The 72,089-nt window shown below is 38.1% G+C and overlaps 1 protein-coding gene across 1 annotated transcript; it reads right to left on the bottom strand.

Moving 5' to 3' along the window:
• Positions 1-31,747: 31,747 nt before the first annotated feature.
• TMEM47 (transmembrane protein 47) lies at positions 31,748-60,545 on the bottom strand. The gene is made up of 3 exons (XM_033114119.1): positions 60,176-60,545; positions 44,434-44,574; positions 31,748-35,151 (listed from the first exon to the last, which is right to left on the bottom strand). The coding sequence occupies exons 1-3, from the start codon at positions 60,399-60,401 to the stop codon at positions 34,973-34,975; spliced, it is 546 nt and encodes a 181-aa protein (XP_032970010.1). The 5' UTR covers positions 60,402-60,545; the 3' UTR covers positions 31,748-34,972.
• Positions 60,546-72,089: the final 11,544 nt, after the last annotated feature.

Raw genomic sequence — 72,089 nt, 5'->3', positions numbered from 1 at the left:
TACACATGCCCCCGACCATCTCTGGATATGTGGATTTATTTATCTGTATCAAGGTCCAGGCATGAACAACTCTCCAGATGATTCTAAATGTGGAGTTAGGATTGAGGAACTCCATTTTATGGGATGTTACTCAGAGAGTCTAACTTTGTTGCCACTAGCTACTTTTTCTTTAACCTTCTCTGCCAGCTTTCTGACCTAGGAATAAGCAGCTAGCTGCTGTTCTCCTGTTTTGGTTCATTGTATTGAAAGTCAAACTGCAGCTACGAGTTGGACTCTGTCAACAACTGATGCTAAAATATCAACTCTATTCTTTTTCTTTCTCCTTCTTCTTTCAATAATTCACCAAACATCAAGCATCTCCTATGGATTTTCTGGCTTTTAAGATTCAATGCTTAGCAAAACACCAGGTTACTTTCTTAGCTGGATTGAAGGGCCTCAGTAAGAAATCTGTTGGGAGGTATGAGACCGGACTTGGGGATAGACGTTAATTCAAGTAATTTTCCTTGCTATGTCCATGAAGTAACAGTGATTGGATGATTGCTTCCTCCCCTGTTTCCTCCTAGGCTCTTAAAATGCTAAGCATTACTAATCAAAAGCAGGTAAATTAGTTTCAGTAAAAATGTCCGTGTTTATTCTTAAACACATTACCGCAGAAGGTCTGTTGCAAAATATAACATCTGTGTTTCACTAAAAGAGAAGGTAGGAGAACCATGACTGTTTATAGCTCAGATCATTGCCATGTTGTTTTATTTTTGCCTTAGTAATGCTTTCTCACTAGCTTTCCCAAATTGCAGGAATCTCCAGAAGTGAAATAAATTTCAGAGTCATAAGTATTATATCTCATTACAGTAAGGAGAAGCTGAAAGCTTTCAAAATAATTTGACTCCTGATTTTTGAGTTTCAATAGACATTTTCTGGATACAAAAGAAACAGGATATACTCTCATTTTCTTATGATCTGAAGCATATACAATAGTACCAGCTGCTTCCGTTTTCTTACACTGAACAATGTTAAGAACAGCACACTTAGGCGTATTAAAGTCATTTGTAAATTGTTGAAGGCAAAGATCACAGTTGAGTGTACATTTCCCAGAATGTATTGTCATTAGGAATTATGCTTATTAAGTCACTTCCTTCTACATCAATGAGATTCCTGGGTTTTATATATGAGTATTGTGAAAACCAAAGATAAAATATTGAACCATATTCTTCCTGGTTCCCTCAATAATTGGCGCAACAAGCCCTGTAGCCAGAATTGGAAAATGTAAATAAAATGTATACTTTTATAGAATCAACATCTAGAATATTGACTAAATTTATTTAATTCTCAATGAGATCATAAAGGATCCAGCTTAAAGTCTACTTTATGTGACAGGAAGTATTGCTAGATCCGACTTAGAACTTTTCTCTATTATTTTGTGGCATCAATGCAGCCAATCTGATATAAGTGGTGATGGGGGAATAAAGCCTCTCCTCATCATTTTCTACCTTCTGAAAGGCGTTATCTGATTTGAAGAGAAAAACATGTCTTAGAGAAAAAACTACAGAGAAAATCTGCACTTGAAAGACTCAGAGTGAAAATGGCATCTGCAGCCAGCAAGCATGCTCTTCCCATCTGACAGTCAGAATTCAGCTCTTTACATCAGCATCCAGTTTTAATGCGTTTGCAGCAACGCAAACAACAATAAACAAATGGAAAAGCAAGAAAACATATTGCTTAGAACCAGAGTCTGATTCAATTATCATGTAATCAGAGGAGTGAAAAGCTAATTTCACTCAATAAAGAAAAAGTGGATATGCAACTTTTATAGCCTATGATTCTTTCACTGGAGAAGAAAAGAGGCTGTTAATGTGATTATACATGTGAAGGTTATTATTGTCTCTAACAGGAGCTTGCAATATTTTTAGTGTTCAGAGAAAATACTGAAGGAAAAGACTTTTTTTCCTTTAATAAACGAAGTGAGTAGCACCTTTTATATAGCAATAAACTGAAGATGATTATAAGTCACATTTTTTGTCAAGGATTTATAGGGTTCCCTAAATTGGTCTTCAGGTATTTATGTTGTTATGGCTTATAAGAAAAACATGTAATGCACGAAAGTATAACGGATGTTGAATATGCAAATACATCAGTGATATTTTTAAGATATCCGATTAAGAAGATCTACATATTATGTTCTTAAATTGGCACCAAAAGGTGTCATGAAACTTTTGAACTAAGGTAGATCAACTCCCCACATTTCTGTGGATAAAGAAACTCAACTTAGAGAGGTCAAAAACCTTCACGTCTAAGTAAAAAAACAAAAAGAAAAACAAAACACAAACAAACAAAAAAACTCATAGACACAGACAATAGTTTAGTGGTTACCAGAGGGTAAGGGGGGTGGGGGTGGGAGATGAGGGTAAGGGGGATCAAATATATGGTGATGGAAGGAGAACTGACTCCGGGTGGTGAACACACAATGTAATTTATAGATGATGTGATACAGAATTGTACACCTGAAATCTATGTAATTTTACTAACAATTGTCACCCCAATAAATTAAAAAAAAAAAAAACCTTCACAAAAATGTACAGCAGTCAGAGGAATATTCAGAATGGAACCCGGGTCTCTCAGTTGAGGGATAAGTTTGCCACTACAGCCCACCTCACAGAGAAGAATCTTGAATGTCACACATTATCTCCATCTGCAAAATAAAATGCAGTGCCTTTAAACACAAACATAAACTTAAATAGAGATTGTTCTCATTAGACACAATGTATTAAATGCAGGAAAGTCTAAAAATGAAAATAAGAACCACCCAGTCACCAGCTTGATTATTTTGCTGTATTTCCTTCCAAAAATTTTTCCTTGAGTATACCTTCAACTTTTAAAATAAACTTTATTAAGGTATAATTTAAACAGACTAGAAGACTCAAATTTTATGTAAACGGTGCTATATATTCATCCAATATATTTATGCATGTAAGCACCAGCCATTCAAGATACAGAGTATTTCCATCACACCAGAACAGTTCTTTATGCACCTTTGCATTCAATTCCCACCATTATTCTTGCCCAGGCAACGCTCATCTACTTCTTATCTCCATAAACTAGTTTTGCTGATTTTCAGAATTCATACAAATGGAATCATACAGTGTACTCTCTTTGAGTCTGGCTTCTTTCAGTCAGGAAAATGCTTTTGAGATTCATTCATGTGATTGAATATATCAAAATTTGTTCCTTTTTCTTGCTAAATATTATTTCGTTGTATGGATCTGCCATACGCTCTATGCATTCACTATTGATGAACATTTTGGTTGATGAACACTTCAGTTGTATCCAGTTAAAGGCTATTATGTTATAAACATTGACATGCGTGCATCTTTTCGTATGACCTGTTCCTCATCTGGGTTTTGTCTGGTATTTCCTCATGATGAGATTCCAATTTTCAGTCTTCATAGGGTATCACATCTTATCCATCTATCCTACATCAGTAATATGAATTTTAATCACTTTATCAAATGTTTCCCACTTTCTCTAATGTATACTTACTATTTTTTTCTTCCCTTGAAACTCATAAGCAATCTGTGAGGAAACACCTCAAGGCCTTGATTGCCCTTCCTCATCAAAACTTCCAGGTAGGTTTAACAACTGTTAATGATTCTTGAGGCAGGACATGTAGCCTAGGAAATTGACAGCCCCCTCCAGGATACAATATGAGGTGCTTCACCTATTACACCAGTAACAAAGTGAATGTATCCAGTATCTGCAGCTGGAGAAAAACAAGAACCAGTTTCTTCCAGCTAGGCTGATCCCTATGACAGGAACCTAACCTTTAGCTAATTATAATGTCATTATAATCTCATTTACATTGTAGTTCATACAATGGGACATTGCCAAAACCTGTCCCCAGGAGGTATAAATACCCACGGTCAGGGCTTTCTCAGCATGCCTCTTCTCTGAGTTCCCCCACACTTTCCTCTCAAGTGTGCACTTTCATTTTCAATAAGTCATTTTCACTTTGCTACATCTGTCTTGCTGTTGAATTCTTTCTTACAGAGATAAGAACTGCTGCTCTGGGTTGAATTTTCTCTTGGACAGCCCCGTGGACCTCTGGCGACTCTGTCAAGTTAGTTCCTATGCCCTTATGAGCTAACCCATCCATTTTTTAAAATTCTTTCTTACTTTCAGACATAACAAGATGTTCCAACCTCATTTTGTATCTACCCTGCGTCATTCCTGTAATCTACCATTTCTCCAAGGAGTTCTGAGTCTTTCATGAGAAATGGTATTGGAGACCTAGATCTTGGTAGTGTGTGCTCATTGTCCCTGGGGTGACTTTGCTTTTTCGGCCCTCTTACTGGGTAGAACTAGAAAAATATGCCTGCATATACATATACATATACATATACATATATATATATATATATATATATATATATATATATATATACATCCAAACATGCATGTACACATAAACAAGTACACACATATGTGCACATTTTAGAAATCATGGATTCACAGTAATACCTCCAGTTCGAATCAACTTCCACAGGGTTCTCTGTTGCCTTCTCTATATTCCATATTTTCATGTCCCTTCTTGCCCAGTGAGATCACTGGCTCCCAACAACATCAGTTTTACGTATATGCTTAATTTTATAATACATGTGAAGTAGTTTGAGTTGTTTCCTCCATACCATTACAATAAACACAGTTTTAAAAAAGAAATTAAAATGTGTTTGCAAATTTCCTCCCTTACCCACAACGCTGCCCAAGACTGAGAATATATATACTGGGGGTGCCAAAAAAAGGTATACAAGTGGACACTTTGGTCAACATTGCTCAAGCAGTAGTTCGCCATAATCAGAAGTTTCTGGATGCTGATGGTAACCACTTTGAGCACCTCTGCAATTGCAGAAGTCAAACTTGTATTCATTCTTTGTTATCGGTACATATTGAGTATTGCAATTTTAATACAGCTTTCCTTTCTTAAAATGTGTATACATTTATTTTGGCACCCTCTGTATATAGTCAAATGCCTCATTCTTAAATTAGTCTCCTTCCTTCCTTCCATCCTTCCTTCCATCCTTCCTTCCTTCCTTCCTTCCTTTTCAGTGTGGATATGATATGAATTTGAAATAAAATTAAGTTCATTTACTTCCATTTGCTTTCACTTTTAGATTTTTTCCCTTCTCATTTTTAGTGATTTTATTTTTTAATATATAAAACATTTACATTCAAAAGTCAAAAATATTCAGAAAGATACACTCAATGAAATGTCATTCCTGCCTGTATCTTTTTCACCCTATTCATTGTGTAACTTATTCATTGTATTTTGTGTTTCTTTTTGTACAGATAAGCAGACATTTGTGTGTTTTCTTATTTATCCATCTTTCATACAAACAAATGGTAGCACATGTTTATGCTCTTTTGCACTTTGCATTTCTTAATATCATCTCCCTGGATATCACTGTATCAGTTCATAGAGACCTTCCTCATTCTGTCTTACAGTTGCATTATACTCACAGGTGCATATGTAACAGTTTCTTCAACCTCTTTTTAAGGGAGGGCACCTAGATAGTATCCAGTGTTTTGCAACTATACATAATACTCCAATAAATAACCTTGATCATATGAATTTTCACACTGTTGGAATCATATCTTCAGGGTAAATTCTGAGAAGTGGGACTGCTAAGTTGAAGGGTAAATGCCTATGTGATTTTGTTAGATATTACCAAACTCTCCTCCATTTGATGTTCTATCATTTTGCATTGCCACCAGCAATGTATGAGAGTAACTTTTTCCTCCAGCCTCTACATGAAATTTATACAAAAGTTAAAATGATGCTAACATAATATTATTTCCCAATTTTTAAAAATCGCACTGTTATCACAGGCACTTTCATGTGTTATTAAAGTTGTTGGTGAATGTGATTGTATATAGTTGTATTATACTCTGTTAAACAACGATAGCGTAATTAATTTATCCAGTTTTGGACATTTAGATTGTTTCTAAAAAATCAGTATTTCACATTGACACTGAACACTTTTAGTGTGTAATCATTGGCCCATGTATAAGACTATGTCACTAGAATAGATTTCTAATTTTTTCATTCAGTTATCTGCATTTTACATATGAAGGATATTGAAGCTTGGAGAGAGAGCAAAAATCTTTGCTCACATGTATGGGAAGTTCATGTCTTTTATGAAACAACTTTAGCAGAAATATTTTTCTAAAACCAAATCATTAGCACAAATCCATGGGCAATAAAGTTTTTGTTAAGTGTAGTCATTAATGCAGTGGAGAAGAGAGGACAACTTTAAAAGTATCAACTGAAGCAATCCCTGTACCCTATGCGAGTAATTCAAAATGTCTTTTTTTTTTTCCATCAGAGAATGCTGGGTTTATTGAGCTTTAGTGTTTTAATAAAGAGCTTCAGAATGATTGCCAAGTACTTCAAGTGCTCTCTGAGTGCACTTGGTGTTTGCAAGAATTTTCATTTCAGTCTACTTTGTGCAGTAATTTGAGAAACTAAGTGCTTTCCTTTAAGCCTCTAAAGTTACTATACAATCTGCATTGAAAATGTGTGGCCTTGTATTGCCTTCCTATCTTTAGCATGCGTCACTCTTCTGAGAAGCATGTTGAAGTTTTGAATTTGCCTTTTCTCTAGAAACCGCAGGCTCTGACAGTGGAATGCCTGCTTCCATTAAAACTGCAACATAGCTATGGGGGTTGGAGGTTTTTCCCTGTGGACACAATCATTTCATAAGCTACAAAATACTGGCATTTAAGCTGACAATATTGTATCAGTCCTGTTCAATAACATGACTGTCCTTCTCTTTGCTACTGACACATCAGACCTCCCGTCTCCCTTAGTGTCACGCTCAATAATGCACCCCTCATTTAAAACCTGCTGGTGTTTCTGCCTCAAACCTTGTCTTGCTGTCTTGGCTGCTACCCTTGCCTTGGATTTTTCTGGTCTTAAGCCCAGGTTTGTTTGACAAAATACCTGCCAACTTCAGCTCAGACTGCTTCACCAGTCTCACTCCAAATTGCGTATTCCTTGGTGTATGGCACCATCCACCATGTTGCTGGCCTGTCTGCACTTGGCCACATCTGGGCCTAGGTCAGGCAATTTCCGTCAATTGCTCACTGCTGTGATATGGAAGCGCTCACATATCAAACTGCAAGACTGCATTCAGCTGGCAAAGAGATTCATAACCTCTGGCTTTAGAATCTCAGAGCAACTGTCCTGATCAATATTATAGGCTCAGATTTTGACCTGAAGAGGTCTTTGTCGAGGTTTTGTGCCCAGCCTACAGTTTTTCCTGAATTAACTGAGTTGGGTTGGGCTAGCCTATATATTTTTTAAACCAAAGGGCCAGTTAGTGTACCTTTACCACCAAGATAGAGAACATATTTCTACCTCCCCAAACCCCTAACTCCCTATCCCTTCCCCCGCGTCTGTCTCTGTCTCTCTCTCTCACACATGAATGCAAAAAGAAATCAACAATAAAAAATGAAAAGTAATAGAAATGTTACTTACATATATGGGTAAATATACAGGCTGTCATTTTTTTCTTTAAGATTCTATATTTCTTTAAGAGAAAACTGATTTTTAAAGCATAAATAATAACATTGTGGGATTTTTAACATATGTAGAAGTTAAATGTATGACAAAATAGCACAAAGTATAGGAGGAAAGATAGAATTATACTCTTTCAAATGTCTTGAATTTTACAGGAAGTGGTATAATATTAATTCTAAGTAGACTGTGATAAATTTGAAATACATATTACAATCCTAACAAAAAGTAATAAAAGGAAAAATATGTTATAAGTTAAAATCCAATAGGTGATATAAAATAAAAGACTAAAAATGTTCAAATAACACACACAAAAAAGCAATAAATGAGGACAGAAAAAGCAGTATATGAGACAATAGAAAACAAATAGCTTAGAAGGTAGACTTAAATTAAACCATATCAAAAAACTATCACTTCATTAGGAAGACATCACAATCCTAAAAGTAAATGACAGAGCTACAAAATAGATGAAGTAAAAACTGATATAACTAGAATAAGAAACAAAAGCCACAATCATAGTTGGTGATTTTACTACCCCTTTCAGTAACTGATAAAACAAGTAGACAAAAAATCATAAGGGTGTAGAATATTTGAACAATGTTATCAACCAACTCAAGCTTATTTATATTCATAGACCACCTCAACAATTACTGAACATGCTTTTCACGTGCACATGGAATTTCCATCCAAACAGATGAAATTCTGGGCAATAAATTTGAAAAGACTAACCACCAATGGTACGTTCTTTGAACATAACAGAATTAAATTAGAAATCAATAATAGTTAAGATTTTTAGAAGATGCCCCAAACTCTGGAAATGAATTAACACTCTCTGAAATAACCCATGGGTCAACAAATACATCATAAAGGAAATTAGAAAAATATTGAACTGAATTCTAATGAAAACATAGCATGCCAAAATTTGTGGGATGCTACTAAAGTAATACTTAGAGGGAAATTTATGCCTTGACATGCTTATCTTAGAAATAACTAAGATTTAAAATCAATGACTAAGTTTCCATTTTAAAAGTCGTAGACTACCTAATTTCAAGCCTTTCTATAATGCTAGAGTAATTGAGATATTGTGGTAATATAAATAGAAAAGACAGATATCTGAAATGAACAGAACATATCGTCCAGAAAAAGACCACACTTATACAGTAAATTGATTTTCAAGAAAGAGCTCAATGTAATACAAAGGAGAAAGGAAAATATCTTCAACAAATTGGACTGGAGACACTTAAACACATGGAAAAAAAATTAACCTCGATTCCGTCCTTACATGATACACAAAAATTAATTTGAGATGGTTTAAGATCTAAATTTAAAAGTTAAAACTATAAAAGTTTTTTAAAGAAAACATTTAAGAATATCTTTATGAATATGGTTTAGCAAAGATTCTTAGAGCAGCCACAAAAAAAAACACACTGAACTTACAGAAAAATGATAAATTGGACTTTGAAATAAAAAATTCTGTTTTTCAATAATTGTCCTTATGAATATAAAAATGCGGGCCATGTAGAGGTTGAAAATATTAGCAATACACATATCTGACAAAAGACTTGTGTCCAGATTATATAAAGGTCTCTCAAAAATGACTAATAAAAAGTAGACAACATACTTGAACAAATACTACACGAAAGAAGATATGTGAACAATCAATAATTACATGTAAATAGTCTCAATGTCATCAGGCATCCGTGAAATAAGAACTAAAACCTAAAACCACAGTGGTACAATCATCTTGGAAAACTTGTTGACTATTTTTTTTTTTTAAACCTTAGTCTATGGGGACTTTTTTTGTTTTTTTAAAGATTTTATTGGGGAAGGGGAACAGGACTTTATTGGGGGAACAGTGTGTACTTCCAGGGCTTTTTCCAAGTCAAGTTGTTGTCCTTTCAATCTTAGTTGTGGAGGGCGCCACTCAGCTCCAGGTCCAGTTGCCCTTGTTAGTTGCAGGGGGCGGAGCCCACCGTCCTTTGCAGGAGTCAAGGAATTGAACTGGCACCCTTGTGGTTGAAAGCCCCCTGGCTCACCTGGGAATCGAACCAGCAGCCTTCGGTGTTAGGAGCATGGAACTCCCACTTCCTGAGCCACTGGGCCGGCCCTGACTATTTCTTAAACAGTTAAATATATACCACTCTTAGATCAGTGATTCCGCTTCTTGGTATTTACTTAAACGAAATTAAAAATTTTGTCCACACAAAGACTTGTATGAGTACGTTTATAGTAGTTTTATTCATAATAACCAAAAAGCTGGAAATAACCCAAAAGTCTATCAACACAAGATAGTAAACTGTGGTAGATTCGTGTAATGAAATAATATTGAGCAATAAAAAATAACGAACTGTTGATATACATGCCAACATGTGTGAATCTCATAGATATTATGTTGACTGAAAGGTGGCACACACAAAGCATTACATATTTTATGATTCCATTTAGATGAAGCGCTAGAACATACAAATCTAACACAGGGCTATAGAAATCAGAACAGTGATTGCATTTCTGGGGATATGGTACAATTGGATAAGGAAGCACCAATGTCCTTTGGTTTTGTTTTGAATGGCTGCAGATTACATGTGTGTATGTTATATGTGAGTGTTTGTGTGTGTATACAATCAAATATTGAATTATACACTGAAAATATTGTTTATTGAATTATACATAAATTTGACTTAAGTAATTTAAAAAGTGTGTAAGTTAATTCTTTGAGAAAATGTATTTAGGCTGAATAATACAAGGGGAATTTGCTCAACACTCAAATAATTGTTTTCCTTTTCTGATCTAGTTTGTTTGACCTACAAATATTTTATGATATGTATTTGTGAAACATTAGTGAAAACAACTTCCTGTTCTGTGGCTGTATTCTTAAACATTATTCAGTCACCAAAGAATTTTTATTGATTCCACAGTCAACATTAGCTTTTAACTACCATGTGCATACACCATATAACTACTGTTATTCCTGTGAATCTAAGTTATTGCTTTGGGGGGAGGAGGGTATTCCTTATTTTATTTTATCAAGGATATTGGAGAATAGACCAGGCAGATTATTCAATAAATGCTCCCTAAGATACCTTGTAATCTGCAGTGTTGAATAAATGGCAGAGAAAAATCCTCCAACTACATTAGTGGTTTGGGTAAAACGAATTCAAACTTTCTTTTAAATTACTAGGTTGGTGCTAAAGTAATTGCGGTTTTTGCAATTATTTTTAACTTTCTAAACCGCAATTACTTTTGCACCAACCTAATACTTGGCGTAGAATTATCCCACTCCCCTGCCTTTGACATCTAAAGGAGATGTGATACTTTGCAAATGTGAATGTTTCTGGAGGAAATACCAACTCTTCACAACTATTTGCAGCACTTAGATGCAGCAGACCAGAGGACTCTTGGTACAAATAATATAACTAGGCATGCCATCAGTAATTCAGCATGGCAGGTTGCTGAAAATTTAAAGGGAATACCCTTTCTTGTCCTGATTAGAATATCATCATTCATCTGTTCCAGCGAATCTCAACGAGGAAAGGTATGGGGAAACTTAGATGTCTGCAGGTTTCAGAAATTGGTTCCTCTGTTTCCAGGCTAAACGAATTATTTATCAGTGACTCAGCACATCTCTGGTGGTTGAAGGCATATTGCACACATTTAAAATAAGTTTTTATTTCTTTCTACAGCCGGGAAACAAATCCAATTAAAAGAAACAATTTGGAAAGATTTTTATTTCTGAAAGTGATGGATAATTTCTTCACTATAAAAATTCCATGTCTGCATTTTATGAGCCACTTTGTACTTAGACTCCAACGCGTTTTCAGTACTCGCGTTTTCACATGTTAAATGGCATGAACTGCTATTAAATGCTCGTGTGTTATAAATAAAATCTCAGGAGATATTAGAATAGAAGATGAAACAGAAAGGGAAATGGCTCAAGGCACACTGTCTCTTTCTTAACAGTACCCCAATTTTGTTTAGGTATCTACTCCATTTCCAGCTCCGGAGGGAGTTCCCGTTTGCCAATGGAACAAGAGCATCGAATTTCTCTTGGTTATTCTTCCTGCTGAACATATGTTGTGTGACCTAAGTTGGACTAATCAGAATAAATTTTATTCCATGTTTTCAGGAAAAAAAACATGTTGTTTTGGTGAACAAGAAAGTAAGCTCCCAGGTTACCACTGGTATTTTCTTGTAAAAATGTTTTTGTTAAGGAGAACAAAGTGGAGAGATGTGTATTTTATTGAATCATTGAATCACTGATGTCTCTGTACTTGACTCTGCCCTATCTCTAGTCTTCCTGGTATGCAAGGAAGTATCTTCCCATATTGTTTAGCAAAGCTTAACTTACTTTTTTCTTATCAAAAAAATATTCTACACAACATGGAAGTACATCTATACTCAGGCCTTGATTCATAGTAAAATATTTTGTTGTTGGACTGAGTTTTAGGTTAAAGTAGAATATTCATCATAGTTCACGGTTCTTGTCTACATTGCAAGCAACAGAAAGAATATATTTGGGTTCATATAGTGTAATCCAATTCCGAAGGGATTTACCAAACCATCTCGAGGAATATCAGAAGATAGCATTGTTTGTACCTGAGAGACTCCCAGATCCTCTAAATTATGGAAAACCTCGGGACTGAAAAGAACCTCAAGTATTAAAATCTCTTACAGGAAACAGAGGCAAGCGATAATGAATGAAATTCAAGAAGATTGGACTGAAGTATAGCAATTTTAGAGCGTTGAGATTCAAGAAGTAATTTCTATAATATGTGCTCTCTGACTATTGAATGCTCATAGATGACAATGGTCTTGTTGAAATTTTCTGTACTGTGAGGGAATTGCGATTCCATTTCACTGCAGAGCATAAGATACTGACGAAAATTAGAACGAAGAGTATTGCTCTGAAGTGTGAGAAGTAGGACATATGTGGCGCGTGCTGAAAGTACCATCAATACAGAGATAATTTTCCAATGCAAACTTAACCTTCACAAGTAAGGAAAATGAAAACCAATCATTGTTAAATAGTCAAGGATTTAGACTACTGTGAGAGCATCAGAAGAAAAGATGGGAAGAAAACAAAATTCTGAAAGGAAAAAAAAACAAAACCACAATCTTTGTGATCCACGTAGCAGAATATTGAGATTATTAGTAAAGCTGTAAGAAAGGTACCAGGACAACATGGTGACAGAGGAACCACTGAATTCACCTCCTCCCAAGGAGACACTGAATCTCCAGCTACACACGAAGCAATTCCCTCTGGAAGGAAGAAATCCAGAAACCGACTGAGCAAGCCCTACACCATTAGGTGAACCAGAAAATGCCTGCATCACCCACACTGAAATGAGTAGGAAAGGCTGAGACACTCTCGCAGTACACACCACCTCTGGCACAGAGCCATACATCTGGAGGGAACTCCCAACTCCCAGCTTCTCTCAAATCCAAGGGTTTGGATCCCACATCTAACACCCCAACTTTTATATGACTCCCACCTGTAGAATGAACCCCCAAAACACTAGCTCTGAAAGCCAATGGGGCTTGCTTGCATCCACAAGCTTATAGCAAAAAAAAGAAACAGTTCTTGACAGGTTTCTGAGGACTCATCATTGCCAGGCTGCAGAAATGAACAGAGGGAGCAGGAAGAAAACTTCCCAGCGTTTCCCAGAAAGATAACTATTTGCAGGCTTTAAAATGCTGCCCCCTGAGGGTCAGGCTTCTAATTTAGCATGCCTCTAGGGGCTGACTGCGATCCTTCACTCAAGCCCACTACAAATTGCCGGTATCTCCCTGAAAGAAGTTTCCACTCATGCCTGGCACCCAGTTTTTGTGGCTGTTGTCCAGGGGACGGGCCCTTAGATCCCCTGGCTCGGATACCCAGTGGGGCTTGCATTCACCAGTTTCAGAGAACTATAGCAAACAAAGAAATAGTTATTAATGGGCTCAGGGGCTCAGGGGCACCCCCCTCCCGCAGCTATACATGCAGGCCTAGCACAGAGGGAGCAGGCAAAAAAAGCCTGTCCATGGACTTCACGGTGGAAAAAACCTGACAAACACTAGTTCAGCCAGGTGATCAAAGTCAACACCAACAGTGATCAGTCATGTTGACAGTTATGTACCCTGAATATGATGTAATGAGAATGATACTTGATCTCTGTGGTCCTCCTCCCCAAAACATATAACCCTAGTTTAATCATAAGAAAAATATAAGATAACAAGAAGGGTGTTGTGTTATCCTTTTATTTTAAAAAACATTCAAAACATTTGCATTTCAATGAGTTTCGGTCAAAAACCATGTTACTTTTTAAAATTCACCTTCTAAATTGTGTATTCATTCCTCAGCTATTTTTTTTTTTCTCACTTTTTTAGTCACATCTACGTCCCTCTCCCAAATTCTTCAAAACCTTGAAAGGCCTACCTAAGGGTGCCTTTGCTCTCTTCTGCCTTCCCGTTCTTCTAGTCCCACTATTTTACACTGTTTTATTTTAACACTCTCCTAGCACAATGACCATTCTCGCATCCTTTCTGCATTTAAGATTCTTTGCCTTCACCCATTATCTTCTCGCCAATCCAGAAAAAAACAATCATTTTCCTGTAGATCAAGTCTTATCATAAGACTTGGGCCACATCATGCTTTCAAATGAACTGAATACATAATACTACTAAGCAATGCAAAGTAACAAACTACTGATAAATGTAACAATATGTATAAATCTTAGAAATGTTATATTGAGCCAAACCCAAATTGGCTGGGTCATTCCATTTATACTAAGTTCTTGAAAAGGCCAATCTAAGTTATGGTGATAGAAATCAAAATCATTGTTACCTCTGGGGATGGGGAACTGACTGGAACTGAGAATAAGGGAATTTGGGGGGGGGGTAATTGAAACATTCTGTAACTTGTTTGCAGTAAAGGTTACATGAGTATACATACATTTATCAACATTTATTAAATTCTATATTTAAAATCTGTAATTTATTTTATGTAAATTATACCTAAGATTTTGAAAGAATGAGAACTCTAAGGTAAAAACTGAACAAAAGTTCTTATAAATTAATGTTTGAGTAATTTTTTAAATGGCTGCCAACATTTTCAATTTAGAAATCTGTGTTTCTGACTTTTTATAGAAAATGAGAAGACCTGGAAACACTGAACCCACATTTTCACATAAACCTAGTAGTTGGGCTTAGGAACGAATAAATCCTTAACGTCTCAGTTGGACATAGACCCACTACTCTTCCAATGTGTGTTGCATCCAACCAGTTTTCTTTCTGTTAGCTAGGCAGGCACATAGGTATTTGACTTCGTGACTCTGGTCATATCCCTTTCATCCGTTCATCCGTTTAGGGCTTTTTCTTTCTCTTTTTTTTTTAAAAAAAATTATTGGGGAACAGTGTGTTTCTCCAGGGCCTATCACCTCCAAGTCGTTGTCCTTCAATCTAGTTGTGGAAGGCACAGCTCAGCTCCAAGTCCAGTCGCCGTTTTCAATCTTAGTTGCAGGGGGTGCAGCCCACCATCCCATGTGGGAATTGAACTGGCAACCTTGTTGTTGAGAGCTCACGCTCTAACCAACTGAGCCATCTGGACACCCCCCTCCGGCAGTTCAGCGGCAGCTTGTTGTCTTCAATCTAGTTGTGGAGGGCGCAGCTCACTGGCCCATGTGGGAATCGAACTGGCAAACCTGTTGTTTGGAGCTCGTGCTCTAACCAACTGAGCTATTCGGCCGCCCCTAGGGCTTTTTCTTTTGTTTGGTCCTTTGGTCCAAATTCTAGTCCTTACTCCTGATGTGACTGTTGTTCTTGTATTGGACAAACTGTCAGTATCCTAAGATTACACATACATATAAACAGCATATTCACATTCTCATTGCAATGACAAGCCCAGCTTACTTGGTAGAATAGGCAGTGGACCTACGCAGAAGCAGGTCACTATCATTGACCCAGATACCATGGAGCTTGACAGCTTTTATAAAGGTACAAAGATGTAATAAAATAATAAAAAATACAGAATGCCTATGCATTAATGCAGACACTACTTTATGAATGATTAACTTTTCCTGTTTTTTTCTGAGTTTAAATTTATAGACGTCAAATCCTAAAGTCTATTATCATTAAAATCTCTGAGTATATATCAGTGCACAGTGACATTTTTTCCAAAGGGCTTGCAATTAAACACAGAGCATGTAAGTGATTTTATTAATGAAATTTTCTGCTAGTTTAAACTAATTCCATTTTTAAGGCTGCTTGAACATTTTATAGGTCACAGAAATGTTTTTAAATATTTCTTAATGGAAAAGTGACTGAAATAGTTTAGATCAAAATAAACTTCATCTTCCATCGGATACTAGGCGTGAAACATTTCCATTCAGAAAGAGGATCTTTTTCGCTTAGATTCACCTGATGAGTGAGACATGAAAATCAGATTTCTGGCTTGGCTAGGGAATTTTATTTAGGAGACCATATTTCTCTCATTTCTATTCAGTAGCACATGCAGTGAAAACAGAAACACTACAACTAAGTAATCATCCAGTTTTCTTGTAAAAACACATTATGTTTCAGATGGTATCAAGAGGGCATAATAAGCAATCCACAGGACATTGAAACATAGCATACTAGCAGGATGTTTTGAAACCCATTGTCAACAATATTTACTGATCATGGCAAAAGAGGGTAGAGGAGAAGGAAAGCAGTAACAACTGAAAGGGTCTGTTGGCAAATACCTGTAGATTGCAATTTGAGAAGAAATTTTCTTACCATTAAAAGGAAATGAATTTTAAGTAAACATGTCATTTGCTTTCCTGTAAATATCTCCACTGATTCACTTATCTGGGTTGCTAGCCAACAGGGTCCCAGTTGCATTCTGCATTGTAGCATCTGCAGTGTAAAATATAATAATTTGCAATACTAAATTAGGGAGAAAAGACAAATTAAACTAAGCTGAAGTTCTGCTTCTCACACTAGTAGGAAACAGGAAGGTCTGGTTTGAAATACAAGATTTGATTTTGGCCAAGTATTCTAAGCCCAAAGGGAAGTAAGTGAATAACAATGATACAGTTTTTTCAGACACACTTGGAAGGTTCAGATAAATTTAAACTTTGGGTCATGTTTGGGAAATGAAGTAGGGTGAGGAGGGAAGAGGGAGAACAAGGTGACATTGAAATCAAATGTTGGCCTGGATTTAGAGCTTTCGGGAACCGAGTTAAATTATACCAGTGCCCTGAATGGCTTTGTGCAGTGAGGCACTTGTCAAGTTCTAGAATGATGCTTCCAAAGCATTCATGGCCTTTCCCACCAAACTAGGTCAGTGGTGTTTGGACAGTGAGTTTGTTTTTCAATGGTTATTGAACATCCTAAAGTAATCTTTGATTTCACTCAGCATGAAATAGTCAGGAGAGAAATACATTTAAGAATCTGAATTGTCCAGATTATTGTCTAACTTTTCTATAGCTGATAGAATACAAATATAGTTTGAACTTTATCTCTAATGCAATTAAAGGTAGTGATTTGAAACCCCCAAGTAATGAGCATCTACTATACTTTGTGCTTTATATTAATTATCTGATATAATCTTTGCTATGTCTCCGTGAAATAAGGTGTACTTCTATTTTCCTGTTTTACAAAGGAGGAAACAAGATTTTAATTTGTTCACAGTCACTATGCTAATAAATGGATGATTTGAGATTTAAATTCTGATCTCTGGCTTGTTTCAAAGTATTTTAAAACATATGTTGTGACACACTGCTGCTACGATACTGATCAACCCTTTTTTAAAAAATAAAATAAATTGCAATAGAACAAAGCAGAGTAGAAAATACTAGATGGCAACACAGGTAGTAACAGTTTGTGAAACTCTTCTTTCAGGTGTGTATGTATGTATGAAGCATGTGTATAATGATCTAAAATAAAAATGCACTTCTTACTGTATCACAGTAAAAAAGTTTGAAAACTACTGCAGTCTACACTCTCGAATCAAAAGAATCTGTGGCAATTATAATGTGCAAAAAAAAGAAAGCCCCTAAAATAAAGTACAATAACTGAAAGATTTGATTGGTAACTTCTTCGGCTTTAGAGGTTGTGTGGGCTATTTTTCATTTTCTCCTTTACTGGATATATAAGCAGAGGTCTCTCTGGATTCTGCAATTCAGAGCTTGACCAACAACTGTGTGGAGATGAAGTGTACACAAGATCACATTTGATGCCAAGGAACACTGTGAGTTAGGACTTAGGCAAATATTAGAGACAGAACACTGAACTTAAATATCCTTCCCAAAGTCATCCAACTAGTACATGACAGAAATAGGAATTAACTATGGAAACTGTGATGTCATGTTACCTTCTCACACTGCCTTTAGCTAGCATATGACAGGTGTTCCATGTACATACACCTTTCAGGTTCAGAGCAGAAAACAGGACAGTTAAGTGTGAGTCCTTAGGGTGTCACAAGTGCTGATAAGATGCTATATGAGGTCAGACAATTAAGTTCGCGAACTCATCCCAGAAAAAATGTTACATACCTCAGTGCTGAATATCACTGCAGTCACCTTGGGAAGTACTCCCCTTGGGAAGCTATACACCAACACCAGTGCCTAGTCCACCTTTCAAAGCAACTTTGGAACTTTCTTTCTGGAATGGCCATCAGAGCTGTCGTTGTATTAACCTTGATGTCCTGAATGCCATTAAAATGTCTTCCATTCAAGATTTCCCTTATCTTCAGGTAAAGAAAGAAGTCACTGGGGGCCAATTCAGATGAGTAGGGAGGGTGTTCCAATACAGTTATTTGTTTACTGGCTAAAAACTCCCTCACAGACAGTGCCGTGTGAGCTGGTGCATTGTCGTCATGCAAGAGCCATGAATTGCTGGTGAAAAGTTCAGGTCGTCTAACTTTTTCACACAGCCTTTTCAGCACTTCCAAATAGTAAACTCGGTTAACTGTTTGTCCAGTTGGTACAAATTCATAATGAATAATCCCTCTGATATCAGAAAAGGTTAGCAACATCGTTACAACAAGTTCACGAACTTAATTGTCAGACCTCATACATACTCTATATATGTATTAGATCAGTGCAATCATTCAATTTGAAAAGCATTAAGTAACTGTTCTGCAGTCTCAAAATTACCAGTTTTTCAGAGAATGAAGAATCCTTCAATGCCCCTGACCGTGGCGGGAGTAGGAAGAGGGAATGAAATTGAGCCTGTTGTCAGTAAGACACTAAATGACGGATAAGGAAACTTAATTCCATAATTTATGATAATGAGGAGCATCAGTAGTTTATTGATTTTTATAAATATTCTCTCCTTCTGAGCTATATGAAGCATTATTTGTAATCGGCAGAATAATTTGATTTGGACTTTCATTTTATTGACTCATCTAAATGCACACATAGGGAAATCAATTGTATTATAACTATATGTCTTTTTACTAATCTAGTGAATTGGTTGAGTCGAGGCCATCTGAAAAATGATACAGTACATAGGACATTTCTAGAAACATTGCGGCGCATAGTTTAGTGCTAAATATGTAATAGGCACACATGTAAAAATAATCCAAATGTATATTTATACATAATGTATCTGTTTAACTGGCTAAAAAATAATTAGATACACAAGCAAGAAATAAATGTGAAAAAAAAAAGTGTAGCCACTCTGTTTAGGAAAATACAAGTGAGAGAAGCATGGAATGATGTATTTAGCTGTAACTCACAAATTCTCAAGTGCTTTTGAGATGGCTTTTCTGGGAATACTAATATAGCATTTAGCTACTACTAGCTTTGTTTCTATTTCTAGGAGCTAGTAACCAAGAGATGGAATGCTACAGAGTTATTTTTGGCAAAAGACCAGGTGTTTCAGATGTCAGTACTCACTGGCAGTGCATGAGTTTTATGAGGATAGAGAGCTGGGAAATTATGTCTCTGTGTTTTATATATAAAGTCATGTCACAGTTAGAATTATTTATCTATCACCAAACAATCTGAAAATGCAGCTGTACTATAAGAGAAGACAACTGGATTTAGAGTCAGAAGACTACATTGAAATAAAAAGCTAAAATTTACTAGCTGAGTAACCTTGAAAATTAATTAGGCTTCAGTTTCTTCCACTGAAAATTTTAGATAATAATTCCTTTATACAGGATGTAGTAATAGAAATTTGAGGTTGAATCATAAAATTGCTGATAGTTGATCATTTTTATGTACAAAAATGATAATTTCATTTGGCTCAACCTAATAGTAATAGTAATAACATTTATTGAATCCTCTGCCTTATAGGCACTTTGAATTATTTTACATGTTATAGTAGACTACAATGAGGGCTTCAGATTTTTATCTCTCCCTGTGTCTGGGCCCTATACATTTTTAGTGTCCTCCTGTCATGACTGGGTTGACCTACATCATCCCTTGTGTCTGGGCTCACCAACTTGACTTATTTTTTTTTAATGGGATGTTAGCATGGGTAAGCAAGCACAGAGGCTTGAAATGAACTTTAGTGATGGGGCTTGCCGTCTGTTGACCTGAAAATATGTCCAGGATAAACCGCTAGAGAATGAGACACATCTAGAACAGGGTCAAGAACTCTTAGATAAAATGACATTCAGCCAATTCTTAGACTTATTCAGACTAGGTATGATTAGCATAGTCAACCTCTAGCCAACCTCCAGCTGTAAACTTTTAGTTGTAAACCACTGAGGATTTATATCACTACACATATTGTGGCAATAACTAACAAATACAAATGATTATCTTAATTCACTCTTATACCACATCTATAGACACTTTTATCATCCTCACTGAAACTGAGGGTCCTTATGGCTTTGATTAAATTTAGTTTTAAATTCTAGCTCTAGAAATCCCATTGCTCTCTCTCTCTCCTGACACCCGTCAGAGACCAAGCCTTTCCCCCAATAATCAGCAGCCCCCAAAGCAGCAGAAGACCTGACTAACAGTCAGGGGGACCTGACTAACAGTCACACGGTCCACACCTCTGACAGGCTAAAAACATCTTGCCCTAAGTTACGTTTCAGCCCCTGAGTCCTAATGTGGAATGACCTCCTGGCTACTTTCCCATGAGACCAGACACAGGGACTCCGGGAAAGACCTCAGAGCTGTCCTCAAGATCTGAAGAAATGGTTCATTACCCTCTCCTCACTTCTGACCAGTCAGCTCCCAGCATGACCCGGCAGCCCCCTAACTCACAGTGACTTGTGATTTTGCCCTGTATAGTCTCTAACCTACAGGCCATCGTGGATGGCGCCATTCATCAGTAAAGTAGCCAATATTTCTCCACTGCGATTCTCGGGGTGTTTGGTGTTTGGCTCTGCTAGCGCCGAGTGGACAAGCTCTTTCTGTTCTATAACATCACTGGACAAAAGAAGATACTGTGACCCAGAGAAAAGTTCAGTAAATCATGCTGGGTCATATTAACAGAGAGTAAATGACAGAGAAAGGGTTTGAAATTAGGAAACCTGGCTCCAGAGGCCATATTCTAATCAGTACACTAAAGAGCTTTGTTCTTATAAAGATGAAATGAGATTTTTTTTTTGCAAGCACTTTATCAATGTTAAAGCACACTACAAATATAAGTCATTATTGTGAAGCTGCAACTCCTTTTCAAAGATGCTGTAAAATTTCAGCTAAGTTTTTTCTTTGTTTCATAAAAATAAGAAACCCCAGGCAAGCACTAGATGATTTAAAGTGCACTGTACTTTGATATGCCAGTTACACAGGGAAAACTGATAAATGGTGAAATTTCACATGCCATCTTCCTTCCGAATCAGTGATAGACCGCTGCTATTTGCTAGGCAACTACCAAGTAAACAGAAAAATAAAGCCACGGTTTTCTTGGCAAGTGTCATTAAAAATAGATTAAGTTTACAGTAAATGTAATCTGTAGCATAGATCATACAGGCAAAAAACCTGAAGGGGAAATGAAGGCATTAATAAGATATTTCTTAATTTTACGAAGCGTTACACACATCAGACCATCCAACCAAAACAACCTAGGGGAATAGCAATGAAACAGGACATTTATTCCTCCGCTTTGAAGAGGCATACAAATACAAATGGTGCAAAACAGGAAGCTGATTATGCCTGGAAATTGGAATAAACATAAAAAAGAAAAGTCTGGAGATGCTAATAGGCATTAAGTTTATGAGGTGTGACTTTATTTACAAAGAACATTCTCTATGGGCATGAATTTTTAAAATTCCATTTTGATTTTTCATTTTTACATATATCGAAATCCCTCCCCCCCAAGTTACTATTTTCTTCAAAACATAAAATTAGAATGTTGCACTGGGTGAAATGAATAATGGGGAGAACTGGAGGGAGACAGGACTCTCTGTGGAAGTGCTCAGCCCGTAAGCTGAGTGAAGCATGACAGAAGAGAGACTTCTTGATTTGGGAGGCTTTTGTCCGCAGGATTCGTTTTTTTATAAAACACAGAAATGCCACTTGAAAAAAAGAGAAAGAAAAAAAATGAACTTAGAAGAAAAAACAAAAAGGAGCCCAGAAGACATGGATTAAATAGAATAGGAAAATTCTGCTTTGAAAAGCATAACTAAGACTTAAATGATTTATACAAAACCTATTGTTTCATAAATGTCTCCCCAAAATGCTAGGTTTAATTTTTTTATCTTTTTCTTTTATTAGTTACCATTTTTTGGTGATATGTAAAAACAATCTTACTAAACCAAAGTCACAACAATTTTCTTTCCTGTTTTCGTAAGTGTTATAATTACAGTCTGTGATCTTTTTGAGTTGACTTTTTTTTTTACTTTTTTTTGTTTTTTTAATTTATTGGGGTGACAATTATTAGTAAAAGTACATAGATTTCAGGTGTACAATTCTGTATCACATCATCTATAAATTACATTGTGTGTTCACCACCCAGAGTCAATTCTCCTTCCATCACCATATATTTGATCCCCCTTACCCTCATCTCCCACCCCCCAACCCCCTTACCCTCTGGTAACCACTAAATTACGTTCCCCAGATTAATTTTCAAAACCCCGTGGCCATCTTGTGGTTACTGATTGTTTTCTAATCCCCTCACCTTAAACATCCTTTTTTTTACACGGTTGCTTTTATATAGATCGAATCTTTCAAATAAAGTAGTTAAAGTCTTAGCTAATATCTGTCACCATTCTTATTTTGTGAACAAGTGATATATTAGCCTGGAATTGCTAGGCTAGAAACGTATTTCAGAAGTCTCCAAAAGTTAGACACTGAAAAATAACGATTAAGATACGTGAGACAATTAACTCTCCTTAAATATCAAATATTTTAATCATAACTAAGAGCTAATTCTGAGGTGAAAGTCCTTTAATCACTTACAAATAAGTAGTAACCACATTTCATTAATCCTAAACCCTATTTTGTCACACCTATGAAATCAGCATGCGTCTTACAATCAACTGCATCCTCAATCTTAGTCAGCCTGGGTTGAAGTGAAGGTCTTCCAGAGAGAATTTTTATTTGCTTTTGCCAGCCAACGTTAGGCACTACCCATCTGAGACCATTTAAATTAAATTCTCTGCTTGAGGTTTTTTTGGACCACACTGGAAGTGTGAATTCAGATCTCAAACCGGCACGAGTACTGTCTAGTTGTTTAAATTCTCCACCCAGTGCCAAGGTTGAGACATCACGGTTCCCTTGCTGTTTTTTTCTCTGTCGCCACTCTATTGAGTCAGTTTTATACTGAAGCTTTTGCCTTTGGTGACTCAGTTTTATTCAGAGGACTCCTAGACCACCCCTCCACCTAGTCTTGGTTGTGTTTTTGCTTTCTTATTGGTACATAAAATCTTACAGTCAGTGGTTTCTTAGTTATACAAAATACAGGTCACAATTAGACATTTGCCCTTTTTCCAAAAGAAAATATTTAGCCTACAATTAATTGGATGGGAAAACCCAGACTGATTCTCACATGTATCGTTTTGTTTAACGGTCTATTAATCTGGGTCAAAATCTTGCTACATAGTCTGTATTGTTAGTAAAAGTATCAGGTAGCAATAAAACTAGTGCGTTTACTTTGAGAACTGTAAATCATTCCACGATATAAGGCAGAATTATTGATTCTATGTGCATGGTTTGTGTTCCCTACTTGAATTATAAGATCCTTGAAGTCTCAGATTATATCTTCAGTAATCTTCCATAGCTTTGTACAGTATTGGGCCGATATTAAAGATGCAATAAAACAGTGAATATTTGGAGTGCTGAAAAACATACATATGAGGTTTGCAAGAAACAAACAAAACTTCCATAAATAGAGTGTGTGTGCGTGTGCATGTGCCCGCGCCCAATTGCAAAGGAAAGAAAGGTCAGTATCTGGGCACAGAAGCAGAGAGCTTCTTGGTTGGTCTTCATTATGAATATATTTTGGCCTTACTAGAATTTGATATTATGGAAGAGTGCATGGGAGGGGACTGAGAATCCTATCTACAATGCTTGCTCCAACAGATTCAATTCACAGCCTTAGCAGGTAATAAAAGAAGCCTCTGGACCATGTAAGGGATTGTCCAGGCATAGCTAGGTGCATTGGCCATTTTATGTATTAATGCCAACCGCAAATAAATCACTTTTCTGGTCTGCTGTGGAAGGAAAGAAGATATTTCTGTCAGGAAGTGAATGGAGGATTACTGACTTGCTGACCTTTCCTGGCTGTGATGAAAGATGACTTCTTTCCTTTCAGCAATACTTCAAAAATGGAAATTGCTCTTTTAAACGTATGATGTGAGAATGAAGTAGGGAGCCCGTTATTATTCCTTAAATAGATGGTGGCAGAGGGCACCCCTGGGGAAAGGGAGAAATTCTCATTAGGGCTATTTTTCTGAGAGCTGTCAGTATGCATGTGTTTGCATTTAAAGACTGGAGAAAGGAGGAAGCAAGTCCTGACCGGATGTATTTTTAAGACTTTATTCTTATTCCTGCAGCATTTAAATATAGTGTATAAAATACAGCATGCCTAACTGCCTCGTGCTATGTTTGTTATGCGGATTCTTATGTCATTTTCCTGATGAAGGAGTAAGGAATGCAAAATTATTTTGCCCTGCATTGTTAGATCCAAATAAGAATGGAAAATAACAAGGCATGCATTTTCCCTTGACCCAGGAAATGTGACAGTCGCCTGGTTTTTCAAAAACAAATGGATTTTGGTAACCACTCTATGGTTGTCCGTGTCTATGAGTTTTTGTTTGTTTGTTGCTTTCAGTTTTATGTCCCATATATGAGTGAAATCATACAGGGGGTTAGGGGAGGTAGAAAAGGGTAAAGGGATCAAATATATGGTGACATAAGGTGATTTGACTTTGGGTGGTGAACATACAATGCAATATACAGATAATGTACTATAGAATTATACAATTGAAACCTATGTAATTTTTAACCAATATCACCCTGATAAATTTAATTTAAAAATAAATGTGTAAATAAAAGGCAAAAATAAATGGCTTTTGCTGCTTAGGCCACAGGAAGAGAATGTGCTAAGGATTGGATTTTTTGTTAAATGTATGAGGTCTGACAATTAAGGTCGCAAACTCATATTAGAAAAAGTGCTACATACCTCCTTGCTGAATATCACTATGGTCACCTTGGAAGTACTCCCCTTGGGAAGCTATGCACAGACACCGGCGCCTAGTCCACCCTTCAAAGCAATTTTGGAACTCTTTTTCTGGAATGGGCATCAGAGATGTCACCGTATTATTCTTGATATGCTGAATGTCATCAAAATGCCTTCCTTTCAATATTTCCTTTATCTTCAGGTAAAAAAAGAAGTCATGGGGGCCAGATCAGGTGAGCAGGGAGGGTGTTCCAATACAGTTATTTGTGGACTGGCTAAAAACTCCCTCACAGACAGTGCCATGTGAGCTGGTGCAGTGTCGTGATGCATGAGCCATGCATTGTTGGTGAAAAGTTCAGGTCGTCTAACTTTTCCCCACAGCCTTTTCAGCACTTCCAAATAGTAATCTTGGTTAATTCTTTGTCCAGTTGGTACAAATTCATAATGAATAACCCCTCTGACATCAAAAAAGGTTAGCAACATTGTTGCAACAAGTTCGCAAACTTAATTGTGAGACCTGGTACTGAAGGATCTTTTGAAGGCCTGAGAAACTTAAATGAGAAAATGATGATGTAGAGTATTAGTGACATTAACTACTGAAACAACTACAATGGCCCAGGGGAAGTCCCATCATATTCCTGAAGTCTTCTATCAATTAAATCATCTTTCAGTAGTACCAGTTGTCATAACCACTCTTTTGTCTCCTGTTCTGCATGCATGTGGCTTCTCTGGACAACTTGAAGATACTGTTCACAAAAAGCAGGAATCATGTACTGTAACAGTGGATGCTTCTAGTGATTAATCAGTTTGTCTTAAGGGCTTGAGGCCATCTGCTGTCATCCAGAATCACAAAAAAATGTCAGTCAAAGCTGAAATTCACATCAATCAATGAACTTCAGTTTGAAATTAAATAGGAGAAAAGAAACCAAAAAAAAACCTTTCAGAGTGGATGTCTTAGCCCCTGGAAGAAAGCTGTGGAGATGACAGATAATTTGACTGCATGTAGTTCTTTGCACTAAGAACTAAAAAATCATCCTAACATGTCATTTAAACACAAATATTTTTGGTCTCATTGCAAGGAAGAACAATCCTTCTTTTGAAGATGTTTGTGTTCTAGTGCATCTGATACTGAAATACACACATCAGTGGATATCATGAGTAATGATCTTTACTTAAAACACACACACACACACACACACACACACACACACACACACAGATTTGCCTTTAGGACACAATAACAAGAACGGGAGTGGGTGACTTCCCATCTATTGTTTAATCCTAGGCTGAGTTGGGAACATAAGTGTGGGAGAGATTTCACCATTGATTTTGGGTTCAGTTGTCTGTGCTGTGTATAACTACTTTTTCATGTGAGGAGCTCGTGTTAGCCAAAGGAAGATCCAAGAATAATTGTAACCAGCAGGTTGTCTTGCTTAAGCAGGCATGCAGATCAGGTCTCCAGAGTTGGATGAGTACACTTTTTTACTAAATGCAATTAACGGGTTCACTCCAACATGCTCGATTCTACTTGGGTTTGATTCACCTGAGCCCAAAGCAGCACTAGAGTGAAGTGTCGATGAAAAAACATCCAGCCTAAAAGAAAGCTTATAAGAGTTTATTTGAGCCAAACTGATGATAATTGCTGGGAAGCAAAATCTCAACGGATTGAGAAAATGCTCCGCAAAATGGCGGTTTGCAGCTTATTTTATCCATAAAATCAAAGGAGGGTTACATGAAATCCATTGGTGGTAGATTAAGTGGGTGGGAGAAAGTGGGGAAATCTCTGGATTGGATAAAAGTAAATTGGAGAGACAGGTACTTCTTTCACATAGGTGGATGCAGGATAGTTAATTGTTCCCTTTTTACAACACGCAGAGATGGTAATCAGGGGACAAGAATAATAATGAGGGATTCTGTAGTTTCCTGCTCTCGTCCAGAGAAAGGATTACTGACATTCCAAGGATGTCATCTTAGGTGCAAAAAGACAATAGACAGGCTCACTTAAGGTGAAGATTGACTTTATGAAGGGAGCTTCAGGCTAAAGATGTGACTTCCCGCCACGGCCCACCTTAGTTACAAATTTTTTTGCTCACGCCATCCTATGTGGTTATTTTGTCTCCTATGCTTGTCAGGTTTAACATGTGACCCCTTTTCCGTCCACAGAAGGCAATGGAAACCTTGGTTGATAGTACTGTATGTGTGAGGTATTACTCTGAACTCAAGAGAAACCATAAGTGCAAAGAAATAGGCAACCTCAGCAGGACTGGCATTCTTGGAGAACACGTGCGAGAATGGTGCTCTCCGGAGCTGTATGGCGCAACAGCTCTTACGGGCTAATGTAGATTGCCAGTGCATTCTAGATGTAAGATGGGGGAGAAATTACCATGAGTGGCTTCATATTCCAAAGCAGCTTTCATGCCATCTGATGATTATTGATCTTCCTCCCTTAGCATATGACTATGATCTTGGAAAAAATATACACACAGAAGGGAGAGTTTACACTAAAATATTTTCACTTAGTTATATTTTACTGTGAATGAGACAACTGGGAGCAATATATGACAAGGAAATAGAGTATTGGGCACCCTGGGGCTGAGATGGGAAGTGTGTCAAGAAATCTTCATGTACTTCCCAATCCTTTTTTTGAGATGTGTAGCACAACCTGAATATTGAACTGTCAAACAAAGGGTGCTTTATCTAACAGAAGTTCTATTGGTTCCAACTAAAACTGGATAATGAAAACAGGATACTATTGGAAGCACACGAGTATTTCATGGAACACAAGGCAGCTTCACCTTACTAGGAACAGGGACCACCCACTCTTTCATTCTCTCTGGGTCTTACATGGTCCTTCTTGACTGCTTTTCTCTGAATATCTATTTCATTCCTTTATTCTCTTAAGTTTTTCTTTGTATCCCTGCACACATAGCCCAAGCCCCATAGTTTATGTGTTTTATTACTAGCTGCACGCAGAGACCAATTCCAAATTAATGGGCAAGAGAAACAGAGGGAGGTAGCCTAAGGCAGGAAGCATCTCTGCTGTAATCACCTCTGACCAGGGATGCAGGGTCATGTGGTGCAAATATGGCTGCCTGCCAAGTCCTCTGTTACAGAAAAATCACTATGGGTGGAGTATAGACTCCAAAGCTAATCAACTACATCAAACTGTCAGGTTTCTGTACTCTTGTACAGTCTGTGCCACACACTCATGGAGAAAAGGTAAAACTTGGAAGATCCAAATGTTTAATCTTTTTCCTGTATTTTTTCCCAATCCTTAGTCTGACTTTAACTTTGTATTTCCATAAATTGTAAATAATTCTAAAAACGCTCCAGTTCCAATTTAGATAACATGCAAATCATTCCAAGTATATAAATGCAGGAAATTTGTACATATTTATACTAGTTATTCAAAACCAGCCTAACTCTAGGAAAACAGCACGTTACATGGGTTTTCCTCATCCCAACAGCATAATAGTCAAACAAGCCTAAATGAAGTCAAACAGTGCTGGCATGAATGAGTATAAGTGTTAATAGTTGCCTTGACTTGAGAGCGTTTCTCATTCAAAGATGCCACGCAATCATCAGTAGCAGGAGGAGGTTAGTGTGTTTAGGATCATACGTGAACTTCCTGAAGCTCAGATGCCTGGCGAAATTATACTAATGTTTATTGACTTTCTGATATAGCTAGGGAAAAAATTTTTGTTATCCATGCCTGAAACAATGTGCGAAAGGAAGTCCAAGTATTCCATGTCTTGCAAGTTGGCTGCAAAGATATGTGCTAAATATTGAGATTTGTAAAGCAATATTCTGGGAATGGAATTTTTCAAAATTCTGCTTCATTAAGAAGCACTTAAAAATATCAAGGTCTTCAGAAAATATAACTGGAAATTTTATATGAAACATTATGCCTCCATAAAGATTTCGGTAGTATGTCAAATTTATGCCAAATTTCTTCCAACAGGCAATAGTATTCATAGCCTGGAGTTGAATGAGAAATAGACTATTCATGATCGTAAGTGTTAAATGTTTTATTACAATTTCTCATTTTGCTTCTTTTAGGTATACTACTCAAATCATTAACACAACCATCGTAGCTAGCTAATGCTTAAGAACCACCTAAAAATTAAAAATTGGAAAACTTGTTCTTGATGTCAGGAGTTGCCATATTACCACTGACCAATGATATGGCCACAAAGGGGGACTTACTCTCCAGACGCTTTGATACCGAAGTTTGTTTGCCTGGCACACGATGCCAAGTGTGACAGCATTGTCTGTCTTTTCAATTAACACACAGTATCAAAGACCTGCAAAGTAGTGTTTCTCTTCCATTTTTGAACCCTTAACAATTTAACTCCCCATTCATAATCTTAAAAAGTCTTTAGTTTTAAGACTTCTTTGAACTTTCTCTTCCTTATAAACTATATTTTTCTTGAAGAATTCAAAAGGCTGTATGATGTTCCTTTCTTATTTTACCTTTATAAATTCAAAGCAACCAACGGGTAGTCTTCAGCACCATCATCACATATACGTAATGGTTTAACTCCATCCCTGACTGCCTCCTACTGTTGTGTAAGAAATGCCTTCAGATCACCCAGACACATCCTCCACCATGCCAAAATTAGTATGTGTATGTATAAAATGTTTACATACTATTTTTTCCATTAATCCTTGTCACATGCAGAAATTGAAATATTCAAGGTTTTTGCTGGTTTGATGACATGATTTTCCAGTACTTGTTCCAAGCTTCTTTTATAATCATTATTCCTATGAAGTCATTCAACTTGGAAATAATTTCTTGCCCAAACTGAGTTTCTCTGGTGAACCACTCAGCACAGCTTTAGTTTTACAAAGAACACCATTCTTTGTGTGCTGTTAATCTTGGCTTTAAAACACCACATATTATCCTTCCCACTTGAACAGTTCAGCTCCTGTTCTCTTGGTTATACTTTTGGAACGATTAGACTTACTGCTGGAATATAAATGTGAGTCACCTACCTGATGACTCTTTGCAAACAGATTTTCCAAGTATAGATACATGAACCCTCTGCTCATGGCAACATTTAGTAGTTAAAAATGTGACTTTTCCCAGTCTGAAAACCCACCTATATAAGAAAAATTGTTAGCATTTTATTACACGGAGTTTTGTTATTTAGTCTGATTTTAACTTTGACATTAGCTTTGACACTAAGTAGCTATGATACCATGTTCGAATACTTGACAATGAAGTTAAATTATTCAAACGAGTGCTTCCTGTGAAAATACTAAGCACTTCATTCTAATTTTTATTTGCCTTTTATCTTACTTAAGGTTGCACTTAAAAGAGATTAACATGTCATAACATGAAAATTTGATAAACTAGAAATCCAGGTATTCAGTGGATTATTCTATAGAGTACAAAATAATTTTACTACCAATTTTCTAACCAAAATGACTTAAAAACCATCAAAATGGAACATTGTGTTGACATGCTATGGGCCTGACTTAAAACAAACTAACAGGCTATGAGACCATTATGGCAAAGCAAATTGAAATTGCCTTCCTGTTTCATGTTCACAACGAAATCTCTGAGGGCAAAGGATTTTGCCCGTCAAATCCTAGTGAAGTTATGTCTCCATGTCTTCTACTCAGAGAAAATGCGTCATGGATAATTACCAGGCAGGACATGTTTGTCAAGGTGTTCTGCTCATGAGAATTCTGTGTAAAAACTGAAAATACTTTACACTGAAAATATAATACATCAAATGAATGCTACTCCATCACATTAGAATAAGGCCATTGAAAAGGAAAATTTCCAAAATGATAGAAAATTTGCAAAAATGTTAGAATTTACAATGGTTAATTATGTATACTTTTGAAAGTTTGATATTAAATGTATCATATGCCTGCACAGCATTTACAGTATTTTTAGCAGAAAAACATACTGTGAGCCTCTCAAAATCTGAGGGTGTATGAGACATGAAGGGTACCTTGATGACAAAAATGTATTTTATATTCACTGATTTTATCAACAAGAAAATTTCCTCAATTATATATGGATTTATAACTTCAAGAAAATTTTCTGACAATCATACAAGTGAATTGTATTGTCTAATTTAAATTTATTTGCAAGTATACTCACCATTTTATATTCACCAAGGGTGATGGGAAATTCTGACTTGAATTTTATGAATTTCTTCACATACACACGTGTACTGAAAATTTAGAGTGCCTCTCTAATTAAAAAACAGAAATGTAGGAAAGACAGCTTTAACGTATCTGGCAAACACTAAAAACTAAACAAAAATCAAAACAGAGTATCAAACCCTTTCGCTACTCCTGTTTCTAGTGTGATTAGAGCAGGAAAAAACGTTAGCCTACACTGTATCTCCTTCCTGTGCATTTTAAAACAGAAAGTTTAAAAAAGACATTTAATATTATTTCTTTCACTGTTCCTATAACTCAGCTGCAGAGGGTAAAAAGGATCTTGGGAGAGAATTTGAAATAAAAGTTAAAAAAAAGCTTTACACAAAATGACCATGTCATTTTAAGCTGTGTTTTCTAAATAATATATATTATAAAGGAGAAAATGAACTGAAGATACGTAATTTAGAAACCTGTTAAAGGGTCAACACAGTAGAGAAGACACAAAGTCAAACCACATCAGTGAAACCACTTTTATTTTTATTTTTTCCACATAGATAACTTCATGTCTACAAAAATCATAAAATGAAAAACTGATCATGAAACCGCAAACTCAAAAACCACTGGAGTGATAAATAGGTTTCCCCCAGAGGGCTGTTAGCAAAAATAACCAGAATACCATGAATTCGTATTTAAGTAGTATTAAACATGTCATATATTTAAAAACAATAAATATAGAACAGCAGTAGAGAAACTAATAGCATAAACAGCATGAAGTATATTTTATTTTTTAAGACAGATGAAATTTCTAGGCACAGTTTTAGGCATTGAAGAGGACACAGAGGCATAGGTTAGTGTGCGCTGATCTGTACAAAAATACAGTCTGAATAAATTACATTGCTAGCCATACAATTAGACGTCACTTACCAGTCAGTTCATTGCATGTTTAATAATATACAAGTACATGCTAATCCATATATATCATTTATATTTCAAACACATAGGTCTCTCTATTTGTCTTTAAAATTTATGTTGAACTTACAAAAAGCTAAATAGTTGTGCAAGAAATCCGAATAACTAGCCCTGCTGTGTACTTTCTGCTATACATGTATATGTGTCTCTCTCTCTCTAAGATAAACAATGGGTTTATAGTTAACAGTTTTGCTTGTAAGAAAACATCAAACAAAGCTAAAGCTGCAAAGACAAAATGTTAATGTAGGTGAAAAATTCACTTGTGTTTATTCTGATAGACAAAACAGTATTTCAGATGAGCAACAACTCATGTTGTACTGAGCTTGTTAGTAACGAAACACTTTCAAACATTAGTGATGGTAGAAATATAGCATAGGGCTCTTCACTGGGAAGGGGAAAAATGCTCTATAAGAAATCTACTTTTCATTAAACTGCAAATATGTGTGCCTTAGTCGATACCATATTCCGTCACTTTCCAGCTCGTCCTATCGACAGAGAATGAAAACTTGGTAAGACTTGAGATGTGATATTGGTCTAACAGCACACTGCATCCTCCACTAGGACTAAGAAAAGTGCCTCATTGATGTCAGCACCAAAGTACTGTTCTTCCATTATTCAGGAATAAAGAGATTCTCTCACAATAGAGTGTGTTTAGTAGCTGAAATTCCTTTCCAACAAATATCGTATTTCTCATGCTGCTCTAATATGTAATTAACTTTAAGACAGTCTGGCCCAGATTTTACTATGTTATTTCTCAAGGAAATTGCTTCCAAAGATTCTACAATACTAACATCTTTCTGGATAATTTCCACTCCTAGTTTCTTATGTGATACTACATAGAATCATATACTTTTATAAAGGTTTCTCTCTAAGATGTATTTAATCACTTTTGTCTGTCATTGATAAAATAATAAGCCTGGTTCTCCATATTTAATTTGAGATTCTATAGAAAAGTCACAAGAGTTTTTTTAAGCATTTGAATAAAAAATAGTTGTTTTTTTTTTCCTGTTGTTTTGGCAACAGTTCTTAAGAAAAGCTGAAAGCAGAACTCTGCTTTGGGAGGTAAAGCAAATTATTAAATACTATTGATGTGGTCCTGCTCTTAACAGATTTTGCAATACAACACAACATAGGTATGTTTTAAATGATTTTTCCAATGCTTCTTTCTGCAAGAGGGCCAAAACCAGGACATACTGTTGTAGTGTCTTTGTTAACAAAAATAATTATTTATAATTTTTATATTAGAACTGTATATTTGATATAAAAATATGTTTATAATTAAACTATCCAAATTTGTATATTAAACAGGAGTAACAAGTTTGCAGTGTGAGATTAGTTGCAAACTTATTCCCTATTATTGATATTTCCTTCCATTTGAACAGTCAACAAATGATTCCCTTAACATGAATCCGTCATAATTGTGTGCACAAATCAGTGAGCCCATTAGTAAACTCAGAGGACCAGGTGATAACCAAACGAACTCTACTCCTCTACTGAGACATTTAGACATTTATATAAATCTATCGCTATTCATTTACTTTTTAATAAAGACATTTAAAATACTTGGGGAAAAAAAGCAGCCTTCAGCCTTCTATTTTAATGAATTTTAAACAAAGTGTTCATCCTATTTGCTACTCTCTTTTGAACTACAGTGCTTACAGGAGAATCATGAATTTTCAGATCAACACCATTTCAATTTTTCTTCTTATACAATTCTATTAAAACTTTCCAGTGAAACAGCAGAGAACATAGAGCAAAAGCTTTAAGGTATATGTACTTTTGTACGGTAAATAAGTGTGAATACCGATCTAAGCCTCTTAACAAACGTGTACAAGATTAGTGTTCAAATCACTTCACTAGAGCAAATATTAATTTTATGTGTAACAGGCAAATGCAAATGTGGGGCAAGGGAACAACTTATTGCCATTTATAATGGTCCATCTTCTACAAAAATATTTAAGCTTGTTATATATGCACAATTATTTGCTGTAATGTTAGGTAAATGATTTAAGGGTACTTAGGACAAAAGCAACTCATGCATATTTCTTTCTAGTCGCCCCCGGGAAAGTAGAGACTCCCTATTTTCCTCATTCTAAATATGGCTGAGGCACAATTTCTAACCACTGTAATGAAAAGCACATGTCTTTAAGTCTTGACTCCCTTCCCAGGGATACGCTGACTGCCAAAGCATACCCTCCCGTTAAAAAGAGTACTCTTGAAGGTGGACTATGTACCATTAACTAGTTACATTCAGAACTCCCATTAGATACTGATGGGCAGTTCACTTTTGAAGAGCTCACTCAAGCAAATAACCAATGGCCAATATAGTCACTGGGTGGGAAAGGCAGGTGATAAGGACCCTAACAGTGGAATCCTTGTCAGCGCCAATGAACTTCTAAGTGTTGCTTATGCCAGCTGCTCCCCTGCAGGCAATAGGAGATTCAGGCATTTCTCATTCCAACTAATCTCACAATGTCTGCTGTCATATAGACCCTTCACTTGTCAAGAAAAATGACGTGAACATATTGGAAGTTTGCAGCATTTACCTATGTCTAATCAGCTCTCTTAATTTGTGCAGGTCCCTAAAATGGATGTAAAAGCTGGTTATGATGTTGACAGCCAAAAGGCAAAAGATATTAAATCAAACGAGCAAACTGCTTGATGCTCCACAAATGTTTTAGAAAACAGTGAGTTAGAAAAGATGCAGACGCAATCCTTGCTGGATGGGTTTTTTTGTTTGTTTGTTTTTTTCCCAATTCTGGACTACTGGTTCTAGTAGTAGTCTTCGTAGTTCTTAGGATTCAGGCAATAAAGGATGGCACCCCCAAATGAGAATATAGTCGCACCCCACGCCAGGCCATAACCCCAATTGAACTCATGGTAAATTTTCAAGCTCACAGTTTCAATGAACTTGATTGGGTAAAGGACCAGGCTGCAAACCTGTAAAACAACTGAAAGAAAAGCAAATCAAAATTAGAAGAATGCATTTACAGGAAATAACATATAAAATACATGTATGTATGAGAATTACTTTTTAACCAACTGAACATAAAAGCCAAAACATTTAAAGTATTGCTTATTCTAGATGGTATATGCTTTAAAATATTAACAATTTTTCTTTAACACAATTTCACAATATAGCAAGAATGACTCTATTAATTAGTAAATCACTATAGTAGTCTTTGACAAAATAATTAGTGCAATACAGTAATTTATGAGCATACAAAGCAGTGTTTCTCACTCTACTCTACAAACACATATATAATTATCACTATTACGGCAAGTAGTACTAATTAAGCCAAACTGTTCCACTGTACAATACCTGTAAATAGCTCCCCAAGAAAAGTGACCCCAAATACCAGCTAAAACCGTTATTATTTATTTACGCTCTTAAGGAATTGAGGAATTCGAATTCATTTGTACTGATAAAACTGGTCAACCAGTTTTCAAGACATATTTTTGTTGTTGTTTCTTAATATCATCTAATTCAGCCCAACATTCCTACAAGTCCTACTTTGATGTCTTTGCTTATATTAGTGATCAAAAACTATTGTCATTCTTTTCCTCTCGTCCAGTCCATACCTCTCACCTTCAAAAAGGGGCTCAAAAGTTATCTTTGTCAATAAGTCACACCCAATTATACTCTATTAGGAAAAATAGATGACATTTACATATTTATTCCTCACTCACTTTGAAAAAAGAGTGAAGTCGATGAAGGCAGAAGAGCTAATGGTACTGGAAAACCTAAGCTAATAATGGCCACCACAATAGAGCCCAGCATTTAGCTCTTAGTTCTTAGTTAAATCTTAGTTCACAGTCAGGGCTAAAGGGGAAATGTGATGAGTCATACATAATAAAATAGAACAAGCCAATGAATCAGGAAGGAGGTTTGTAAAAATATCTAAATAAGGTGGTGTTTATCCTGCGGGTATTTTTATATGGAAGATACTGGATTACACATGAGATGATGTCTTCAATTCAAAATCATAACTTCCTATTGAATCAACTATTGTATCATTTCTATTTTATTTAAATCAATTTAACTAGAATTTACGGGGTGCATTTGCCTCATTCTCTACCATATGAAAGAGACAATCTTCTCCCTGAAAGATTTGGGGTACAATACTATGTGACAGGGGTTGGCAAACTACCAAATCTGGTCTGTTTGTCTTTGGGGGAAAAAAAAACGTTTTACTGGAACACAGCTAGGCTCATTAATTTATTTACTGTCCATACTACAATGGCAGTTGAGTACCTCTAACAGAAACCAGGTGGCCCACACAGCCTTAAATATTTATTGTCTGGCCCTTCATAAAACAAGTTTGCCAACGCCTGATATATAAAGTACATTTTTGCTTAAAGTGATTATTTAACTCATCTTACATATACTATAAATTCCAAAAGTACAACAAAAATGTGAACTAAGGAGTAGGAGACAAGAATAAACTTTGATAAAATAAATTTAAAAAGATACAGTTTGTTACATTTTTTAAAAGAACAATAGGATGGATAGTGTGCTTAATTAAACTGGAATTTTGTGCTTTAAAATCTATTCTCATCTACTGTCAGTACCTGTAAAAAGGTCACTATTACCAATATGATGAATATTCCTAGAAAGACTATATAGCAGTCATCTATCTATGGCATAAAACTGACCAATTACAGAAAATCCACGAAGGCGTGATTCCTCAAAATAATTACTTTCTATGAGGCTCTGACTAGGGGTTCGAGTGGCCTTTCTGGAACCTGATACCAGAATTCTAACCTTTTTTGCCATGCAGTTCAACACTCTCTGGGCCAGCACTAGCTCACCATACTTCTACACCAAGAATACAATCCTTTTTACAGTTTTAAAATCTCAGAAAAAGTTTTAAGTCGTCGTTAGGACAACTGACAGCATATTATATAACCCGCACTTCAGCTATTCCGAGCCAGCAAGTGCTAAATGTGTATTAATTTAAAAAAATTTCAGCTGGCTCTGTGCCTTTGTGAAAGGGTTCTTTCATGTTTTAAATTTTAAATGTCTTAAAACTAATAAAAAGTCAATTACTATCAACCATGAGCTACAAAAGGAAAAAAAAAATCCAAAGCTACTAAGTGAAAAGAAAAAAAAAAGCCATTTCTCTTTAAGGTTTCACTAGTCAAATCATGACTGATCCTGCCAGGATAGGACTGAAATATGAATGTGAATTAGGAATACTAATCCATGCACTCACTCATTCAACAAATTCATTCAATAAATATCTAAAGGTTTCTAAAGTGATATAGTTTAAGGCACTGGTAGCAAAAGTGCTACCCTCATGGGTAGGCAGCCCATTGTAAATAAATACAGAATGTGGTAGGTATTGCTAAGAGACATGAAAATATAAGAAAGTAAGAGACACGGCGGCCCCATGGCTCAGTTGGTTGGAATGCGAGCTCTTAACAACAGGGTTGCCGGTTCGATATGGGCCAGTGAGCTGTTCCCTCCACAACTAGACTGAAGACAACCAGCTGCCGCTGAGCTGCCAGAGCGGTAGCCGGATGGCTCAGCTGGTTAGAGCACCAGCTCTTAACAAAGTTGCCGGACCAATTCCCGCATAGGATGGTGGGCTGCACCCCCCCCGCAACTGAAGATTGAAAACGGCAACTGTACTTGGAGCTGAGCTGCGCCCTCCACAACTAGATTGAAGGACAACGACTTGGAGCTGATGGGCCCTGGAGAAACATACTGTTCCCCAATATTCCCTGATTTTAAAATAAAAAAGTATAAGAAAAATGAGAGACAGAGCCACATAGGGTGCTCTTTCAGATAGAGCTGGTGGACGACTCTCTGGGAGGAGTCATGAGAGCACAGACCTGAATGAAGTGAGGGGTGCAGGTCAATATAGTGGGGAATGAACAATCTGGGTGGGAGGCACACTGGGTGCTGTGGGGCATCAGAAAGGACTCTGTTGCCAGACAGAGAGCAAGGAAGGGAGGGGCATGAGATGGGAAAGACAGCGGGGGGCCATTCAGGGCACCATGGCCAAGGGTCTGGATTTTATTCTAAGTGTGATGGGCAGCTGCTAGCGGAGTTAGAGCAGGGAAGTAATAACTGATCTGAATTATATTCTAGAAGGATTATACTGCTCTTTCATGACTCAGCCAGTCCCCAGAGTGAGGTGTTTAGCTAGACGGCTTTTAATATTCATTTCAATGTGTTTTATTTAGCAACTATTTGGCCTCCATGGTCTAATATAATGACTTAATTTCCCTGTAGTGGAAATACAACTCTGTTAGGCTCCACTGGCATACTCTCCTGAGCAGCCTTCTTAGAGATAAAAGTTTACTGTGCTTGTAGGCAGATGAAAATTACTCTAAAATGCTTTATGCCTCGGAATTATTTCACTCTCTTTGAAACCACTGAGAAAAACGCATGTAATAGCAAAATTGAGAAAAAAAAATATAATCCTACATTTGCAAATAATTTTCTCCATTCAATAAAATCCATAGATGCAAGTAAAAATGCTGCCTTGCCTTTCGCAGATGCTACAAAGGTAACAAAAACCAACCAACCAAACAAACCTAAAGGGTTCAGAACTCAAGAAAACGCCGGATACTTTACCACCAATCAATGAAACGTAACAGGCACCGACTGTGCCTACGCTCTACCTCAGGGACAACAAATGTGAAGTTGGGTAGCATTTGAGAATTTGAAGGGTATCTGAGGTTCATTTTAATCTCCCCCCCCCACTAAAAAACAAAAAAAAAAAAAAAAAAAAAAAAAACCAAAAAAAAAAAAAACGCAACAAAACTATCAACCATGAAATTGTGTGGATAGAAGCATGAGAAGAACTTAGAGGTATGAATTCCTGTGTTATTGCTAGTTTTCTCTAAGGGCATATTTTTCAATGTTTTCAATACTGAAATATTCATAGTATTCAATATTGAAATATTCAGTATGTTCTCCTAAGGGGATTATTTCAATATTTCAACAAACATTTATTGGATGCCCACTGTGTTTTGGGGGAAGTGGATAAGACAGATAGGGTATGGCTCTTGCCCTTTGATATTTCATACACTGTGGAGACAGACACACAGATAATGGCAAATGAATAGGTTCAACAGTCGCAGTAGAGGTATGTTCACTTAGAATCCATTCATCACACGTTTACTGAGCTCTAAAGTATTCCAAGCACCACATCTGCCTGGAGAAAGGAGGGAGGGCTTCAGAGAGGAAGCAACATTTGAACTGGTTCTTGTAGACAGACAGGACTTGGTCAGAAGTCAGGGATGAAAAGACCTCTAGGAAGAAGCCGTTTCTATGCAGCTGAGAGGTAGAAGAGGGTGTGGCTATAGAAAATAAAATTCACATGGGTGGAACGAAGGGTACATTCACCTGGAGATGATTGGTTCAGACTGTAAAAGGCTTAGTGTATCAGAAAAATAATAGACTGCGTTCTACAGGAAGACATCTCGGAGGTTATTTTAATTGTAGATGCGGCTGGTGCTCTGTCCCTATCCGCTCAGCCGCACCGCTCCCGTATACGTCAGCCTGATTGCTCCTCTGGCTACTTAAGCTACCTTGCCCGACTGCAGGGCAGGCCCGCCTGGTGTTCTGGGAAATTAACACTGCTATCTCCCCATCGTCACCAGCAGCCCTTACCCATGATCCTCCGAATTTGGTTTATAAATACCCTGTTCCCCAGTCCTTCCAGTGAGATGCCTCTGAGGTGTGTGTTCTACACTGGTTTCTAGATTTTCTTCTCAGTAAGATTAAGCTCCAGCTCCTTACGGCAACAACCGGTCTGAGAATGTACTCCCTACTGGTTCCCTTCCCTTCCCTGTCCCACTTTCCATATCCCTTCTTTTACTTCCCAGATGAAGTACTTGCACTTGATTCTTTGTCTTAGATTCTGCCTCTGGGGAAACCAAAGGGACAAGAGACAAGAACAGATCTGTATTTCAGAACTACACTTCATGTGTTTGTGTGCAAGACAGACTAACCGGGGATGAGACTGGAGAGAGGCCCCTCGGAGGTTAGTCCGAGCACGGGTACCTGTCTGCACGGTTGATTAAAGTGATATGGGCGGGAAAGAAAGATCGGGGAATGTAAAAAAGACTACAAAAGAAAAACTGAATAACTGCAGTCGAGAAAAGGGAAAGGAAGGAGTCACATGCTATCACAGGAAAATAAAACAAAGTAGGGGAGGCTCAAAATTGGAGGCTGAGATGATCCAGTTGATGAGTGTTGTGTCCTCAGCTAAGGCAATAATGATGGAGGATGCAAAGAAGCTACAGACTCAAGACAATTTAAAGAGAAAACTGACAGGACTTAGCATGTACATACGGGAAATGATAATTTGGAGAATAAAAACATCTGCCCATGAAGGGTTAATAGGAAGTTATCAATTTCTTTCCTTTTTAAAATTTAATCTATAACTACTAAATGTAGTAGTGCATAGGAAATTAATTACTGGCAGTGACACTATAAATTGTTCTTAAATTGTTCTAGCCAAAGGATAGTGCGATATGACAAAGCTCTGTGACTAGAACTCTTTGAGTTTGAAATTTAAGCTGGACTCTGATTTTTCTGTCAAAATCTAGACTCACAATAAACCTCCAGCCATGTCACTGTGTTACAGGATGGTGAGGAAGACTTTGAAAACGCAAGCCTCTAAGCAGAGATAGCTCAGAGATGGAAAGCAGTTGCAGGAACCTGAAAAAACCATCATGCCACATAAACATGCATTTACAGGAGACTTTCTGCAGATATAACAGAAAGGAAACATCATGAATCATAAAGTTAGTGGGCATTCTGTTATTTAACATATAAATTACAAAAGACTGGGAATTTTCTGCAATTTGTATTAAAGGCCTTGGGGAAAAAAGAAAGCAATCCTCCGAAGTCCCAGTGGGGCATACAAAGATCTGCAAAGCCAGACAATAAAACAAGAGGGCCCAGAAAGAGTCAACCCCTCTGACTTCACCAAGTCTTAAGTAAGAACTAGATGCCACTTATCAGAAATCTCATCATGTATTATCTACTGCTGTCAGTCACACAGTTAGAAATATGCTGTGCTCAACTCTAATGGAAACGTGCACAGCTTTTGTGATGTGCTACGGTTCACTGATGCGCCACTCATCAGCCTGTGGTCTTTATGACATCTCAAGTTGCAGACTTCTTTCTGGTGTTGTTCCCAAGAGATGGAGTAACTGGAGTTACAGGACGGACTTCAACTGCGGCACACAGCTGGCAGCTGAATTGAAAAGTCAATGCTGATTCTGCATTTGTTTTTCTACATGCTACACGTACCCAAGTAAAGATGACTCGTGAATCCTCACTTGGATTTTCAAGTCAGATAGACGCCCTGAATTGAAACCCTGGCTCTGCATCTTACTAATTAGATAATTCTAGGGAATTACTCCATCTTTCAGAACCTATTTCTTCACTGACAATATGGGAAAGAGAAACACCTAATCTGAAGATTGTTATATCAGAGATAGAGTAATGCTAAGTGCCTAGCAGTGTGCCACATGGTAGGAGCTCAGTTAATTATTATTATCAACATTATTATTATAGATAACATCTTATTCTGAAGTCTAGACTTCTAGGATCAGTGAGTAATAAGAGTTCTGCAACATGGAACAATGTTTCAGAAGGGCTGTAGAGATGGCTAGTGCTTAGCTCTTCTAGCAACTATTCGAGCAAGAAACAAGCCCACCCTAAATTAAGGATCTCAGCAAAATAAAGAAAAGATAAAAAACCTTTAAAATCTGTTTGGCTGTCTTTCTGAGACTTAATCATCAGCTTTTAGTATAAACCCTTAGAGTATATTATCGAACCAAGTATGGTTACATACTATAGGTGCCCAACATGTATTTGTGAAATGAATGAAAACATGAATAAATGAAAAAATCACTTTTATACGTAATTATTACTTTTTTTGAGCTGTTTTGGTCTTAGCTTTGTCGTCACATGAAACTTGCTGCTTCATAACTTGCAAAGAGAGAAATGGTTTAAGAAAAACTGAATTACAGCTTGCTAGTTCTTTACATGCCTCTTTTTCCCTATCAAATCATAAGCCACATTAGTCATCTTTCCATCATTCATTCAGCTGTTTCTTGAGTGCGTCAGAGAACCAGGCACAGCACATGGTACTGAATATGGAGTCCTGTGCAGAGATGTTTCCAAGCGGCAGCGCTCTGTTTGTTTTTCTTTTATGTGCTCCATGTTTCAGAAGAAAGAGTATTTCTTTGTTGAGATAGCTATCATTCTCTATGTGTGTGAACACCAAGGTGAGGCTGATATTATTTGGAGAAGAAAATATTTTGAGAAAAGGAGAGAAATGCAGACCATTTTCAAGCAGACCACAATGAATAAAAAGGGGAAACAGCCCTAAATATACATTTACAAAGAATCACTAAACTGAATTACAAGTGAGACAAGCCAACCTTTAGAATGTTTGCTTACTAAGAAGCAACCAAAATAAACAACCATGATTTTAGCTAGGATTGTTTCAAGTAGGCAGGTTTTCCAACTTTGTTAATCTTAGGCCCAAATCAATAATGCATTATTGTGTGTAATGAATATCTTCTCCAGAAACCAGCTACAGGCAACTCATTAATGGCTTTTGCAGATGGGAGAAACCTTCTCGTAACATGTTTCAAATAACCAGAAAGTTTTACCTTGCTTCTAGGCACAGTGAACACTAAACTAATGGTTATTTCAAAAAAGCTTCCACGTGCACAGTGTTAAAAGAGAATGAGTCAAATTAAATCTCAGCACATGTACATTTTTAAAATGTAGCAGAAATAATGCTCATTTTAGGTCTCAGGGAGTAGATTAACACGTATGAATATTGCTGTAGGGATTCCTTTCATTATTTGTTAATTGACTGATATTTGTGGTAGCTAGAACTCAATCAAAATCTTCATTTTGACCAAATGTATTACCTTTAACTTATGTTCATTTACAGTTATGTTTTCTGTTACAACCAATACTTATTTTCACAAACTTTGCTACACTTGGAAAAATGTACAGAACTTTTTAAGAAAAAAAAAAACTGGGAACTTCCACAGTTATTACTCATGAGGAGAACAAAATATTGATATTATGGCCACTGCCTAAGACGTTGAAATATTTTCTGTAATGGTGTTTTCTACTCTATTAGAAGTCGGTAATAAGCACCCAATAGACCGCTGAATGAATGAGTGAGGGAGTCAGTAGTGAATGCACCACTATGTGATTTTGAGTAAGTCACCTAAGAGATCTCAATTAGATGTACTTCCAGATTCCTTCAGCCCTTGGACCTTCATTTTGATGAGACCTACATTCTGACCAGTCTTCATCGGGAGAAGATGAACATAAACAGCAGGGGGCAGTAGAACACTTTCTGATACATTTTTAGCTCAAATTACCCCTCAAATCCTGAGAAATTTCACGGAGGCCCATCTCTAAACAGCTTAAAAAAAAAATCCATCTAACAGCCTAGATGGTTCTGTCAGTGTCTTCATTATTGACAGTCACAGGGGCTTATTTTGCAGTCTTGAAATCAGAAATGACTGACAGGGTAAATTGAAGGCACCACAAGAATATTTCAGTTGGAGTCAAAAGGAACAATACATTCAAGGCTATTCTTATAAACGAAAATTAAAACACGCAAAAAAATAATGTGCTGGGCTTTTAGTCTTATAAGCCCCTTTTCTAAATAGCTCCCTTTTAGTAAAACCTCCATTTTACCTTGGTTGCTATTTTAATCCAAGCTGTGCTTCACAAAATGGTTGTTAAATTAATTAGTATGCCATTGACTTCAAACCATTCAACTGTCTGATCGTTGAAGTTATATATTAAGATTTTTCAGTATAACCATATTTATGTCCAAAACAGATTCATACCTTTAAGGGTACATATATTGGAATATTTTTGTTCCACGTAAGAAAAAATGTTGCCTTCAGATCACCAAGTGGGCAGTAAGAGAAGGCGGGGTGGGAATAAACTGCTGTTATTCCTAAGTCAACCACTCTGTCAAGAACTATTATTTATTCATGTTTTGGAAGTCTAGAAATGGCCACTGTGCTCTGTGAAATGCTTAACACACTAAAAACTGATCATATGATAACCGTTAGCCAATTTACCTTAAAATACAACAAATGTCTCTCAATTGGTATGTAATGCAGCAACCACATACTGCCTCGCGTGAGAAGGGAGGATGGTAGAAAGGTTCATGCAACTTTAATACCGATGTGAAAGTAATGAATATATTATTCACCTGCTGCAAAAAGCATGACAGCAACAGGTCTGTAGAAGCGCCTTCGAGATCCCACGCAGATAGAAATCAAACCCACCAGGAATGCAATGAGAATGATGGCTGCGCCGCCCAAGAGTAAAGACAGAGTAGCAATCTGCCAATCTGGAAAGAAAAAAGAAAGACATTGCTTTTAAGCAGTTAAGTCCTCAAGGAATCAACAGAACTCTGCTCAGCAGCCTTCATCTTGCTGCAGCTAAGTAGATGTGAACTTACTGCATGCTAAGCATCCTTTGGGATTTGAAATGTTTTGCAACAAAAATTACTATAAATGTCCTTATTTAGAAAAGTTTCCTAAGTTAAGCTCAGCAGCTTTTAGACCATGGGTTTTCCATGCTTTTCTTTCAAGGACTCTATTATAAACATTCATGCTAAATTTTGTGCCCCCTCCGTGACTTATTTTATCATTATTTTTCTCATGAGCCACAGCCACAAGGTTCACAAATCTTAACTACACAAAGTCGAGAACTTGATGGATTTTAATATATAGGTATACACTCATGTAATTACAATCCAGATGAAGATCTAGAACATTTCCATCACACAGGTGGCTCCCTCGTGTCCCTCCCCAGTCAATAATTACCCTCCCACCGAGGGTACTGATGGACACCTATCACCATGGATTCACTTTCCCGTTCTTAAACTGCGTGTCAATGGTATGAACTCTTTTGTGTCTGGTTATTTTTAAGTCTGTGATATTTATTTTGTGCCTGGCTTTTATGTCTCCGATCTTCATCCATGCTGTTCCGCGTCAGTAGTACATTCTTTTAGTGTTTTAAATCGATGCCCTTTCTTGGAAAGCCTTCCTTCTCTGCACAAAAACCACCACAAAACGTTTTTATTTGCCTTTCTTCCCTCCTCCCCCTCACTAAAACAACTCCCCCAGCAAATTACTATCAGAAGGATTTGTTGTTTTTTCCTCCTCTTTCATTTCATTCTAATCTTACTACTGTTGTATTTAGAACCACAGGGATGGTTTCTGAAATTAAGTATTCCCAGGGAGCCAGAACAGACTCTAAATGGCTGCTCGACCCCTTTCTTCATTTATACACGGAACCAGTAAGCATATGTTGACTACTTACTATGTGCAGGCCTCTGTACCTGCCCTGAGTGAAACATAAACCTCATTGAAATGGGTTTGTCATTTCGCATAAAGATGTAGAAATAGTATGACAGAAAACGGGCCCATTTTCCATTCCGTAAGAAGAGTAGAATGTTCTCTCAGAAGCAGCAAAGTGAATATATGAAAGCACTATCCTGCTTAGGAAGCATCACGGAAAATGATACTGGTGAAAACATTCTTAAATCCCAGGCTGCCTCTTCTGGCCCTCCCTTTAATGTATGTGCAGGAAATGAAAATAAGACTTTAATCCATGGTTCAATTGCAATGCAGTCTATCCACAGTCAAGAACTCATGATATTTTGATGCTGCGTGCTGAATTCTCTCTCCAGAAACCTTCTAAAGTGTTCTCTTTGCCACTGTAGGATAAGGGATGAGTGGAGGAACCTACCAGTACAACACCTTCTATTTTCTTCTTTTATTTATATTTGTATAACCCTGCCTCAAAGGTCCTCTTCCATAGTCTCTCCTCCTAATAAATTCTGTATAGAACTGGTGCTGAACTAGAACTCACACTGCATTCAGGAAACAAACAAACAAAGGGGAAAACAGACCAAATCCACATTTCTTAAAACATAAAGATGGATCACAAGAAAGTCGAGAGTATTTTTATGCTATCTATTTGTAACAGCTATATAACTTCAAACAAAAGTACATCTGGCTTTCAACTAGAGTTTAAAAGGATGGCCATACTATGTCTTTTTATTCGATAACTGCATGTAGCTTTGAATACAAAAAAACCCAAAAGAATAATCCTTACACTTGGAAGTCTCTAAGTTTCTTTGAAAACAGTTTACGTATAGCACAATTATACTGTACTTTAACAGAACAGAAACACTTCTGGTAAGTTGTAAGTTGAAATTTCTGAATAATAAATCGAATTTTCACTATATCAGTGTTTGGGGTACAAAGAAAAATAAAATCCATCTATCCATCCACCCATCCTTCCTTCCATCCAGTTCCTGGAGACTTTAAGAGGGCCTATGCTGAATACTTTCTAGTTGTACTATTAGTTTTATAAAATGATTAGTACTTTTAGCATCTTCCTATAAATTATTTTAAATAAGATTTTTTAAAGTATCTATTTTGTCTAAAGATACAACTGAATATTTACTCATTTAAAAACATACCTTAAAAGTACAGCAGATGGCTTTTTTCTGGTAAGCTCTTTCATATAGCACAGTATGCATAAAATGCCACAAGTGATTATTTCCACTTTCAACCCCAAATAAACCAGGAATTAATTTTGATCACTTTCTCTACTTTAAATATCCTTGAAGAATAGCTAAACTACATACATTTATTCGCATTGTATAAAGATAAACTAAGATAGAAAAAAAACACACAAAAAACAACTGGCAAAATATCTATAAAGGGCCAGATAGGAAATATTTTCGGCGTTGTGGGTCATGGTCTCTGTTACAACTACTCAGCTCCGCCATGTAGTGTGAAAATAGCCATAGACAATATGTAAATGAATGAGCAGGGCTATGTCCCAATAAAACTTTATCTACAAAAACAGGTGGTGGGCCGGTTTTGACCCTCTGGGTATAGTATGCTGACCCCTGGTCTAGACTTTACGAACCACTTTAAAAATTCAACTTTTTTTCTAGGTAAAAGCCTCTCAGACAATGATAAATTCATAATGAATTCAGTCCATTTGATAAGCGAGTAATAAAGGAGTACAAAAGTGATGCTTATGCAATTTAGCAAGAGAAAAATGCAACAACAAAAAATCCTAATCTCACATAATGTTGAACTTCCTTACAATAATAATACTTTATTTCATATGGAAAACCAGTAAAATGCACTAGAAACCACCAGGAGAATGACAGTTATTAAAAGGAACCAGAACCTAATTAGGAAGGGAACCTCTTACAGCACAGGAAATAGTTCTAAAATGTAAATGAATACAATCAGTTCTGATTCTCTTCTAAATGTCCTGTATTTATTTTCAGTGCTGAGAGTGTGGCTAAGAAAGAGTCGCTCTAGACAGAAAGTCAAAAAGGCATGTTGCCAGCATCACCACTGTTGTGATATTGCTACCTTTCCCTTCCCTTTGGTCCACAACCATAGATATGCCTGCTCAAATAGAAAAGCCATTTTATTTTCCAAGAGAGACTAGAACTGGGCTATGTCTGCCACTGTCCTGGCCAGAGGCAAGGGCTCATACTGAAGTCCTGAGGCTTTATCTCTGGTAGAGGGTGCCAAGTTTGGGGACTGTTGTCATTATATCCATTTGGAATGGTTCACTCAGGCAGGCTGCCCAGGACCAAAGCTTTAACTCGCCGACCCGTTGAACATCAATCAGGAAGCTGAAAAAGTGGTTCGCTATGATGGCTACCATAGTAAAGGAAGCCCTGGGCACTTTTCAGGGTTCAGCACTAAGCGTTTTGGAGCTGAGAACATGCTTGTGGTATCATGTCTCTTTCAGTAGACAGCTCAAATCCATCAGACAGCTCAAATCCGTCATCCAAATATTAGGCTCGGGCTTGCCTTATGGTGGGCTAGAGTCAGGGACTAGTAAATCAGCCTGATACCCTCTTACCGAACAAGACTAGAATATGGAGAATTTTTTAAAAAATGAAAAATACTTTTATAATGTACCAAATGTAGACTTGGGAAGAATATATAATATATATATAATATTTTGTTATATACTATTGAACTTGAGCAATTTTACAGTAATAATAAATGACCAGAAAACTTGTCTCTACACCAAGTTTGTCTATTAGAAGGTTTGCATGCCACACATACTTGCAAAACAAATTAAAATATCCTAAAATTCTCAATTTTCAGTCCCATTTCTTAAAAAAAAAAAAATCATCAAAGTTCTCATCAGTGGCCAATTTCTGTATCAATCTTAGTTCTCTAATTTTATAGCCCTCACAGTATTTAGTCAGATGAAGTGTTAAAAATCCTCAGAGATTTATTACCCTGCGTTAGTTTTACACATTTCTATAAATGATAGACTGATACTGTAGTGGAGCAATGAGCAGGAACCAGCTCTGCAGAACACCAACGGCCATGGTGCTGCTTTCCAAATTGCATTGCTCTGCACAATTAAAGCTGGTCATTGTTCAATGTCAGGCCAGCTGAGATGCAATCTGAGTTTGGTTTCCAAACCTGAGAACAAGGGGATAATCAGTTTTGAGGAAGCAATGTACATTTCATTGGTCCATAAACCACTGAGGGCTCAAACCGGCGGAGAGGAATGTTTGAGATCTGGAAATCAAACAGGAAATGAGGCTGTCACAGTATATGTCAGGTTACCCTTACGAGTATTTTGGCAAAATTGACACCGTGACACACTGGAGGCATTGCAACTGCACCTAATGGAAACCAAGGTTCGAGATAAGTGTCTATTTCTCCACTATTTCTCTGTGCTTTCTCTCACAGAAAAAATAAAAGAGAGAGAGAGCGATAATGGGGGGGGGAGGAGCAGAGCTTGCTACCCCAAAATATTCCTTTTCGGTGAAAGAAAAGACTCAGGAAACTTTGACCTGCTCCCTAACTGCCTAAAAGAATCTAGTTAGAAGACCTGCTCTAGAGAGAGAGCTGTCATCATAGATAATGGCAGTTTAATATGAACTAAGTGTGGTAGACAGGGAAGAACCTAGCAAGGCCCCTTTGATCAAAGTCCACTCATTGTTAGAGATGGCCCAGCGAACACCTATTTACCAAACATTTGCTTTTCCATCTCCATGTGAATTGCCTTCTCCCTTTTGAAGTCCAACCACTAGTCCCCTTTCTCCTTGTTCACGATGGCATCTAAGCCTCAATTGCCCTATTTGTCCTCCAGCCCCATATTCTTATGGAACTCCCGTAGGTACATATGTAATAAATTTGGTTATTTTTCTACGGTTAATCTGTCTCATGTCAATTTAATTCCTAGGCCAGCCAGAAGAACTGAAAGGGGAAAAGGAAGAAATTTAGATTAGCACACACTCCCACCCCATAATAACACCAAGTCCAACATTATTAATATGCAACTCAGGAACTAAATTGAAATCCTCTTTCAAGGTATTTTTATTAGCTGGAGCCAGTTTCCAATGTCTATAAATGCTTCAGTATTCTGCAGAATTGTGCTGACTTACCTTACTGTCTAACTCGAGACTGTTTCGAAATTGCCACTGCATTATGAAAATCCTATGGGCTACATTATAACTGCTAAATTGGAGAATTCACATTCCCTTAGGGAATTCATGGTCAAAACTGACTTCCGATTTTCATGAAAGGCAAAATCTTAATGATGGTACATTTTCCACTTTTGAGCCACACTCAATGTTCTATACCAGTACCTAAAGTTTTCCTCTATCCACCTCATTTCAAAACCTTTAACTTGTCAAACACTGATTTATTTCTATAGGTATTGTTTATACACTGAGATTAGTTCTACTGTATGCAAATCCCTAAGCACACAAACTGCCACTTCTTCTAGGAAATTTGATATAATTAGAAAGCAATGAAGAAACAGATTTTTCACCTTACAAATTCAACTCCCACAGTTTGGGTGGGGTAGTTATTTCCCTAAATGTATTCTGTTTTAATGCATGATTCTCACTTTTCTGTAATTCTCATCACAGATTAAAATATTGATTTTTAGTAACTTTTATAATCACATTCAAATTTGCCAGACAGGCACTACTTATACTTTCACCTATGAATTCTCCAAAAGAAAATTATATGAGCCAAAATGATACCCATGACTGCAATCAAAATCATTCACTATTTAACCTATCGTCTTGACACCACCTCACAAGTCATCCACAAGTTCTCCCTAATTCACCCACATGAACTTGATCATTTCACTCACCCCCAGCAAACATTCAGTTCTTCTAAATACCTTTATTCACTTACAGGACATATTTTTAGCAAAACATTTAAATGTATTTTAGTTATACTGATGAGAACTCAAAGTGCACTCAGTACTGCTAATTCCATTTTATCATCAGGAATTGGAAATACTGGGATGGTTTATATTTGTTTAAGGGAAAAAAAGGCTCAGTTACAGAATAACATTTCAAACCCGCACTCCCCAAGATATCCATCTCTTCACTGAAGACCATGTCTTTTTCCCCTACCAGCTGTCAGAAATTACGGCATTTAATTACATCCATCAAATATAATTTAAAATTTTACTTGGAGATTAATGGTATACTTCTGAGTTTGAGAAGTAAGGCTACATCCGCATATATGAAGAATGAACCAAAATGGTGGTTATTTTGTGTAAAAGGAAGGTAACTATAGACCTAACAGCCGAAATATTTCCAGAGGTATCAAATGATACACTTAACTTTTTAAAGTTAGTCTACGTGTGGCAAAAGAAGTGGGAAACCGAGACCATGACTGATGGAGGTTAAACTTTGTTTTCTTGGCTAAGTTGCATTCTGACCTAAATCCCTCAGTGTTGCGTTAATTTTCCACTATTCCATGAGATGTAGACATAAACAAAGGCAGTGAAAAAATTTCAGATTCTAATTTCAGTAATTAAAATGACCACCTTTTTTCAAATTCATATCAAAATTCACAAATATTTACGGCAAACTACATTCTTTATACAATGACCAATGCCAGAGACACAGTGTGAGCTGTGCTGCACAAAATAAGTGGAACATCAGAGAAGCACCAATACAGCAACTTTAATGACCACAATGCAGATGAACTTTGAAAAAATTTTTGAAAAATTCCAGTCGTCCAAAAGTGCCAGACAGGTTACTAATTTTCAATCCATGACAATTTCATTCAAGCCTTTGAGTTATTCTGTGTTGATGTTCAAAGAACATGCATCCTTTTTTCTTTAATAGATAAAGGGGCATTTTAGCTGCTTCACAGATTTCTTAGAAAATCTGGAGGAAATGCAATTTATCATCTAAACACCATAACATATGGTGTTTTTTTTCTCCCAAATAAAACTAGTGTATACAGTGCTTAGCAAAGAGCTTTGCTATTAAAGCATGTTTCAGTATTTAGACAAAAAGAAAGACACTGTACATGGTAAGACACTGCTGGTTCTTACTGTGGACTAGACAAGAAAGCTTTCATTAGCATTTGGTGGTACCTAGTATTATCTAATGGGTACTGGTATTTACCAATAGTAATTTTTAAATTGTGATGAGTTTGTTACATGGAACAGTATTCCTTCTCCACTCTTTGGAAAAAAACCTAAGGTCACAATTTGGAAAACATGGCTACTTGGAAAAGCAGGAAGAAAATACACGCCAGGACTGAATGGAAGACCTTCCTCTAAGCGACTAAAAACTTTTGTGATGGGTTTATGGTAGCTAATAATCAAAGAGAAGACAGAAGACAGCCACTCACCCACAGTCAGTATTAAGACAATCCCTTAGTAAACATGGAGGGATAAAACTGGCAAGCTCGTGCCCCCACCAGTTCCGTTAGCAAGGTTCTTTAGATGAGATCACTTCTTCTATTCCCCTGCAGAAGTCAAAGTTGTATTTCTTCCTTTACAGCACTCTGTACATTTACATTATTTCATTAATTTGTTTAAAAGAACCTGTTTCATTCATCACCTTGCTCTCACCACCTGGCAGCACAGTGCCTGGCACACTGAGTGACTGGCTGACTTTGTACCAGGAAAATGCCTACTCCCTACGAGGAAATCAATGAATATGTTTCAGTGAAGTTAATTACCTCCTTGGGTACATGTCGGAAGATAGGAAAGAGGGGAAGGGTCATTTCTCTCCTAGTGGTGGTAGGAATAGACTGCCGTTTGCACTCACAAAGCACCATGGCAGCATTTTGATAAACATTTGGTTTAGGAAACTTAAAGCATGACAGCAATAAAACCCCCTCTGGTGGAAATTTGAGTTCTTTTGTGTGTGTGCCTTTTTATGCATAGAGAATATGTGACTCGGGGGTCCCAACTTCTATTTTTTAACATTTCTTTTGCCTAATAAACATGTATTTTGAAAAGACAGAATGAATGTTTGTGATGTATCTTGAACTGTGGCTCACTAAACTATCATTTGAAACCTCACAAGTTAATAAGCTGGTAGAGGCAGAGACACGGGGTGTCTCTGCAGCAAGTAAGAGGAAAAATGATCTCCTAGATACATCTTCCTGGTTCTTTGCCTCATTTCTGTAGGATGTTTAATTGTTTTAATGGGCATCATTGGTGCCAAAGGCAAGACTACAAAAAAATAGAAAATTGATGGTCTACTAGTGTGTCAAAATCCCACACAAATACAGGAGCAAAAAACGGGTAAGGAAAGGTGTCCTTGTCTAATTTTCAAGGGAAATGATCCAATTAGAAAGGTGTCCTTGTCTAACTTTCAAGAGAGATGATCCAATACTTTGAAAAAAACTGGTACGATTTAAATATCAGTGTCTTTGACATGTGAGGAAGAAATTCTGCTCAAGAAAAAAATCAGTCTCTTTTGATAAACAAATATAGCTTTAAAAAAAAATAAAGCCAGAGTGCAGTAATTAAGTTGATCTAGTGAAATTTATATTCACTGAATCCATTTAAGAAACTAACATGGCTGACTTCCACATACTTTTGGAATTATTTTTCAACTTAGGATTAAGCAGTTGTTTCCAAGTACCTTATTACGGAGAAACTTAAAGAAAAAAGTCTTTTTGATTAAGGACTAGCGACAGTAACAATGTAAATTTGACAATAAACATCTAAAACTGAATTAACTTATTAACATATATGCGTCTATTTGAAGACTTTAAATTCTATGTGAAATCAAATTTTGGGTGATAATCTTATAAAAAGTGGATATCTATTTCATCACGTACAGTCCTTAACCATAGTCCAAAATTCCATACATGACAATATTCAACAATCCTTCAAACACCAACAGATACTTATCTGCAGTATTATAGGAAATTTTGAAAACCCACCCGGCAAACTCACTCTTAGCCAAATACTATAGCTAAGTACAGTCATCTCTCTATTGAGTAACATTGTGCCATTCCTCATTTTTCTTAATCAATGCAATCAATCTGATTAGGCAGGATTATTTTAAAAACCGTTTCTACTCCAAATGTGCCAGAATTCTGCGATTCCATATATGGGTAATTATCAATAGAATTATGTTATTTTTTAAAAAGCAAACAAAAAACCAACTCTGCAGCTCCAATCCCTTTCTAGCGCTATAAACTTGGCTCCTGTCTGGAATTTTAATGTTTAGTATTCATGCACAAAGCATCTCATCAGACTCGTAACAAAACTTAAAAAAAAAAAAAAAAACTACAATTTTATCATGCAATGTGAAGTAGCAGATTACAGTCCAGATTCTTAATCAGTTTGATCCTTGGTCATTTGAGAATTACTCTAAAAGATGACCTAAGGTTATATACAGAGAAGAAAAAGTTCTCCATTTATGGACAGGTTAGGTTCTTGAGTTCATTTGATTCCAAATCCAAAGTAACCCATTACAAGTGACCAATCACTGAATCCATGTGTTGGCTGAGGGCAGTTTTTGCCCTTGCCAGACATTATTTATATAATCAAATCAAAATCAAAGTTCTTAAGGAAAGAAGCTATTTAGTTGTTTGTTCTCCCGAAACAATAAAGAATGCAGATTTGTGGCTAGACTCCTGGGTCAAATTATATGCTGTAAATGTGACCCGACAGCATCTCCTATCCTCCATGTTCTTCCACAATGTGACCTTGCCGCTGATCCATCAAGAGTCTCCTCCCGTGGAATCTGCGCTGGCTATAGGGCTCCTCTGTGAGTTCCCAGGCTGGTTCACACAGAGCCTGGTTCTCTTAGGATCCTCGCTCTGGAGAAAACTACTTTTCCTGTAAGAAGTTTGTGGGGACAGAGCCAGGAGTGCAGTTTCCAGGCTCTCGGCCTCACATGGAAAGGTGCTGGCTCAGGTAGTAAATGGCCATCAGCTGTGAGTGGATGGCCAGCAGCTGTGGCTAGCTGGCCGTCAGCTATAACCAGTGAGCCATTGGCCACTAATATAACTGCTGTGGCTATGCTAGCAGCAAATGGGGGGCTAGGAAGAAGATGGTGGCTGAGTTAGCAAGCGCGGATGGCAGTTAGGATGGCAGGTTGCGGACAGTGTGGCTCCTGCTTCCTGTGTCTCCAACCCAGCTGCCAGCAAGACTATAGTGGTATGACTCCCCTACCTATGGCTCCGTGGGTGTTCCTTGTTGGCCTCACCCTATCCTGCGTTCTTAAGTAGGGAGCAGGAGCTGAGATGCTGCATGACAAAGTCCAAATATCCTGAAACCACCATGCTAGAAAGACTGCCAGTCCCAGCCGAGTCCGGCCTCTCAGCCATTCCCATCAAGGTGGCAAACCCAGTGAAACCATTTGGAAGAGGATCCTGTAGTTCCTTAGGGTCCAGTCCCCAGCCATTCAAGTAACCCTCGCTATAGCCCCAGACATCCTGGAGCAAAGACAAGCCATTCTCATTACGCCCTATTTGAATTTCTGACCCACAGAAGTCATAAGCACAATAAAATGATTGTTATTTTACACCACTAACTTTTGGGGTGGTTTGTTGCCCAGCATTAGTAACTGGAACACTCTTGGATAACACCTGTCCCTACCATTGACTGAGAACTTGGTATATTTACAAAAATCCCTGGTCTCTTCAAAAATACATAAGGATAATATTAGCTATCTTGCAAATTTATTGTGACATTGGGAGTAACTGAGATGTCTGTCCTATAATAGTACTGAATAAAAGATAGCTATTAGATAATAGTTTTGTGATCATGACCTACCAAGAGCATTGTTAAACACTAGGTAGTGCATATCCAAATTTAAATTTAAAACTAACAATGTACTTTATTGTTCAAGGCAAATAAAGTTCACCCCATAAGGGAGAAACAACCCTCAATTATTGGGAAAAAAATCACTTTGGGTTTTTCTGAATATACAATAAGGAAGAAAAACAACCCAAATGAGCACATACTTTTATATATTTAATCTTCATAGCAAACCATCTGAAGATGTTAAGTAAGTGGTCCGAGGTCACATGATTGATAGGTGGCCAAGTTCAGGGCAGTTTGAATCCAAAGCCTCCTGTATTCTCCAAACTACTCTGCCCTGCTACAGGATTACATTATAATTTAATTCATATAGAAGTTTAATGTGGTATTTAGGTCAAGTATTCCAGGGACTTTTGAGGCATCTATAATCCCTTTCACTAATATATCTAGTAGCACTGGATGCATATATGGTCTCACAGAGTGATCTTGCAATTAAACAGAAACTTGAAAGAAATTCCTAAAATGTACTCCTGACAGCAGGCAAAATCTGTTGCTTAAGTTATGTTTTTGTTTGTTGTGAAATGTTTTATGAAAGGCCAGGCTTCTCACATACCTCTCAAATCCCTTAGCTGGCAAAGATTGATCTAAATGGCTCCCTGGAGATTACAATCATTCTATAAATGTGAGCAAAAGAGGAATTATATCTGCCCACAAATTAAAATGTCCTTTGTAAAAGTCAATCTGGGGAACTTGAAAATCTTAGATGTTAAAGAAAATCATCATGAAGATCTTTAAATAAGTTATATTTGGTTTTCTCTGGTTTATTACTTGAGAAAGTTTTGGTGCTAAGCGCCACTCTCTCTATAATTTTCCACCTGTCTAAGCTGTGTAGGTTAAATGAAACAGCGTTTGTTCTACTTCTGTTATTTTTCAAGAAGCCAGAAGAGGGTGTAACTGTTGTGACCTCCAGGCTTGCAGAGCTATTTGTAAACATGCATCAATAGTAACTCATTTCAAGCAACAAGCTGAACCTTCCCTGAGGGGTAAACCACATTGTTAGGTTTCCCTAGGAAATTCTGTCGCCCATTTATAAGATATGGATTTAAAATATGCACAGATGATACAGGTCTGAATTCAGACTTTCTATGATTTGCAGGTGTTTAGGCACTTTGGTTTATCTTAAACTACCACTTAAGACGTGTTTTCTTATAATGCCCTTTAAAATGGATTTTTACACTACCATTTTTAAAAATGAGCTACATATAAAGCGCTCTTGAAAGAACCTCTTCTCAACTGAAAATAATAATACTCACCTGTTATTAGCATACGGTGCACTGCCATTTCAAAACTGCCAGTGACTCATGTTACAAATGCAGCTATTTTTAGGATGGTGCATGAATGATGTTACCAATATTCCTTGAAAAAGGCACTATTTGATCAAGTATCTTGTGGATAGAAAGATGGATAAATGCACTTGTTATAGTCCCAAATTACTCTCAGTAAAATGTCTTCATTTGGCCATCTGCGTGTCCTTGCTTTTTGTTTAGTCAATAAAACACACGGACATCAAAAAAAAAAAATCAATCTGCTTTATATGAAATAGCTACATATTTATAAACCTTAAAGAAGAAAGGTACAATCACCCTAGAGGTTATACAGCACGTCTGATGTCAAGTTCAGGGTGGTAGCACTCTGAACACACTTGAGTAATACTGTTTGCACTAAAGATTCTCTTGTAATTGCTAAGGCTGTGAAATCCTAACAAATGTATTCTAAAAAAAGTTATCACAACTAAATGTGACTAAGCAAGTCTAAAACATTACTATCACTTTTTAAAAATAAGATTAAACATGTATTGAAAAGGATTTATTAAAAGCCAAAATCAGTAGTGGGGAAAACTATCCTGAAGAAGAAATTCCATGGCCAGCAGCCATGTGAGTACTACGGGTGGATTATAAACTCCCTAACAAGCATACCCTATTATTTTTGTTTGTTTGTTTCCACCGCAAATGACAATTAGCCGTTTTCTCATTTGTCTTTTTGGAAAACTTAAAGCTTATGATAAGTGCCTGGACTGTTCCCCCAAACACTGAATTGGGCCATTGAAGAAAAGCATGTCGGCTGACTGACACCCAGATTACTGGTTGGTACAAGAAGTGCTGACGCAACCTTCAACACACCAGGACACAAAAGACACGGTTCTGCTCTCGCTTAAAACCATAAAGCAGGTTATAAGCAGCAAACAACACATATCAGGTACCCAAATTAAAATGCAGCTTTAAAATAATGGCCGTGGGGAAAGTTTCTGTAGGAACTGGGCCTAAGTAGGGCATATTGTCATCCGTAGAAACATTCCTGTAATTTCCCTTCAGTAAATACAAGCTGGCCTCTTCCCAGCAGTTTTAATTCTAATTAAGACAAACATTTTAAATCAAGCCCTGAAGATCCTGGTGAAGGGCCTTCTGTAAAAATCTCCTTGCTGGTTCCTCCAAAGGTAATTCATTTCTAGAGACAATGAAGTGGATCTCTTAACATCTTCAGAGAAGACATTTCCCTCCCTGCTTTCTGCTACTCCACACAGCAAACAGACTGAGAAAAGCTGCCCGCCCTTTGGAACAGGCAAGGAAAGCACTGCTCCTTTCAATTCAAGCTTTCCCCTTCGTTTTACAACACTGGTGGACAGAAGCTTCGAGTCTACAGGCCACTGGAAGAAAACTGATTTTGTAAAGTGGGGAGCTGAAGCAACTTCCCATATTGCTTCCCTCCCACCACCACTTTGGGGAGGAAAAAATGAACTGCTACGACCTAAGGAAAGCCAAGAACTTGTTCCCGATAGCCTCAAACTAACCATCTCTACTCCCCACCCCACCCCCTTTTGCTTAGGAAGTATACTTTTTCTAGGATGAAAACTATTTTGGAAGCAAAATAAAACTAAAGCTTAGTTCCCGGAACCCAAATAGAAGTAAATGCTGGGGTATGAGTTTCAGCAAGAGGGCAGAATAACGGGTTTAGGGAAAAACATCTGAAACTGTACCTGCCTGATTTTTACTTTGCCCACTCCTATTACCACTATATTTGCAGTAAGCTCCTGGCTCCCTATTTTCTTGCCTACAGAGAAAAGAAAAAAGAAAAAAAAAAAGCCGATAGATGGGTATGGAGGCAATTAAGGAAAGATTAGTAGGCACTGCATATGGCTCAACAAATTCGAGCTGGCTTCTCCCCATACCCTACATTCCTGGCCAAGAGAAAAGGATCCCGACCTGAAAAGAAAATGGGAGTTGAAGCTGGTTGCTCTAACCTAGCTGAAAAGTCTTTATGCAATCAGGGGGCTATTATTTCAGGAGACAGAAAGGGGCAAAGGATTCACGTTGCTAAGGAGACACTCTGAAGCTGGCATTCCTACATAAATTTCCATTTCTATTGGAGAGGGGAAAGAAAAGATATTTTCTCCAAAGTTTATTTGGATCCCCTGGTTACTGAAGAAAAGCATTTTACCGATTTATTTTATCTTTAGTTGTAAACAACCAACCCTGAAAGAATTAAAAGACCTACACGTTGACCTCCTGCTGCCAACCAGTCCCCTCCACAGTGAATTAAGCAACAAAGCCAAAGCCCTTCAATGGGAATTTTGAGGAAATATCAAAGAAAAAGCCTTTTGTAAACAGAAAATCAAATTTATGAAAGAAACTTAACCAAGTGAACTAATCTCTCTTCTAACAAGAAACCAAAGACAAAAGTCAATCAGATTCTTGTGGATTTTTGTGTTATTTCAACTTTCTTGCAACTTGAAACGTTTCCAGTAAAGCTTTATAAATAGTCCCAAAGACATGAAACTGTCACGAAGGAATTGAATGAGTTTCGCGGGGGTGCGTGTAAGTGTGTAAAATCACGGGCAGGGCCCCTCCCTCTATCCCCCTTCTCCGCACTGACACCAGCAACCGAAGGATCAAAATTATCAAGGAAAAGGGTCTGCAGCAAAAAAAATCGGAACTTGGCAGATTTCTGCTAAGGGAGTAACAGGGGCGCAGGGGAAAGCAACTGGCGGTCAAGGAGAGAGTAAAGCTGTAAAGTCCCCCTGGGGCTGGTAGCCCCAGTAACTACCTTCTTTTCCACCCTCCATCCCATCCATTTGCAGCTTCCAGGGCTGGCTGAACATACTATGAAGTTCCAGGTTCCTGAGAGTAGTTCACGAAGAGAAAGAAAGGTCTGGAAGAGAGAGGAGGTACTCGGAGTGGGAGATTCGGAAGGGCAACTCACAACCAACGACGGTGTCACCAAAAAAGGAAAGGAAATCAAGCCTGTCCCTCTCCCAACTCCCCATATCCCTCAAAAATGTGAGGAAAAGAAGTCCAAACCGAAACTCACTGGGGACAACCCAGCTAAAGGGGAGGAGAAAAGACAGGAACGTGGGCACTAAGGTAAACTACTCAAGCAGATGCCTCCCTGAGAGGAGGGAGGAGAGAGCGCGGAAGCCCGGGAGAGAACCCAGAGCATCCCGGCGAAGTTGAGGCGTTTCTTGCTCCCTTTTTCAGCGGGGGTGAGGAAGGCATTGCATTTTTAACACAGCCACACGGTTCTCGCCGTAAGTGACAACCATCACCCCAAATAGCATACGTGTTACTCCAGAGCCCGAGGAATGGCCACGGGAGGAGGGAGAGGGAGAGGGAGCGGGACGTCGCATTGGGTTTGGCGACTAGGACTGGGGTGAGGGCAGGGGTGGACATCGGGGAGACGGCGGGAGCCCGAGGACCCCCGAAGGGCCAGGACGGCGCGGACAAGGGTAGGGGCCACAGAAGGTGGGGGGAGAGGCGGTGGCGGTGCTGGCAGGGGGCGCGGGGCAGCCCGGGGCGGGAGGCAGGGGTCGCGGCGCGCCGGGCCCTCACCGCTGCTGAGCGTGGACTCGCAGTGCCAGATGTCCAAGCTGGCGGGCTTCCGGCAGGACTCCCACAGGGACAGGTAGTACTGGTGGTCGGCCGTGACCCAGGCCGGGCTCAGCACGGCCCCCAGGTCCAGACACAGCGCCAGGAAGATGCACACCAGCCCGACCAGCTTCAGCGGGGTCAGCACCGACACGCGCACCTCCTCCATGCCGCTGCCCGCCGAAGCCATGTCCCGGGCGCCGCAGCCGGACGGCCAGTCGGAGGCGAGGACGCCAGGCGGGTCCGGAGAGCCGGGAGGCCGACCTCCCTCGGAGGGAAGCAGCCCCGCCGCGCGCGTGGACTGACTCCCTCGGGGCCCCGCGCCTCCCGCCGCGGCGAAGGAGGATTTGCAGGGGCGGCCGGCCGGGGCGGAGTGGGGGGGGAGCGGTCGTCGGCAGCCGCAGCGACGCCGATCCCGCCACGGACCTTCGCCTCCGTCCCTCGCCGCGCTCTGCCCGAGCCCGCGCCCGCTCCGCCCCGGCGCAGTCCAGCTCGCTCCGCCCCGGCCCCTCCCCGGGCTACGGGAGGCGGTGCCGAGCGGGGCGGGGCGGCGGTCCGCACCCGGGCGGGGTCAGGCTCCGACTCCGGGCTCCCGGCCGGAGAGGCTCGCGCCCGCCCCGCCCCGCCCCTGCCCGCTGCGCGCCGAGCGGGTCCCCCACTCTCTGCCTCTTGTGCGCGGCGCGCGCGGAGCGAATCCACTCTCGCCGTACCCGGGGCGCGCGGAGCCCAGTGCGTGCCCTCCGTCCCCGACCGTCTGCGCGGGGCAATTCCTCGAAACTGCCCAGCCTCGGGCCCCGCCCCTGACCGCGCTGGCTCCCGGGTCGCCACGCTTCCCGCTCCCACCCCCCTCGCCATCACGTGGGTTTCCTTTTCTTAGCACGGTGGGGTGGGTCCTTTTCTAGAAGGCGTCGGCTGTGGAGTCCTAGGTTTCCTGGGCTGTGGCCGTTGGCGCAAGGAGATGTTCTCTCTCTTTCTGTGATGTAACACCACCACCACCGCCCCGTCCATTTCCTATCCTGAGGGATTTGGAGGAAGGAGAAAAGTGACAAAAGGTATCTCGTCCTCTTTTCAAACCCTGGACGGACCTAGGAATCCCCCAGTTTTCCTTGTTTCCTAACTTTCCCTCCAAGCCCGCTGCCGCCTCTATTCTCTAGACTCGCCTCCTTTTGCGCCCCCTATGAAGGGCGATTGTTCAGGGAACGCAGGCGCTAAAATGAGAATGAAAGCTCCTGCAAAATGTGAAGTAAACCTTACTTGCTTCCCCGCTGCTGTGTTCTTTCGTTGTGTGTTGACTAAAACCGTTATTCATTCGGCCTTGCATTATGCTGAATTGGATCTGAATCCCTCCCTGGGCATTAACCTATTTTTGTGCACGGCAAGATCTAGCCCACAGCCTGGTGTAGGAAAAGTGGAATACCTTTCATCAATCTACACATATTTATTGAGCACCTATTGTGCACTCCGAGCTAAGGATTCAGCCAAATACAGCCTTGCTCCTGTTCTTAAGGAGACTCTCTATTTTTCCCTATATGTGAGGAATAAACACTCTTTGAAATTGAATTTGCAATTCTGTAATTGACTAGTCCAGCTTGGGAATTGGTGGGTCATCTGTCTCCTGTATCTCTTCGACTACTTTCCATTTTTTTCCCTATAAAAGTAACAATTTGTTGAATTGTAGATCATTGTGGGGGGGGGGTGAGTGTTCCCAGATCTTTCACCATCCGGGAAATTTGGTGAGAAACCCCAAATAGTGGTTAAGATCGGAAGAATGGAAGAAATGCCTTTTCCCTTTTAATGAAAACCTGCCCTTGACACTGCAGGAGTTCATACTTTTTGTTAGTAACCATTTCTTTCTTTCCACCCTCATCTTTCTATGGGACTGACTACATTTTAATCCAGGCAACATTCTGAAGGCAAGAAACAATCGAGTTAATGTCAAATGACTTAAGAGTTAAGAACCAACACAATGTGAACTAAAACCCCATGGTTTTCTTATATTTGCAAATTAGAGAACTGGTAACATTCCCCTACCCCTCAATCATGATACTTACTGCCATTAATAAAGAATGCCTAGAGTACTCTGAGCTCCTTAACCTCTAACTTCAAACAGGCTCCTTGGCCTCCCAACCTCCCAAGGAGGAAGAAGCCTTAAGTGCTTCTCCTTGAAAACAGTTCCTAATGGGTGGGACACTGAAAAATTAAAAACCAAGATGATTAATAGGGATGACCGGGATTGTGATACTTTTCTTTTACCTGGATTTATGTTCATTGGCTTATAACATACATTTGAAAATGATATTTAAGAACATTTAAGAACATTTCTTGACTATGCCTTCTAAGTTACAAAGAAATTTTTCTACGAGTTGTGTCACCTGCCCTTCAATAAACTTCCATTTCTAGTCAGCCAATGCTTTTTTCTTTATCATTGTTCCCTCTAACTTGGGCTTTCTTCCTCCTCCACCCCCATTCTAGTCCCCTGCACCCCCTACGTGGTTTTGATTCATTTGTCTGGCTTATTCTCAACTGCTTCCTTGAGTGACTCCATCCTTTGTACTACCTACAAACTTGTCTCTGTACTGTCTCCAAAATAAGAAAAATAAGCCATCTTAACAACAAAAAGCCAAAGTTTCCTAAAATACTCCACATCCAAAAAACTAAATTCCATCATTTTCTAATGTGTTTTCTAATTTAAAAATGTATGGTATTGTTCAATCTGTCAGAATTAAGTCACTAATAGCACACTCACTATTCACATTATGTGTTGATGTTTTGATTTCAAGGTAAGTGTTTTGCAGTTGTACCTGTCTATGACCATAATAATTTACTCTCCCACAAAGAAAGGAAATAAATTATGGAAGTGAAAATACAAGAGGCCACTGGAGTTGAAAGATTAGTTTGAAATAAATATGTTTATTGTAATGAAGAGAGTGTGAATTAGATGCCCGGGAGGTAGGAATACAGGGAAAACTAGAATATTCCCAGTGGGACTAAATCTAAATGCCTTTTCCATTTTTTTCAAGCATGTATTTCCTTAACAACAATCACTCATAGGCACAAATCTTCCTCCATCTTTATATTTTATTTGTATTCATGTATAGCTTTGTGGAGAAATGACCATGTATGAGCACTGAAAGTAACTCATGGCTGCATTTTAAATTTTTTTTTGTCTCTTTGTTTCTACAACCATAAATTGAAGCTTTTGGTTACTCTGAAGCAAGTGCACGCCTACCATATTCTCATCCCGGTGGCAGTTCAGTTATCCTTGGCCACCATCAGCATGATGCATCATTTCCACCTCTCTCCTGGTGTGTGCCATGGTGAGGACCGAATTGAAATGGAGCACTGGAAGCCTTAGAAATGGTTACCCTGAGTAGCTGAATACTTGGGTAGGATGAGCAGGTTTAGCCTCTGCTTGGTGGAGCTTGAAGGGATTTAGTGTTGAATCATACTTAGCTGTTCACTTAAACACAAGCCAAGGGAAGTTAGAGTAGAGATGGAATCGTCATCATCAGGAATTGCCCTGGGAAATTGTTCACCCTTTCTATTGCTCTGTTTTGGAGCTCAGTAGCTAAGCTCCTTCTGTGACTTTAGATTTTACCCTAAAGCCATCTTTGTGTGCTTTCTGGTGAGTTTTCAGAGTTCTTTTACCCTTAGATATTTGAATGAAGACACTTGGGACTAGATAGAAAAATTCTAAGAAACGCCTGCTGAGAACACCCTCCCCCTTCCAAGTTAGACTGCAACAGTGTCAGTCTCTCATCTCAAAAATACTTTCATCCATGATGATTGGCACTGTTCTATTCTCTCCCATGTGTTCATTTCTTGTAATAGAGACTCAAAATTGCTGTGGCTGGGAGCCCTTCCCAAGTGTTCTTGTAGGGACTATGTCTGGAGTGTAAGAAAGTTCTCTTTCATTAGAAAGTGTGGATCCCTCCTCTCCGTTGTGGCCTGAAAGACTCACATTCCCAATGGGAAAAAATGAACCCCAAGTTTATGCACCTCAGGTATGCTGATGGCTCAAAGTTAATTGAAGGAAAGGCTGAAATTAAAAAAGGATTAAGTAGAAAGGGTACCTGGAGCAATTTATACTCGCACTTTCAAGTAGAAGAATGCAGTTAAGTGATTTCTCTCTGGAATTTCCAAAAGGTGGTCTTAAATGTCAGCAGCGCTAGGGGATTGAGGCTAGTGGAAAAATGATCTCTTAGGAATTGTATTTCGGTGTAGCTCTCACCTCTAAAATTCACCTTTTAAAATGTGTCTGTAAAGTGAGTCAGTAGTACTGCATGATTTGTCAGCAGTCTGTCAAATTTCAAATGTCAGCTCATTCAGGTCCAAACAAATATAAGTGGAAATATCAGAATATGAAGATCAGTGCTTTTTGTCATTCCCTGAATCATTTTTTTTTTTTTTAACTTTTCTGTAACCTACCTGTTTCACAATCCCCCACCCGCTACTCTCAAGCCTTCTGTTCTTCGGTTAACAAGAATGGGAATTTGTTTTGAATCAGCCAGACCCAGGTTAAGATACTCACTCTGGAACCTACTGACTCTATGGATCTAAGGATGCCCTTTACCTCAGTTCCCTCCTTTATAAAACGGGTGACACCTATGTCTTCGAGTTGTTGTGAGGATTAATGAAGTAATTTATATAATGTGTAATGGCTGGCATATGGTAAGCACTAATCATAATTATTATATTATTATAATCCAGATGTCAGCGAGGGCCTTTTAGTCCCTGGGACATCTAGGTAAACTTTGTTTGAATCTCTTAATTTCATGATCCTTCAGAGTCCAAAATCCTTTCCCAAATCCTTGCTTCTTCTGTTTTTCTCTGTAAGTGGTTGTGCATCCAGTACAGTGCTCAGTTCTACTCCTAACCAACCTAGGTGCAAATGTCAGCCTCTTTACCAATTTCTGGGGAAAACACATCAACTAGCACTATATAGTTTTGAATTTATGAAACTTTTCTGACTACTTGAGAAGTCATGAGTAAGGGGTGCTACCCTGGAAAGTAAAGCCTTCCATGTCTCGCTTGCCTTATCAGAACCCACGTTTATCCCTTATTCTGTCTCTGTCAGGCCCATCTCTCTCTCCTCTCCCCACCTGCTCATTCAGTAGATTCCAGCCCTGGTGTTCTCCATCCTTACAACTTGAAGTGTGGTCCAAGGATGCCAACAGTACTGAATTTACCTGGGAGTTTGCTAGGAATACAGATCCCTGGCCTCTCCCCAGACCTACTGAATCAGAATCTGTAGTTTAACACCATCTGTCGTGCAGGGTGGCATGCAGGGTCTCTAGTCCCGCTCCCCACATAAGAACGCAGGACATGGTGAGGCCAAAGAGGAACACCCACGGAGCCATAGATAGGGGAGTCATACCACTATATTCTTGCTGGCGGTTGGGTTGGAGATACAAGAAGCAGGAGCCACACGATCCGCAACCTGCCGTCCACTTCTCTGCAATCCGCAACCGACACTCCGCCGTGCGAACTGCAATTCGCGCTTGCCAGCTCAGCCACCATCTCCTTGCTAGCCCCCATTTTCAGCTAGCGTAGCCACGGCAGTTATATTAGTGGCCAATGGCTCACTGGTTACAGCTGACGGCCATCCAATCACATTTGATGGCCGTTTACTACCCAAGTGAGCACCTTTCCACATGAGGCCGAGAGCCTGGAAACTGCACTCCTGGCTCTGTCCTCACACCATCTGTAGTGATTCATGTACAAGTTAAAATTTGAGAAGCGCCTCATCTGCTTAATCTTCTCAGGTCTCTCAGGGCTCAACCTCTATTGCAAGTAGCTGTATCAGAGCAGCTGCTAAGAGAATAAAAAATTCTCCATTTTCTTCCTTACTCTTCAACACATTGCTGGTGACTAAGAAAATGGTGTTTCTTTCCTGTCCACTTATCGGCAGGCTCTAATTGCCACTGATTTTGGTCCCATTGGTGATGAATAGCCAGTGTTGTCAGGCTTAACTGGCATCAGTATATTCTTGACACAACAGTTCTTAACCACCTTGTTTTGTTTTGCTTCCACTTCTGAGAGCTGTGATTCTCAGTGCAGTACCAACGTTCTGCTCATGTGTTAATTGACTGATGAAGACAAGTTTATGATGCCTCTCCCAATGCACCTTCAAAACCAGATTTGAAGACTGAGGAACACTAAGAGTGACCTCTGGCTTCTTGTGAATTCACTTTGAGACATTTACGCAGCTTCACAATACGTAAATAAACTACTAGGGATCTAGAAGTAAAAGGCAGAAGTTCAATTATCCAAGTCATCTGAAAGAGCATCATGGAACAAAGTACAAAAGGGCAGCTAATCCCCAGTGATAAAGACCATCAAATACTAAGAGTCACAGGCCTGGAAATGATCTCTCTAGGTAAAATAAGAAGATGAAGCTGCATTGTTATGTTTTCAAACTCTGGCCACTTTGACATTTACTGTCAGGACTCCTTTTAAACTCATTATCTTTAGCCACCCAGTTCTTAGAGTTGGGAAACTTATATATAGTCTTCTTAATCGACAACTTGACAGACAAAAACTAGTGTGCCAGTTAATAGTGTTGAGAACAGGAACTGCCTGTGGAAGCAAAAAGTAAGCTAAAGGTGGCATTTGAGAAAGTTGATCCAGGGGACATCATGTATAGAGAGTGGATACAGGATTTTCAGAATGATGGAGAGAAAACTAAAGTGGGGGACAAGTAAAATTTACTTTAAAAATTATAAAAGCTCAATTATGCATATATAGTTTGTAGATCAGGAGAAAAAAATAGAAGACAAATAAAAGTTATTGATTCCTTCGGTTGATAATTAAGACTGAAGATAATTAAGACTGATAATTAAGACTTAATTAATTAAGGCTACCGTGTTTCCCCAAAAATAAGACCTAGCCAGACAATCAGCTCTAATGCGTCTTTTGGAGCAAAAATTAATATAAGACCCGGTCTTATTTTACTATTTTACTATAAGACCAGGTCTTATATAACAGCGGATCTTATGTTAATTTTTGCTCCAAAAGACGCATTAGACCTGATTGTTCGGCTAGGTCTTATTTTCGGGGAAACACGGTAGTAACCCGGGCAGCAACCAATTTTTCATAGCTGGCATAGACTCAGGCTGATTGACACCACCATTCTGTTTTGACATCATCATCCTACAGTGAACTAAGTGAAGCTGTGATTTCTGGTAACCCTTTAATATTTCTTGACAAAATAGAACCAATTTTGATAAAGCAAGACAGAGAAAGCAGATTTTGAGAAGTACATTTTTTCCCCAATATATTCTTCTATTCAATATCTATTGCCATTTTTCTCAAAATGTTTTGAATCATTTTACCAGTTCACTGTCACTTTCATTTTAATCTCTGGACATTTCTTTGGTCATATGTTTTAATACTTTGTGTGTACCCAGGAGGTAGAGCACATAACTTGCGTGTGTTGTGCATGCTTTGGGTCTTTATATGTTTTTAATATATTTTTTTATTGACTTAATTGATGTGCGTTTCATTGTGCCTTTCCCCGAGTACATTTCTCTGTTAGGAACACGCTTCCTTTTAGGAGAAAAACTAAATCTGGTTTTCAATCTCTGCTCAAGTTTCTGAGTGCAGGATCAAATAATTTAAGAAAAATAAATGCATTCAAGTTGTGCTTTGGAATCATCAAAACTAAAATAGAAATTATTTTATGGTGGTTTTTTTTTTGGTTTGTTTTTTGTTTTTTTAGGAGGGCACAGCTCACAGTGGCCCATGAGGGGATTGAACCAGCAACCTTGGTATTATTAGCACCATGCTTTAACCAACTGAGCTAACCGGCTACCCCATAGAAATTATTTTAAAGGACGTGGTTTTAATTACTGATAGACCTGCTGCAAAATATTTTCAGTTATTCCATGCTTCTTAATTGAACTTTTATTAATTATATCCTTTTAAATTTATGGTGTTTTCCTGATGATTTTCAATGTTTACTCCCATTTCCTAATTCCAGTGAGAGAAACAGAGAGAGGTAAAAACAATTAAAAGACATTTCTAAAGTATGTATATATGTTTACTTTTTCACATTTTAAAAATCTTACTCCTTTTTGTTCTCTGCTGTTGGCATATTCAATCTTTCACATGATCCACATTCTGACATTTTTTTGTAATAAGCAAGCAGTGTACCAAATGGTCTGAAAACATACATACACACAAAGTGCACACACCTGCACGTGCACACACACACACACACACACACACACACACAGCCCATACTGTATTATTTGTCTGACATACAATCCTCATGAATATCCTTGTCTCTCCCCAGGAAATATGTAGAACCGTCTTTCTCTGAAGTATAGTCAAATTTCATTTGGATGTGAGCAATTTCACCAAACTGAAAACTCTGCATATTTTGAGATAATGTTTCCACTGCCATTTTACTGAATATGCAGCTGGTTTTGCCATTACCAAGCTAGATCCCTGCCAATCAGCATGTCATCAAACCCAAATTTGGGACACAAGGTCTGACCAACTAGTATGTGTTCTAAGGGAACAACCAGGAAAAATATTAAAAATCTGGAGTGTCCTGCAAATCCAGATACAGTGTTGCTGAATCTGTAGTGAAAAATGTTCACTCTGTCCTTGATCTGTTCTCAGACTTCTTTCCTACTGAAGCTAAGCATTTAAGTGGCTTTGTTACCACTCCATTTTTCTTTCACTTTTCCAAATGGTTTTCCAAACATGCTTGAGTTTCTCAACATATCTGCTAAAACTGTAATATTAAGTCTTGTAAGGCGTCTTTTGCCTTCCTGTCATACCTTCTGAGAAGTATCAGAAAAAATGTAAGGATAGTAGATTATGTACATAAATGAGGATAGTTTGGTGGTAATCAATAGTGCTTTGAATGGAAAGGGATCAGAAGTAATTAGTCTAGATTAAGTTAGAGTTGACTGTATTCTGAAGAATTTTTTGACAATGACTCCAAGAAAAAGTTTGGAAAATTATTATATAGAAAAAAAATTAATAAAGCCTGTTTGGAAACAACCAAGATATGTGGATACGAAAAAGAGAAGAGTTGGAAGTGATTCCACCATTTATGGGTAACCCATCTGTTTGAAGAAGACATATTCAAAAGAGAACTTACAGAAAGCAGAATGGCGGTTGCCAGGGGCTGGGGGGGGAGGGGGAAATGGGGAGTTCTTGTTCAATGGGTTTAGAGTTTCAGTTTTCCAAGATGAAGAGTTCTGGAGATTGATAGTGGTGAAGGTGGCACAACATTATGAATGCATTTAATTCCACTGAACCCTATACTTAGAAATGGTTAAAATGGTAAATTTCATGTGTAGTTTACCACAATAAAAAAATTGGAAGAAAAAAATACAACTTAATTGTTTTTCTTTCCCCCAAGGTTTCTTGAAACATTTCTAGTATGGGGTAATCTTCATCCACTCTTCGTTGAAATCTCTTACAGAGCTCACGGGTATCTGTTCATTCACTTTCAGGTAATAGAGAGTCCCATTGTCACTTTAGGTGGCGAATACAATCTCGATTCAGTAATCAGAATATCCAGATGCAATATATTAATCAAAACTCCAAACTTCATTTACCACTAAAACTTCTTTGTACTCAAGCTTGATTCAGGTCGAACGTATAGACCTATTATTTTTTTTAAGGGTTGCTGCTTCCATTCTAGGTCTATTTTTATGTCGTTGGTCAGGCTGAAGGGATCAAGAGATACAGAACTGGTTTTACTTTGTATCCTTTGTAAATTCAGTAATTGGAAGAGGGAGTCTCTGTCACCTTCAGTCTGACATCCCAAAATCTGTTATCTTTGGTATCTTTAAATTTGAGAGGAGGAGCCTTCCATTATAAGCTCTTGTTACAATGTGCTGTTAATATGGCCAGAAGTTTGAGAAAGAGAGAGGATTCTGTGGACATCACTCAGATGACTGGTCAAGGTCTGTCAGAGACTTTAACTGTTGTGACACATGTGTATTAATGACCTAGTGTGTGAGAGATGTAAGTAGCTCCAAATCAGATTTCTTTGCACATTATCCTGTTGTGACCTGTAATTTACTGAATGCCTACCAACTGCTAGCATTGTCTAGGTGTTTAATGCATGTTTTTTAAATTTATTAAATGAATACAACCTCACAAAGAGATAGGTGCCGGCACTGCTTTTCAGGCGAGGTAACCAAGTTGCATAAAGTTTGAGTCACTTACCTAAGGCCATGCAATTCAGTAAAAAAGCTGTGATTTCTGTCTCATGTCATCTGAAATTTATAGAACATCAAGGTCGCTTCATGATTGTCAACCAGTTTTTTACAAGGAGGCCTAAAGCTATGTTATACCGAGGGAATAAGAGATGACAAAGCACTGCTAATTGCCTTTTGTTTTATTCCTGCTAGTAGACTTCAGCTCAGGACTGACCCCCCCTTCACTCTTTGCCCCCCACCCTCAGCATTGCTAATTGCCTTTCTCTCTACCTCAAGACTTAGTCTTTCACGCTAAGTAGTATTTATAAAAAACACACCAAGCTCACTTTATGGAAAGCATGATCTGCATACTAATACAAATCAAAACATTTGTAAGACTATTATATTAACCGGGGATAAGTGAAGGCATCTTAAGTGAAAGATTGTAAATGTAGGGACACCTGTGTCTCCTAGTTCAGATTTCTTTTGTACTGTCATTCTTTATGTGTCATTTTAATGTATCATGATCTCATGGAAGAAAACTATTTCTACTCAACCAAATCACCAAATTAACACTCTCCACTGTCTGTAAAGCCAGCTAACTGATGGCCAGGGCATACTCAAAACTCAGGGTTAGTACGCTGCTCTACTGTAAGCTCACTCTCACGGGAGATGAATGTTTACCAAGAACTATTCGTATTTGTTATGGTATCTGTTTACGGTGTTCGTACATGTTCTGGTAATTATCAAAAGCAATGTTACAAAATTGGAAATAATCAGACAAAAATCTGAATGCAGTCCAAATCCAGAATGACTCCTAAGGGTCTAAGCTCTATTTGTACTTAAAATAAAAAAAAAAAGGAAAAAAAGAAAAATAGGATAACCATTTATTCATGAAAGCTATTAGGAGACTTTCATCAGTGGACTCTTATTCAAAGGAAGTATCTTGGGCCTGTATCACAAGATTGGTAAACAGGTGCTGAGTCTCTGAGGAAGTCCCATTTTACTTTGAAGAACAAGGACTGAAAATGGGAGTGTGACATTAAGAACACACACAACAGTAAAGTTGAAGCCCTACACCAGGGTACCCCTGTGTGCCTTAAAGGATCCAAACCACCAAAGGCTTCACCTCAGCAGTGGACAAGCAACCATCAGACCTCAGAGAACCAGAGTCCAACCTGTGACTCCATATGAAACCACCACAGTGGTATTATAACCAGACTCCCTGTGTGAGTAGATTTTGGAAGAAGACTTAATTTCTTTGCACCAAGTAAACTCTCTTTTTCTTGGTAAATGCAAGCTAAAGCCCTCAAAAAGGAGAAATTGGACATATTGCTAATAAGGACATGCGAGGTTTTAAGCAATCAATTTGAAAAATAAAAAAAGATATGGCCTTGTTTGTTTACATCCCAACCTATTGAAAAAGGTCATAAACATTAAACCCCATTTTAAGGAGATATTAGATTGAATATAAAATGATCTAGTTATCTTTCCAAGACCAGATATAAATTTATTTAATATCCATTTAGTTGCAAATGTGAAAAGCTATGGATTTAGAGAAACTATGATTTGTATAAAAAGACATGATATCTGCATTTAACTTAAGGTTATTTTCTGGCTTTTGGTTTATCCAGTAATTTCACTTATAGGTAAATAGCCTAGAAAAATTCTTTATAGTTTTAATATTAACTTTATTGTTTTGATATTGCAGT

This window comes from Rhinolophus ferrumequinum, chromosome X, assembly GCF_004115265.2.
Source record: "Rhinolophus ferrumequinum isolate MPI-CBG mRhiFer1 chromosome X, mRhiFer1_v1.p, whole genome shotgun sequence".
Classification (NCBI taxonomy): domain Eukaryota; kingdom Metazoa; phylum Chordata; class Mammalia; order Chiroptera; family Rhinolophidae; genus Rhinolophus; species Rhinolophus ferrumequinum.
Note: the sequence above shows the minus strand (reverse complement) of the source record. Positions and strands in the feature narration are given on the sequence as shown.

What these genes read in the sequence shown, in the direction of transcription:
- TMEM47 (XM_033114119.1), bottom strand. Translation starts at nt 60,401, where the DNA reads ATGGCTTCGGCGGGCAGCGGCATGGAGGAGGTGCGCGTGTCGGTGCTG. An exon ending in CGAGTCCACGCTCAGCAGCG is followed by an intron (nt 44,575 to 60,175) that starts GTGAGGGCCCGG and finishes TTTTCTTTCCAG; the next exon opens with ATTGGCAGATTGCTACTCTG. An exon ending in TGTCATGCTTTTTGCAGCAG is followed by an intron (nt 35,152 to 44,433) that starts GTGAATAATATA and finishes CTTTTCTTTCAG; the next exon opens with TTGTTTTACAGGTTTGCAGC.